This window comes from Pezoporus wallicus, unplaced genomic scaffold, assembly GCF_028554395.1.
Source record: "Pezoporus wallicus isolate ANWC-B61680 ecotype Strahan unplaced genomic scaffold, APGP_CSIRO_Pwel_v1 contig_7545, whole genome shotgun sequence".
NCBI lineage: Eukaryota > Metazoa > Chordata > Aves > Psittaciformes > Psittacidae > Pezoporus > Pezoporus wallicus.
In genome coordinates this window covers 5,198,934-5,271,022 of record NW_026642398.1, presented here as the reverse complement: position 1 = coordinate 5,271,022, position 72,089 = coordinate 5,198,934, and positions in this window count along the sequence as shown.

The window sequence follows — 72,089 nt, the reverse complement described above, 5'->3', positions numbered from 1 at the left end:
ATCATGGCAGTCAGGTGAAGTTCCCAATGACTGGAAAAAGGGAAATATAACCCCCATTTTCAAGAAGAGGAAAATGGATGACCCAGGGAATTACAGACCAGTCAGTCTCACCTCTGTGCCTGGCAAAATCTTGGGACAGATTCACCTGGAAGCCATGCTAAGGCACATGAAAATCAACAAGGTGCTCAGTGACAGCCAGCATGGCTTCACTAAGGGGAAATCCTGCCTGACCAATTTGGTGGCCTTCTATGCTGGGGCTACAGAACTGATGGACGGGGGTAGAGCAGTTGATGTCATCTACCTGGACTTGTGTAAAGCATTCGACACTGTCCCACACGACATCCTTGTCTCTAAATTGGAGAGACATCAGTTTGATGGAAGGAGCACTCGGTGGATAAAGAACTGGCTGAATGGCCGCACACAAAGAGTTGTCATCAATGGCTCAATGTCCGGCTGGAGATCAGTAACGAGTGGTGTCCTTCAGGGATCGGTCTTGTTTAACATCTTTGTTGCTGACATGGACAGTGGGATTGAGTGTGCCCTCAGAAAGTTTACCAATGACACCAAGCTGTGTGGCTCGGTTGATACGCTGGAGGGAAGGAATGCCATCCAGTGGGACCTTGACACACTTGTGAGGTGGGCTGATGCCAACCTCATGAAGTTTAACCATGCCAAGTGCAAGGTCCTACACCTGGTTTGGAGCAATCCTGGGCACAGCTACAGGTTGGGCAGAGAAGAGATTCAGAGCAGCCCTGTGGAGAAGGACTTGGGGGTGTTCGTTGATGAGAAAATGAACATGGGCTGGCAGTGTGCGCTTGCAGCCCAGAAAGCCAACCGTATCCTGGGCTGCATCAAGAGGATCGTGACCAGCAGGTCGAAGGAGGTGATCCTGACCCTCTACTCTGCTCTTGTGAGACCTCCCCTGGAGTATTGTGTGCAGTTCTGGCATCCTCAACATAAAAAGGACATGGAACTGTTGGAACAAGTCCAGAGAAGGGCCACGAGGATGATCAGGGGACTGGAGCACCTCCTGTATGAAGATAGGCTGAGGAAGTTGGGGCTGTTCAGCCTGGAGAAGAGAAGGCTGCGTGGAGACCTCATAGCAGCCTTCCAGTGTCTGAAGAGGGCCTATAGGGATGCTGGGGAGGGACTCTTCATTAGAGACTGTAGTGATAGGACAAGGGGTAACGGGTTAAAACTTAAACAGGGGACGTTTAGGTTGGATGTAAGAAGGAAATTCTTTCCTGTTAGGGTGGTGAGGCACTGGAATAGGTTTCCCAGGGAGGCTGTGAATGCTCCATCCCTGGCAGTGCTCAAGACCAGTTTGGACGAGGCCTTGGGTGATATGATTTAGCGTAAGGTGTCCCTGCCCACGGCAGGGGGGTTGGAACTAGATGATCTTAAGGTCCTTTCCAACCCTAACTATTCTATGATTTTATGATTCTATGTTAAAATTGAAATCATTAACTGTAGCTTCTTGTTTGGTAGAGCGGTTTAAGGAACTTCTGATTTAAATGGCCAAATTCATTTTTTTCCATTGAAAAGAGTCAGTTTTTCCAAGCCATTTTGATGTTTCACCAGGAAAAGGTGTTTTACAGTCTCACAGCTGTCACAGGACAGCAAAACTGACATGAACATTTCAGCTCAAGGAACTGCAAGCAGACTGGTATTAAAGAAGAGGTGGTCACTCTCCTTCCTTTGCTCTCCTTCCCTTCCAGCAGGGTGTGGGGAAGCAGTACTCTCACCTCTAGCCAGCCTGGAAGATTTGGTGGGTTTACTTTTCACCACTGAGGTTTGGGACCCAGAAAGCTGCCATTTGACCTCTCCTGGAATTTGCCCCATAAAACTTACTGAGGTTTTATTGCTGTTGCTGTTTTTTCCTCCTGTCCAGAGCAGGTTCTACTGCACAGAAATGTCATTTTCAGCCTTCATCTGCTACTTTATGCTATACGGAACACAGAGCAAGACGCCAGATGAGGATGCCTAGGGAGCGGAGCAGGAGTCCCTGCCTGTGTCACTGGCTTGAAATAATCCACAGGTATCAGGCATCACCAGTCATCCATCCCACCACACTGGGATCCCTGTGCCATCAGGCGGGTACCAAGCTTCCACCTCCAAAAGCTCTGCTCGCGATATACAGAAGAGGATCCAGCCTCCCTGTTAAACCCTACACAAGCTGCTAGCAAGCATTTAGATCCATCAGAAAACAGCCAATTTGAATTCTCAGTTAAAAGAGTTGTGTATATATATATATATCTTTGTGCTGTTGCTTGCAGCCCCTGGAAGATGTCAAAATCTTGTGGAGGAAGTATTTGCTGATCTCTATCAGCAGTGCAAATGAGATGGGTGACTCAGTGTTGCTCTGATTAATGCATGGAAAGACCTTTTCTGAAATACATTTAGTATGTTTCCCCCTGGAGACAGGAGATAATCTGCAGCAAGCACATCCTCCCACACCTCTCCTGGGCACTAGAACTTAATAACAAATCCCCTGTGGATGCTCTTTTACTAGGGCAGGTACTGCTGTAGCAACCATGGTGGGAAACGCAGGGTAAGTGGAGTCCAGGAATTTTGGCAATGGTTTTTAATTCCATCCTGTATCATCAAACCATGAATCCTAATGGCATATGCTAAAGGCCTGTCATCAAACCTAATCTGTAAATAAAATGGTTCTGTGTGAAGGTGGGTAGACCAGTCAAAAACGATAACATAAGTCTCTGGCATCACCTCTGAAGTGTATGGGTAATCTTTGGGGTATCCTTCCTTCAGTATATTTCCATCATGGAAGTTCCTTAGTATTTTCCCAGGGTTACTTGCACGAGCAAGTCCTTACCTGATTGGGAAAAAAACCTACTCAACCATGCTGCAAACAGTCAAAGACGTGGCTTGAATGGAATAAAACCCCAGCAATAGCCTGGCAAGGCATTTGGAAGCATTTACACACTAGAGGTTGGCGTTGTGCCATTTGTTTTCTCACTGGAAGGATTGACAGGGTTAATTTGCTTTCATAAAGTGGTAGAATTTCACAGCTCTGACATCTGTCAGTACCTTTGGCCAGCAGGTTCAGAGGTTATTAGTATGGATAACACAGACACAGAAAGCTTAATCAGACAACTGCATTGGTGAAAGTAGGCTTTAAATAAAGGGAGAGACAGGCAAAGAAGTGTTTATCTGGAAACTGTGACTGGAAGAGGAAGCTGCTGTTGCTCAGGGAGAGTGAGATAATTTCTGTTCTCTTCACATCACACCCAAAATTTGTGCAGTTGTTGTTGGGATCTTTTAGAAAGGGCCACAGAGCAGAGTTCTCACAGAATCATAGAATCGTTAGGGTTGGAAAGGACCTTAAGATCATCAAGTTCCAACCCCCCTGCTGTGGGCAGGGACACGTCACTATAAATCATATCACCCAAGGCCTCGTCCAACCTGGCCTTGAACACCACCAGCGATGGAGCATTCACAACCTCCCTGGGCAACCCATTCCAGTGCCTCACCACCCTAACAGGAAAGAATTTCCTTCTTATATCCAATCTAAACTTCCCCTGTTTAGTTTTAACCCGTTACCCCTTGTCCCGTCACTACCTCCTGTGAGCCAGGTGGAGGCCAGTGAGCTCACCCTGCAGGAAGAAGATTCTCATCCTGGAGAGGAGAAGACAACAACATGATGTCATCCAGGAGACGAGAAGCTGCGTGGAGACCTCATAGCAGCCTTCCTGTGTCTGAAGGGGGCCTACAAGGATGCTGGGGAGGGACTCTTCATCAGGGACTGTAGTGACAGGACAAGGGTTGATGGGTTTAAACTTAAACAGGCGAAGTTCAGGTTAGACATAAGGCAGAAGTTCTTTACTGTGAGGGTGGTGAGGCACTGGAACAGGCTGCCCAAATAAGTGGTAAATGCTCTGTCCCTGGCAGTGTTCAAGGCCAGGATGGACAGAGCCTTGGGTGACATAATTTAGTGTGAGGTTTCCCTTTCCATGTAGAGTTGGCACCATCTCCTGTGTCAGCCATTGTGGTGGGTTGACCTTGGCTGGCTCTCAGATGCCCCAGGTGCCTGCCCGACTGCTCTATCACTCCTCATTATCATCAACACAGGGGGAGAAAGTAAGATTAAAAACTAATGGGTCAAGATAAAGGCAAGAAAGCAAAGGTTATACATGAAAGAAGAAAAGAAAAACAAAAAAAAAAGAGATTTATTCTCTAATTCTCATCAGCAGCCGATGTCCAGACTCTTCCTTGGTTGTTTTGGAAGATAAATGCCTTAATAACATATGCTCCCCTCCCTTCCTTTCACCACTTTTATTGCTGAGCATGCCATTATATGGTATGAAATATCCTTTTGGTCAGCTTGGGTCAGCTGCCCCAGCTGTGTCCCTGCCCAGCCTTCTGCGCACAGCCAGCCAACTGGCCTTGGAGGGGGGATAGGAACAAAAGCCTTGATGCTGTGAGCACTGCTCAGCAACATCCAAAACACTGGTGTGTTACCAACACTGTGACAGCTACAAATACAAAGCACAGCACAAAGAGGGCTGCTACGGAGAAAGTTAACTCCACCGCAGCCAGATCCAGTACAGCCACGCAGAGAAAACAGGCAGAATGGGGGCTGCAATGTCATCGCACTGAACTGGCCTGTGGAAATCAACCTTTTCCTTAGGCTTAAAGTGGCTATTGTCTCTACGAGGCTGTGAGAAGCACCAGTTCCCCACTGTGGCATTCAAGACAGGGTTCAATGTGAACTCTGCCTTGGATTGTGCAAGAGAATATGCACAGGGCAGCCTCAGACAAGCTTTCCTGGCTACATAGAAAACAGTAACCTAGAGTCCCCAAGAACGCTCTTCAGGTTCAGTGTGTGACGTACCACAAATACTTATATTTGCATGATCTGGAAGATAACAGCCACTGCACCTGGAGTGGAAACCTGTTTGTCTCGTCTCTCTGGGAGCAGTAATGTGTGACTTTCCTGTGTGCTTCCCCATATCTGTGTGAAAACGTAAGCCATGCACACACCCAGGCTAGCATCTCTCTAGGGCAAGTGACTGTCAGGTCTCAGGTCTTTGTGGAGACACCAAAACTATTAGTTTCTTGCTCTCCACTTCATAATAATAAGGAACTAGGGGGATACTGTTCTTTGTGGGGTTTAGGTACTGCAGGATTAGATGAGTTTCATCCTGCATTCTCTTGTCTCTACTAACTACATACCCATAGAATCAAAGGTGCTGAGAATGACCTCCACAGATGTAGTTTTCTATATGGTATAGACCTGTAGGCTGCCTTAGGAGAGTTCTAGCAACATGTGGAGGTAGATTTATGTCTTCGGGGCCATACTGGACCACATTAAGTTCCATTACTCTCCACTGATAACTTCCAGAGTCTACCTGGATCTGTCTATGCTATTCAGGAGTTTCTACATAAAACCACAGGTGTTTATTGTACTTCTTAGTCAGATGTTTGTGCTCCTTGTTATCCCACACTTAGTATTCAGAAAGAAGATTAGAGCTAATACCTGAGAAAACCTTATGTAAGTCATCATACAACAAATCTAAGCTTCCTTGCTGAATTAGCAACATCTTCTGTTGTGTCAACAGAGGGCCAGCCAGGCCATTTCTGTGATATTTTTAGTCACTGACAAACACTTTGATCCAGCAAATTTATAGTGGTCTGAGAAAAGCCTTCAGCTGGTGTTTGTCACACTGATTTACACTAGCTGGTTACCTACCCTGGCTGTGCCTCCCCAAATCAATACAAGCTTTTTGTGTTCAGCTCCTTTCTTGCTTTAGGTGCAAAACAACCAAAAAACCCCACATCCCACCCTATCAAATAACAATGAGCACAGGACACACGAAATAAGCTCATGAAAAGAAGACATTGTCTCTTGGAAGAAAATTGAAACTCTTCAGAGAGAACATTCTGAGAACATTGTAGCCTATGGCACTGTCACGTAGCTGCACTCTCGTAATGGACACAATATAATGAGTGTTGTTCATGAAAGTTGGTTATTATATTCTAGCTGGAGGTCATACTTTGGCATATATAGAACTGGTAATTTGTACACAGTGGGAGTTCTGCTCTTCTGATTATCTTAGATTATGTCTATATCATAAAGTATCTGCATATCCAAGCTCACATTGCTCCCCAAACTATCCAGTCCTCCACAATGGAGAGATGAGTATTTGAAGCTCAGTTTTCAGCTCAAGCCCTTAAGCTTTACTGATGTCAATGCTCTTTCCTTGATCATTTTGTAGAGCATTTTCACTGTGGCTCTGAGAGGGTTGTTACTGAGCTTGAATGCAAGCCGTCCCTCCTTTAGTCTCCCACCAGTCTCAGCCCTTTTGGATTCTTTTGCTCCTGCTCTGTGTGATGTTAGACTTTGGGTTTTCCTTATGCGCATTTTTTCTATGAACTGTAGTTTAAGAAAAAGCTGTCATCGAGCTATTTAGTCCTTTCAGTGAGTGGCAGGGTTTGGTCTATCCCCACAAGGGTATTGACACAGAGTTTGTAGGATGTCCACAGGAAGGAAAAGATTTTGGCTCATACTCTCTTTTATGGTCCCATCCGGGTAATTATCAGTCCCCCTTCAGGGACAAGGTACAAACACGTCTAGTTCCACATCTCCTATGGTGCTTCTTGGAGGAGAGGGAGCTAGTCTCTGAGTAGCAGTCAAATTACACCTATATCAGGGGCTTAGGGCTTGCAATGTTTCTCTGGCCTGTGCCTTGATCCTGGGAGGTGCTGCTTTTGAGTTTGTCATGCAGCAAGAATTCTATCTGGTGGAGTGATCGCTGAAACAAAACAATTTCGGCTGGAAGGTCTGACTGTGCTCACCCCTTTGTTTGTCATTGTGAGCACAATGAAACCCCCAGGGTTTTTGTCTGAAAACTTTACATTGCTGTCCTTCCAACTATGAGAGAAGGGAGAACAGCAACTACACCAGAAGTGTTATTGAAGTATAAAAAATCCAACAAGCAATCTAAAATGGCTAATAAAATCGTGCCCTGTGCCCCAAACTACAAGCAAGATATGTTACATTGGAACTAGTACTTAATCTAGTGGATAAAGCAGATCATGTCCATACATAAAATTAATTAGGCACAAAATACTCTGTATAAGCATGCAGTTCCCATTATCCCTGAGGTTTTATTCTCTTAAGTAAACAGAAACAGAACCAACATATTAAAAGTGTGGTCTTTTTCAGTAAAGCACATTCTGTAGTATTTTGCTCTTCATCATATAGCAGGTACCTTAGGTTACTTATTAAAATAACTGACATGTTATGGATGAGAGGGCATCTTGAATCTGTGCTGTCCCTAGGGTCTCCTGATTTGAAGCTTGGAATAGGAACAGAGACTTTTTCTATTCATGTCGTTTAGTGTGCTGAGTCTGCTCCAGAAGAAACTGCTGACTGCTAAGACATCTAAGACATCGTCTTAGAAAACAAGAAGCTGCACATCTCCACAGAGCAGTAGGAATATTAGCACCCAAAGTTGTAGCATCTCTCTTCCTTCATGTTATCACCATATGGAAAAGCTAAGAGTAGGGTCTCAAGAGTAAATCAGTGAGTGGACCATTAAGGCTTCAAGTCATCAAAATTCTGCTACAATTTCCTTTCCTCTTACGTGCCTGCTTCTTCCTCAAACACGATCCCTATCTCTTCTCCACAGAAATAGTCGTCGTTTCTTCTGTGTCTCTTCTCTTCCCTTCTTCCTATGAGTGCTACTTCCTTCCCTCCCTAAGCAATACACGCTGCATCTCTCCATGGTTGGTTTGCTCATCATGTCACTTTACACGCCACAGATCACATAGACCTAAAAATGAGAGGAAACACATTTGCAGCTGCCTGCTCTTTGACTATGGTTTTATCCCTGGATTCCCCTGAGGCAGATAGGGCAGCCAGAAATAATTTGCAGTCAAGTTTTTACATGGAAATAACATTACAAGGCTACATAAAAATGTAATGGCATCTCTGCATGACAGGGTATTCCATATAGCTGTGTTTACAGATATCTCCACTAGCACTACAACAGGCTTAGCTACAAGTCTTGTTCTTAGCAATTTACTTTGCTATGAAGAAGGCCAACCAAAACTCATGGGAGCAGGATCCTTAGCAGTACTTTTGTGCACAATATTTTGCCTTCTGCTTCTGGGAGGAAATCTATGGGCAGTAAAGTGTTATCCAAAGCCTGGATACAGCTTGAACACTGGATTATGATACCCAAAATGTACATCAGTAGCAGTTATTTCTGACATATTCCTGATGCTGTCATATCTTAGGAAAATTTTTAGAGTCCGTAGGAAGAAACACAGTAAGTAGGAGATGGATCATTCATAGGAGTCAAGAAGTCATGGAATAATGATGGTTTTGATTTGCCTTCAACGCACAGGGTCTTATGTCATGGCAAGTTTATGCTGCTATCTTTTGGCTCCTATGGCACCAGAAGAGCAAGGAACAAGGCAAGGATACTTGGAAAAGCAAAAATGTGGACATGGAGGACAGCACGGCCAGCAAGCCACTTTCAAAAAGTGTAGCTCCTGAGATATGTTCTAGTGTCCCAGCTGTTCCCAGGTTGCCCTAAGAAAACTTGGGCTAGAGAGGAAACAAGAATCAATGAATGCAGCTTTGAAGTATCCTAGTAGTATGTGTCTAGCAAATCTCCAGTGCATAGAGAAATAATGTTCCCAGGCTTTTTTGCCCCTTTTTTTCTCTAAGGAGGTTATTATTTAGAGATAGTGCAAATGAGCAATACATTTCTCCTTGAGATTTTGATGCCAATCTCCTTCCTTCCCCCCTCTGCATACAATACAATTATCAAAGAAAACACTGAATTGCCTTATGCAAACAAACTCCATGTCCGGCTTCTCTTCAAGGCCAGGCACAGTGACAGATTAAGCACAAAGGACTTTATATTTCTATGTGGTATGAGTGCCTCCTCCCAAAATAGGGTGAAGTCTTTGTAAGAAGGGCTGTTCCCAACAGACAATGATGGGAGCAGCAGTTCTCAGCTGTGTTGTGTGCAGCCTGGGGCAGAGACAGATGGAACTCACAGCTTCTTTCTTATTTGCTTGTCTTTTTTTCTGGTTGTGTAGGTAAATAACTGGTTACTGTTCAAAAGAGAGTGCAAACAGCCCAAAGCAGTTTCGGGAAGCACTGCCCCAGGGCAGAATGAAGGAGGCAATAACATGGCACAACCTGATAAGGTGTCAGTGTGTACATTGTGCCAAGACACGTGTACCACACTGGCCATCCGCCTCCAGGAAGGCACAGTGTTAGTGCTACTCTTTGGCTGCACTCTTCTGCTGTAGTTGGATCATTTGACCATGATTACCGACTTCTTAATGAATGGATTGAAGCACAAGGAGGCTGCTCCATTGGTTGGGCAGAACGGTCCATTTAGATCCAAATCTGTTGTCTATGGGAAAAGACATTTTTTCATCCCTTATGTGCTGGATTGGATGAATTTGAAAAGCTTTTTCAAGGCAAAACAGATTTCCATTCCGAAGGACTAAGCAAGGTAACCTTTGGGGTTAAAAAAGAAGAATTCAGTAGATTTTGGATGTCTTGTTTCCAAAAAGTAGAAACAATTTGTTCAGATTTTGACATAATATTTCTTTTACTTTATATTATAATTTTAAAAGAAAATAACTATGAGACTCTATTTTTTTTTTCCAACTGCACCATCTAATAAAAGACATTACTTCCCCCTACAAATCCTGTTTCACTATAAAATGAAATAAGTTTCAAAACAGAAGCTAATTCAACCCTTGTATGCTTTGTTCTCCTGAGAGCAAACTGCTGAGTTGTGTGGTTTTTATTTGTAACAATTTTATTTTCTGCCTTTCTGTATAACAAAACTTTATCAAATCATTTCCTTTCATTTTCTAGCTTAGCAATGAGGCATTTTCCAGCACAAAAGCACTTTTGACTTGGCTCTTTTTGAAACTCCATCAATTATTATTATAATTACCAGTGCATCCTAAGGATGTTTCATCAGTGGCAAACTGGAGGGAGGCTGACCAACAGAATTTAGTAGTTATCCAGATTTCTGGAGTCATTTACTAAATGTTCTAAAGGGTCTGATTCTAGAAAGTGTAACAAAAACCCCAACGCACTAAAGCAAAGAAGCAAGCAAGCCTGTAATTATTCATAAGAGAAGTGTAATGGGTGTTTGCAGAACAGTTCGCATACCAAAGCACAACATGGGCAGTAGACCCAGGAACTCCAACGCTGGCATGTTCCCAAGTATCCCGAGTAGGAATGGAAGGATTTAGGAAGCTGTCCTCTGTCTCATTAGCAGTTTGGTTCAGGATTTCAGTTACGGCTTCTACAGCTTACCCAGGTCAGCACTTTCCAGTCGCTGAGGCAGTAGGTGGCAAACTGGCACTGATGCCATGCTGTGCTACTCTTTCTCTCATTGTCAGTGATGCTAAAGCAAAATGTTCTCTGTTTGCTACTGGTGAAAACTGATCCAAGACTAAAGCAACACAGGAAAAAATAAATTCTATGTATACCAAGAGCTCATTGCAACAATAAGATATTAATAATGTGTTTCCACTGGGGAAAAAAAAAACAAGCAACCAAACAGAAAGGAAATGTCAATTAAATTTACTTGTATGAACACTCAGAATTGCTGCACATTTAATTACTGCTTTGGATTTAGAAGTCTTTTTTCTCTCTTTCTAAGCAAACAATGTTTATTCAGCCAGGAACAGAGCTTGTCTCTCAACAGAAACAACACTAAAGTCTCAGACCCGTCCTCATGGGAAGCAATCTCAAATATTTGAGAAGAAATCATTCGGTGGTGATTTTTTAACTGGGTTTTGATCTGCTTCTTTCTTGGCTAGTTCAGCTTTCCCTTCCTCGACAGAAAACTCTGCTCCCATGTCATTTGCTTGAGCTTTACCACTTGCCACTGCTTCTTCCACACTCTGCAGCTGGTGAGGACAACCCTGCTTCCATGAGTGACCTCAGTGATGGCAAGGAGTCTTGGCCATGGGCAAAAAGCTTTCTTGAGCACTGGGTTGAAGTACGGTGACAAGAAAGAGCAGCTCAGGAACCTGTCATTTTAACTGGTGTGAAAGGAAAGTCAGACTGTAACACAGCCACCAACATACGGCCTGAGGTTAATAACAACATTGGCACAGTCTTCTCCATTGCAGCTCGTTGAGTAGCAGCTGCAATGTCACCCCCATGCATCTTTCTTGGGGACTCCTTTCTCGTTCAGGTTCTCCACAACGTCTCACTTTGACTTTGGATACATACCCCTGAAAAACACTTTTTTCCTCTAAAACAAGATACAGCTTGCAATACCTGCTGAGTTTATGTGAGCTGATGGACTAATAAGAGAGGGATCTGCAATGCAGCTCACACCCCAGAAAGCCCCCGGAAAACACCATATCTAGTTGAATATGCATATATATATATATGCATATTCATATATATGAATATCTATACATACATATATATGCATATACATACGTATGTATATATGTATATATATGCACATATATATACGTGTGTGTATATATGCATATGCATATATATACACACACACACACACCTTAGGCTTAAACATTGAAGGTGAAACTGTGGGAAAACCCAGGGGAACACTGCAGAGATAGATACATTTTTGTACCTTAATATGGGCATGTACAGGGTGAGGTAGCAATTTGCTAATTAAATGGTGTCAACACCAACTCTGAAATCTCACCAGAAGCATCTTATAGCATGGATGTAGAATGGCTGAGAATGATCCTGTTATTAGCAAAGATAATTAGGACAGCATAAGCTTGCCATTACTTCTCTTGAGTTTTGCTCCTTTTCTGTAGCACAAGATAGAGGCTACGTTTTCCAGCTCATAGTCTCCAGGAGATTTCCGTCTAGTTCTGCATGATTTCTTCAGGATTTTGAGTCATTAAGTCGTTCATTTTTTCTCTTAGTTTCATTAAACTATATGACACAAACTGTGCACAGAAAATGGCTTCATTTGCCAATCATTAATATTTTCAAGCAGTAAAAGATCACATTATCAGCTTCTATTTCAGCACACAGTTAGCTTGCTTTGTTAATGTTTCAACACAAAGTTTGGTTTAGTTGTTAAGAACAAAAATACATATGCGTATAGTTCTTTCTCCCACCAGTGCTATGATAGCCCAGAAGAAGGATATAGGCAATATCTATAAATCATGAAAAGCCTACAGAAAGTGAACAGGAAACAGTTTGCTCAGATGGTTGTTGGATTTTTTTAAGCAAAACTGGATTACATTAAGTAATACCACTGAGAGGCAGAGTAAAAGCATGCAAAGTAAGAGCTACTCCACAGAGCATATGTCTATGCTGAGGAGCTCCATTCTGTAGCTTTTATAACTGATACAGCCTGGACAACTAGATGTTTGCAGTCAAATGGATCTGTCCTGTTATTCACATTATATTTTCATTGAATGAAAACTTCATGTGCTTTGTACTTCTTCTGCCCAAATGAGACAAAGTAGAATTCCTCCCCCTCATCAGAAACTTCACATTGTCTCTTAATCCAAATTCTATCTGCTCTTCTTTATTTAGAAGCCTGGATGTGTGCTGCGGGATACACATTTTTTAAAATTCCCAGAAAATAAGTTACACATCTGGCAAACTTTTGCCCAGTTATCAGAAAGCAGAACTGAAGCTCTTTTCACCTGCGGGCTCAGAAGAATCTCAGGGTATTTTCATCCAGTATCTTTCCCTTCAAAAAATCCATATCCACTCAAAACATTTTTAGAGCTTTCATAGTATCATTTAGACAGGAAAATTGGAGGTTCTGAAGCACATGAGGAGGCTCATACTTCATCATTATTAACTGAATGGCTCTTTGCAAAAACTGGAGGTGCACTCTAATTTTGGGTTGGAACTGGGTGATCTTGAGGTCCTTTGTAACCCAAACCATTCTATGATTCTATGACTCCTGTGTGAATGACAGAAAAAAACAAAATCCATTGGAAATGTGGAGAAGTTTCAAGCAGTGTGGTGAGTTACATGTAAGCACATTTTATAGTAACGTAAGACAATCTCCAGACCCCCTGATCCTTTATGGCTTACCTAGTATGATTAGGAATGTCTAGTTCCTTCTTCATAGCAAACTACTAAGAAAAATACAGTAGTCTGTACTATGTGTCTTAAAAGAAAGCAGATGGATCCTGATGTGAAGGAACCTTACTTGGATTGTCCAGTCATTGTTGGTCATCCTATAGCAATATTAGTGCAGTCTGCAAGCACAGAGGGAAAAGGGACAGGCTCAGAGGCACACAGGAATACTCTGTTTTGAAAAAGAAGGTGCTCTGAGGAGAAGCATTTGGATTTAGTAAACTGGAACCAAACCTTTCTAGCAGTTCATACAGCCCATCAACAAACATGGTCCTGACTCCAGCTGAATGCTGTCTCTTAATATATTTGCAGACACAGTATGGCTGCCATACATCATGGGTTAGCAATTTTTAGGATACTTTGGGAATGTTTATAATGCTAATGTCATCCCATCTGCATGTGTATCTGTGTGGTTAGATGAACCTGAGGGGCTCATCCAAGAAGATCTTTACAAGTCCTTTTACTTCTATGATCCCTTTTGGCCTGAAGCTGACAGGGTTTTCTGAGGAAACAGTAGACACACATTGTGGCTGCCACAATTCCTAACACCTTGGCAGAAATACACATTCCCAGTGTAGTCCTAGCCTTATCTGAGTGTCCGTAAGTAAATCCTTGCTGTGGGAGACCTTGGTCTGCCAGGCTCTATGAATCCTCTATGCAACCTGTAGGTGGTTGAAAATGCTTTCTGACTCACTAAGTGGAGAAAATGGTGCTGGGACACTTTATGCAATGGAAGTGCCTGGTGCGAAGTGGCTCATGGTTAATAGAAAAAGTCATAAAATAACCAGCTCTATACAAGCTGGGTTAAAAATATCCATGTGCCAATATCAGCTTCCTTTTCTTTTTTTTATTAGAATAGCAGTAATGACCTTGGCACAAAACACTGCCTAGAGACAAATGACCAGCTGGAATTAACGGTCCTTGACTTAATTTCTGCCCATCAGCGCCTCCCAGCCAGTCATTAATCCTGCTGAAATGCTCTGTGCATTGATTATTATTGATTCATTCATTGATTGTGTCCTGGATCTGAAGTTAGAAGCTGAACTACTGAAGGCACCCTGGAGACTCTTCTAATAAAATGAGTTTGCTTAATTCATAGACTATTTGAGGTGCTTTAGAAAGAAGCATCATAAAAAAGGAGGTAGAAAAGGCAAAGAACACTATTAGGACAATGAGACCTAGACTCCTCTGGCTATTAGAGTTGATGGCATGTGTCAAATTACTTCAAATAGGCCCAGTATCTAAAGGAGGAATCTGACATGTATTATATGTGTTACTTCCTAAGGGAAAGTAAGATTCCAAGCAAGAAAGGCCATCAAATAACACATGCTTGGAGCAGAGAAGGTATTTGCCTGGTTAATGTCCTACCTTTCTTATTGGAGACATCACTTTGCCTTGAGAAACAGTGATCCTCTTTTTCTGCAGATTACCTGGACATGTTTACTTCTTTTTCCCCTTGTACTTCTTGCTGTCTGACCTCATCTGTTCTGCAAGGAGCTGCATCTGAATAATTAATCTATCACTCTTCAGGATATCAGATTGATTGCTTTTAATGCCTGCTTTATCACAGGATTTGCAAATTGCAAAAAAAGAGGAAAAACAGTTCAAAAGATGATGCAGTTTAATAACCTACTACCTCCATATTTTCTTTTCAAGTTGCCTTCCTGGGATTCAATGTGAAGGATAAATTAAAGTGAAGAGCAGCATATTTGGCTGAATTCTTTCATGTCTTTTGATGTTCCAGTATTCATGAAATAGCAGAGGTGTATACAAAAGAGAAAAGTTGGCATTAAAAGTGTTCCCAAATACACATTGCTGAGGTGCTTCCAAAGTGCTGAAAGCTGCCAAACACCTCAGAGAGGATTGGACAAATTTTCCCACTTGTGAAGAATGTGGGTAGGTTTTTCTTAACAAAAAAGAAACAGGGTAATGTTGGCTGAGGGATTGTTTCTGTGCTCTTGATTTGCAAAGCATTTAAAAGATCCCGGTTATTATAAATAAGCCCCCATTTTATTCAGTACTTGGCCAATAGGAGGAAGAAGTTTTGAGGTCATAAAGGGCATAGAGATCTTGTTCCTGCTTATCTCTGCCCACTCATTCATTGATGACTTTGTGACCCTGTTTAAATCCATAATTGTTTTCTGTTTCACATACCTTTACCATTAAAATACGATTGTTGTTTTCTTCTTCCATAGGACACATATATTTTAGTGGTGTAGAGAGCACTGAGGTCTTTGCATGGGAGAGATCTCCTACTGTGTTATAGTGAATAAGCAATAAAAGAACTTGGTAAGATTAACTGTCTTCAAGCTATAAAACTGTGGACTGTTTCTTCAGAAACAATCAAATTCACATAATCAGTTTCTGATAAAAATACCTTCTGTGTGGGAGAGCCAGAAATGGACTTTAGAAAGTTGATCTCTCTGAGTCTGAGGTTGGCTCTCTAGAACATTTTTCTTTTGAAACTATGGGTCTGTAATAAAAACTATGATGCCTTAGAGATATTGTGGGTACCCATATAAATGCATCCATCAAAGCTCATTAGGGTCATTCTCAGTCAATGGGGAGAAATAGGAATCTTCAGGATGTGATTTAGTGCATCTATCTTAAAATGAGTTGGCACCTTAGATCCACTTTTAACTCTAATGGGAGCTTGGGGCATGTAAGTTCCTAGTGCTATTTTAAATATCCGCACTTAGGTGGATGAATCTTAAACCAAATGTATGCCAAATGTTGCTAAGACATCCACAGTCTAATGATTAGGAGGTGAATCAACACAGCAGGGGTGCCAAGGAGAGACTGGGTCCGGATTGTGTTTTAGGGCAGAATGTTACCAGTTCAGTTTCTTATCCCTCAACTTTTCCGTAGATCAGTGAGTATCTAAGTAGCCTGCTGGCTTTGAACCTAGGATTTCAGTCTCATGGATGAGGTTTGTAACCGGTGATGTATTGGATAAAGGAAGATGAACTGTGTTTTCTCCCATATTTTAGGAAAAAGGTGCAGAGTGGCTGTGGAGGTTTCGTGGCAATGTTGGTCCCTGAGAATCCCCGCCTGAAGCCACAGGTTAAATACCTTGATTTGAAGAGCTGTGACACATATGATCATATCCTCCTGGATAACTTAAGCAGCCTTCCAGCTAGATTTTGTGGATCCCACTGTAAGATGTTTGACTTTTACTGACCTGCAGTGACAGCTGAGGTGTCTAATGGAGTCACATAAACTCCATGAGGTGGAAAACACCTAAAGCTTAAATGCCATCATCGCAAGCTATTGAAAATATACAGCTTCTGTGTTTTTAGCCTGGCTTATGTCTGGGTATAGCAACAAACCCTTGCTATCTCCACAGAGTGAACATTTCATCTCTGTGTGTTTGGTTAGCTTAATTTCCCCAGTGGCATGGGGTTGAATCCGTCTGGGGAAACACCAAAAATGCAGGAGTTGGCAGTGATGCTGTAGTCCTTCTTTTAACATATGGAGACATCCGTGCACAGACATTGATGAATGTAACCCATGCTTTGTGGACACCTGCTTTCTTCCCTTCAATTGAATCTGCTGAACTTTGTGTGGTTGTTTTTGTTGCTTCTGGGATACAGGCTCTGACTAATAATAATGTAACTGGGTCATGCTCTGAAATCTCCACAGGAGAACATTGACTTGTCTCAGATAGTCAGATAATTCTGCTTTCCTCCCATTTTCATTTTTAGAGCTCCTAGAAGGCTTTTATAGTCTGAACAGTCCTATACAAAGATATCAGTGATAAAGACAGGAGAGCCTTACTGCTAGGGCCATCCTGAGCAGTGAGCTGCCACATCTTACACTCATTTCCAGTGTCTGTAAATCCATAAAGCTGTGAGATTCACAAAGTAAACAAACATAATGCTTTTCGGAAGATGGAATATACTGGCAGGTAAATCTTAATGATAATTGCTTCTAATTAGCACTCCCACCAGATGACAAATGTTTTAGTCACAGCAGTGTCATTTGAAAATGTACATATTCTTGTTTTGCCTTTGAAAACATCAAAGAAAAATCATGTGCATTGGGTTTAATCTATTTGTCTATTTATCTAAGTTTTCATTTGAAGTGGGAGAAGAAATGAGCAGTGAAGGGCCAGAGTGGCTATGACAAAATGAAAAATGGCTTGGACAAAGTGAGGTCTACTTTGAGGTCTACTTTGAATGGAGGATTGTCTATTCTGCACCCAGTTTCCTACTTCAAACAGGTACTATCTCACCCTCTTACCCTCACATCCAAAGCTTCTTCATGAGTGTTATGGAGAGGTTTATTTGTGAATAGTTACTGGGAGACATTCTGTTCACTGAGCCAGGCTTTCCCTGTCTGAAGACTGAACATATCCAAGCAACATTCTGAATAAATGCAAAGTGGCATGTACTGTAAGGAGTATTCCCCAATATTCTGGGATACCACCACTAGAATACAAAAAAGACATGTTTTTCTCCTTTTCTTTTACTAGTATGGAAACTAGATCAGCCTTAAAATTGATTCTATGACACTGTGCACCTGAGGTAATCCTTCACTGGGGTCCATGGGGCTGAGCAAAGCTGCTGTTGCAGATAGTCATTTCGCAGACTGTTAATGTGTATTTCTGGGGTTTTCTTAGAAACTTTAAGTAGAACAATTGTGAAATTCAGAAGAATGGAAAACATCTTCTCAGAGAAGCCTGTACTGTGCATTGCTTCCCTACTGCCTCTCCTTCCACATACACACTAAGAAGTGTAGTAGTAACACATCTCTTCCCATAATGTGATGCAGCCTACTTCTTCCTTAAGTGAGAAATACAGCTGTCAGACACTGCCTTTTTAACAGCGTGTGATTAAATACTGCCATAGGTACATGATAGGTATTGATAGATAGTATGGAAGAAATAACCTTTGAATGTAGGATAAGGACTAATGAGATTCACAGTTATTTCTTATTTCCTATGGGAGCAATTTCCATTTAGGTTAAGGGCTGCTGTGCCCCAGAAGTACAGTTACTGATCTCATGTGGGAGCACTCATGCAGGACTGCTGCCTAACCAACTTGCATCTTGTGGAATGATTATGCCTATCTAAATATGGGATTTTGCTTTTGTCTTTACAGAATTATGCTCTGTTCTTTTACGGGTCATCCTATCCATTTTCTGAGATCTTTCTGAATCCTCATGCTAGTCTCAAAATGTTTGCAAACATTTTCCAATATTATATGACCTGTTAATTCAATGAGGACAATCTATATTTCTTCATCCAAACCATTAAAGAAAGCATTTAACAGGACCCAATGGATTTTTGCGTAACACCATCCAATACCTTCTTTCAGTTTGGCACTAACCCATTGATAACTAGTCTTCCAATGCACTTCCCCATCTTTCCTTTAGTTTATGCTATACCTTCAATTCTTGAACTGTAAAGCAGAGATGACAGCATTCTTGCAACTCACAGGAATACTCTGAAGATAGATCCAACTCTGGCTGTCAGATCTAACATGCTGTAGTGGGCTGAAACACAGATTTTGCCCATCTTCCTATAATCCTGGCTGTTCTCATTATGTGCAGTGAAAAGTAACATACGCATATTTATTCAGATCCATTATCTACATCTGGAAATGTTAATTGGAATTCCAACATTAAGCAGAATTTCCTGAAATATGTCCCGACAGAGTTGTGGTGTTTTTTTTTTTGTCAGGAGGAACAAGTTCCCTTTGGGGAACTTGATTCCCTTTAGGAACGGGATCTGGTTCACCATATTATCTTATGTCAAAACATAAGGAATGACAAAAGAAACAAGAAGAAAAAGAGAAAGAAATGACCAAGGGGAACACAAAATAAGTCAACTTTTTCTCCTACCTTCTGCTACAGATTTCCAAGTGCATACCTCTGGTTGGCGTACATGGGCACTAATTCAGACCTGAGAACATATCCAGATCTGCCTAAATCCTTTTATCCCTACCACAATCTAGCCTTTGTTTTGGCACTGTAGAATGAAACAGTTAACTACAGTGGATTATACATTCCAGTTCATACAATGGCTAAATTATGACATAGTAAAACCCTCAACAATAAAGGCTATTGTTTAATTGGAGAACATAAAAGTGTGAGGACCTCAGAGAAGAAAAAGCAGAGTCCTTGTTTCAAGACAAAAGAGGAATAGGTTCATCTCAATTAGAAGCTGCCCTTAAATCAATTTATAGTCCCCCAGGGCACTGCTCACAAATGCATCATTATTTATCTTGAGCACTTCTGCTGTTACATGTCTGGTAAAAAGTTATACACACAAAGGTTGATTGCAACACATTCTACATGTCAGGCTTCCCATTTGACATGATCCAACATTCAGGCACCACACAGACTTTGCAGGAATCATAGCGAAGGAGCTTTCTTCCTCTTGCTCAAAGCTCAGATTTATTCATCGTTGTTTTGGTCCTATTGTTGTTCCAAGCTGCCACTCTGGTGAATGGAAAGGGATGCATATCCTCAGAGGTCATCTGAGATCTTCAGACTGCTGAGTTGTCTTTAGGAAATGCCACCTTCTTTCTGTAGTCTATAGTAGGAACACGGGATACTTCCATGCCTAATTTAGGTTCCTTTGTTAAATACATTTTTTCAGTGGTGTGAATATGCAGCTATCCATAGGTGGTTTATGATTGTCAATGAACTTAAAAGCAGCCAGAAACCTGAGATGATGTGTGCTGAGTATCCTAAAGTGGTGCCAGGCCATTCCATACATCTAAATAATGTTTTGTATTGATTTCTATTCTTTCTGTCTCTAAATCAGCTGGTGGGAGAAGGAAAGCCCAGTAGAGCACCCTTAAGTTGAAACATTAAAATTCTGCTGTTCACTGGACATTTTTATTGTGTAGAGGATGCCAGTAAAATAATGACATGATTTAAAAATATTAGGTTTTAATAAATTTTAAGTGCATTTGTGAAATTATCTTTACTGCCACGTTGTCCATACAGCACCATTGAGAATATCTGGAAGGTAAAATGAGCCATGTGCTTCTGCTTCCTTTTCTATCTCAGTTTCATTTTCTGGTTCTCTTGATTTTTGCTAGCGCAAGGCTCTGTTTGCTATTTCTCCATATGTGAACAGTTGCTTTTCTGTGGAATACATTTCCCAATGTAAATATTTGAAATAAGAACCTTTCTCTCCATGTTTTTAGATGAGGTTTTCAATTTAAAAATCAACTGACAGATCTCTTTACATTCATAATTTCCTAGTGTTTTTCCTAACAAAAGCAAAACAATAGCTTAAAATACCTGTTCTTTTTGCCTAAGATAGGTCACGGGTTTTGCTTCTTGCTTTACTACATTTTAGCAATTGCTTTTCCAGTTCTTTCAATCATGGAAACAACTTCTGTCTCCTCCCTCTATCTTCCTCCTCTTCTTTTCCATTCTCTTTTGTTTTCTTTGCCTATTTTATTTCTTCAGTGTCTTTGCTCTTTACTTCTTTTCATCTACTATGGCTTTGTTCACATCCTTTTTTTCATTGTCTGTTTTTTGCTGTTATTGCTGGAGTTGAATCAAAGAATATTCTGTCATAATTTTGAAATCCTTCATTTTCTTCTAGAAAAGACAGGAGATAAAGTCAATGGAACTTACTAAAAAAGAAAACAATATAAAGTTTTATGGTTATGCGAAGCAAAGAGATCTCTGCAGTTGCATTCCACTCAAGGCAGTCTTGCCCGCTTCAGACAGCTTATTCCAAAGTTTAATTTGATTTTATGATTTCTTCCTGGCATTGTTAACATCATCTGAAAGTAAAAAGGCTGTTTTGTTTGTTTGTTTCTTGAAAAAATACAATCACCAGAAGTTGTCCATATTTCAAAATAATTTAGAGAGTGACAGGATTAGGAGAGCATTAATCCCCTTGGCTTGCCGTGAGTCTTTCTACTTATGTGCTATACACAAGTTTTTCTTTTCCCGGTGCTTTGCTCAAAATAGATAACTTCAGACTCCTGATAAATATTGCTAGCTCCTAAAACCTCTAGGCATTTTTTCATTCTCACTCGCATTTTGGATGGCTCTGTTTTAGATTACCTCTGAAATCCTGACACAACTGCATTGTCTGATCCAGCTGCAACGCAGCTGAGTCTTCCTGCAGGCTGACGAGAATCCGATTGCTGTTCACGAGCAGATGTGTCAGGCTGTTCAAAGAGCATCTCCAGCAATGCAAATTCCTCTTTAGACACTGACTGTAGTGCTCATTAGCATAGTACCTGAGCCTCCAAAATGTTAATAAAGTAGACACTGCTCCAAGACAGAGAAATATCACCACTTCATCTTTCATGACACAGGAAACAGAGCTATGGTAAGCCGGAATCAGTGGGAGCCTGAAAATAGTAGCCTGAGGTTTTTCCCAGATTAAAGACTGAGGGATGTCACCAGGGCAACTCTGTTAAATTACTGCTCTCAAATTTGTCCTGGAGGAAACTTCCGCTATTTACTGGTTAAGTAGAGCCTAAAGAGACAACGTAAATATACAGCATCATGTTGGTACTCTGAGCAGAGCAGGAGTCAGCAGAGAGAAACAGTTTTCTTGTTACAGAAGCCCAAGCCTATCTTCCATGGGAACTTGATGTCCAGGAGCGGTTCAGTCTCTCAGCTCACTCTCCACCACTACAGGAGAGCATCTTCACTGTGTTGCACTATCTGCTAGTTCTGTGAGTTCTTTCCTCCTTCTCCTATGTGCTCAGTCAGCCAAAGCCAGCAGATGACAAGATCAGCCCCTTGGGTCACTTCTGGCTCCCTCATTTTGGATTTTGGTGTTTAGAAGGGTTTGCCAGTGTCATCGGCTGGCACCCCAATGTTCTCCCTCATCCCACACCAACAGTGGCTGTATCTACTCCTCTGATTTAGCCAAAACAAAAGGTGTCACTTACACCAGTTGATTTTAACTAGGTCTGCAGCTTATCTGCTCTGGAAATGTTTGATACCAGTCTTTGAAATCTTCCTGCATAATGCTATAGACAAGATGCTGCTTCTGTAAATGGTAATGAAACTTAAATGTCATGAATACAAGATTTCATTTAGAAATTGCTAAATGTTCCGAAATGTCCAGATCCTGAAAGGCGCTTGAGTATGCAATTCCTTAAAACCAATAGCACCTATGCAGATAAATCCCTTCGGGACAGATATAATCTGTGTTGTTGCAGGATGTTGGAATGAATGGTGACAGGGCAACTTGCTGTCAGGCCTAAGAGGAAGCTTAAGCTGCTATTGACCCAAGCATCTTCCAGTTTTCCCAAGCATTATCTTTCAGTCAATTGATCATGATTGCAAGTCTGAGCAGTCCTAGTGAGTTTCCAGCCCTCACAAGATCCCAAAACTGAGTCTTGAAAACAATACCAGGCTACTTGAAATATGGGATACAGCTCCCCAGCAAAGGGCAAACCACTTTCCCATCTCCTTTGTATTTCTGTCTTTAGTGAAATAATACTCACTGACAGCCACTTGTTCTTGAAGTTCTTCCTTTTAGAGTCTTTGCCGTCTGGGATGTCTAACTGTTCCTTTTCTAGGAGAAGACATTAACATCTGCTGACATTGCCCTTGACCTTCTTTACATTGTAATATTCTTGCATCACTGCATTCTGCAAACACTTTGCACACTAAATCCAAGCAGTTGTACACTTTGGTTTCTTCCCTTGGAAAGTTGTATTTTATGACTAATCGTCCTTAGGTTTAAGAAAATAAAAATAAATTATGTTTATACCATCAAACTACAGTCCTGATGCTTTGTAGGCTGTTCTGTGACTCCCTCATGCATTGTATTTCAGCATTGAGTGTAATATGAAATGAAAAATAGCTATATGGGAGCTTTCTTACTCACTTACTTACTTAAAATGCATACTAGGGGTGACTATACTTGCTGTGCTTCTTCACAGCTTTTCCAGGATGCAGCATCAGGGTAAGCAGCAGCAGTAGGAAAAAAATCTGTTTATTTTTTAATTTGCTTTTTACTGCACCAGTCTGGAACACTTGGTACTCCATAAAGTTTAAGGCAACAACACCAAGCACATCATTGCCAAGTAAACATATAACCTGGTATTAACTGGTGTCACTCTTTTGAAACCATGAAAATATTATGCATCATGATGTAATTTAGCACTTTTTTTCCCCAAGTGAATATATTTGTGAGTAAGAGGAAAGGGCAGAGGATACCAGCTGAATAAAAAAACCCATTCCAAATACTGGCGCTGTTTGTAGTATCATCTCTATATTCCACAAACAGGATGACAGGATGTAACATTTGGATTAAAGACATATTTTGGCAACCTCTGAATTAAGTGTCAATATTTTAAAGATAATTTGACTATGTTAAGCATATGACTCATAATTTTTGCAGTCTGAAGAATATAATATTGTACAATGAAAGAATCTGAAATGTACTAATAAGGTTTAGTGTTATTTTGCAATTACCTCTTTGTGCAGAACTACCAAAGGCGAAACCATTTACTGATGAGCAGTGCAGTGTATTCACTGCATCACAGGAGGTGACTCCCCTTCTAATGTCATTTTAGCCAGTTTAAATTCCACTTCAGTGTTTATTTGTAAACATCAAGATGATATGGACCAGATCTTTTAGATGATACTGTTCCTGGAATAGTAGTTATCTGAGATTACAAGATTGAATTAACTTCAGCTTTGTCATCATCTAACTCTGCTGAAATATATGAATATATTTCCTTTAATAATAGCTCGCATTGGTCATTTCCAGGCACTGTATCTTTATTTCTGAGATAAGACACAAATAGTCCTCTAAATCCCTTTTTTCTCCCTTCTTTTTCACTTAAAGAATCAAGAGGATAAAGAAATGCTTCTCTAAACAGTTCTCTCCAACTGATATCTCTCAGTTCACAGGAACAGGGTGCAAACTCTGCTTCCTCTATGGGGTATATCTCCTGTTCTATACTGGCTGCTGACATGCAGTTTATATATCCATGAATACTGTCACAACATTTTATCAACAAGAGCAGGTAATAGCCATGCCACATATAGTCTTGGCAATAATCATGACCTTACAGTAAGGAAAGGTGATTTTTCTTAGCATATAAACTGAAAGAAAAAATGCTTTCACTGATTCCTGCTCTCAGTCTCACACTCATGAGCAGCTGCACATTTGTGGTGACCAGAAATCAACCCAACAGCGAGTCATCACAATGCTTGTGTCAATAGATCCAGGATCCATTGCAATGGTATGGAGGGCAAGGAACACCAATTGTCAAGTCTTTCTTGGGTTTCCCAGGATGTGTACATTTCCAATATACATTTTTGCACTCGTGTGGGTCTAACGGTGACCAGTGTCTCCATCCTGCCTCACCTCTGTGAGTCGTCAGGTCACCACCATTTCCATGCCTACACCCATGTCTCTGAGTGTCTTGTGAAGCTGGAGGTAGATGTGCTGGGTCCTGATGATATGATAATCTGTGTGCCCTTAACACAGTCCATTCTGGAGTCCTATCCCTGCTGTATGCTCAAGCTGGTGCCCAAGCATTCTGCATTCCCACCAATCTTAGTCTTCCTATTACAATGCTGTACACCCTGACTAGCAGATCTCTGTGATTAAATTGCAATGTCACGTTACGTTGACTGTTAAAGAGTCATGCTTTGCTTCTTGATAATCTCTCCTGGAGTACTGCATTTCAATCTAATAAAATATGCAACTCAGGACAAAATTAGATTTTTATGTATTTTTCTACTTGCTTAAAACCACTGAGAGCTCATTTTGATTTTCCAGGTAAGTTTGATTTTAATTGACTTCAACTATCAAGAATTAAATTTGTACCTAGTCTTTGCCAACTGGAAATGGTCACTACAATAAATCATGTATTCGATTAGCTGCCCCATCCTAAAATAGATGTTTGAGGTAGAAGAAATAATCTTCTGATGAAAAATATATTTTCTTGTCACTGACAATAAGAAAGATTAGACGTCGCTTTCTCCAGACTTTTGGTTGGTTCAAGCTGCATAAGAAGAATCACACTTCTAACAGAGACTCGACTGGAAAAGCTTCCAGATGCTCAGCAGCCCATAAAGACCCACAGCATGTTCTGACTATCCAGTATTTGTCAGACAGCCACTGCTGATCTGAGAAGGTACAGAAAACAAATGGAATTCGGGCATGTAAAGCTATAAATAAGCTGTTTAATAATTTAGAATAGGGTGAGACTTAGAATGCTTAAAATTACTGATCTACAAAAATAAGGTCCTTCTTGCCTTGTTCCTGCTGATCTAGCACCAAAGAAGAGAGAGAGCCCACTCCCCCCACCCCCAGCACCGTGGACCTCCATGTCATGGGAGACCTTAACCAGAACCTACACCTGCCTTTGGAGTGAAAACAGCCACTCTCCCAGTTCCTAAAACTTTAAGAAGATCAAGGTCTGGGTCTGAGTTTTGTGCATTGGGATGGGATTGAAAATGAAAGTTCACCTGATTGTTTCTCTTTCTGGAGGGAACACAGGAAATTGTTTAACCTATGATGGAAATCCTGCTTTTGTCTGTGGATGAGGGGGACAAACCACTGCTTTTTTCCTCCTCTTTTATATTTTCACAGACCCTTTCTGCTCTAGCTATGCACTGCAATGGCTAACAGTATGCTCAGCATTTTCCAAGCACAGACATGAACATCAGGAATGCCACTGCTGGAAAAAAAATCACTTTCTTACTTCTTTTAATGTAATGGTACTAGCAGCCCTTGGAAATCAAGAATGAATTGTGTGCTGGGTAAAGTGATGTTAATATTGCACAATATATGAACTGCTGCTGTCAACAGGTACTTAGGAATAGATGGTTAGGGACTGTACTGATAGGATAAAGGGTAATGAGTTCAGCCTTAAACAAGGAAGTTCAGGTTAGATATAGGAGAGAAGTTCTTTATTGTGAGGATGCTGAGGCACTGGAATGGGTTGCTCAAAAGAAGCGGTAAATGCTCCATCCCTGGCAGTGTTCAAGGCCAGGTTGGACAAAGCCTTGGGTGACATGGTTTAGTGTGAGGTGTTCTTGCCCATGGCAGAGGGTTTGGAACTGGATGATCTTAAGGTCCTTTCCAACCCAAACTGTTCTATGATTCTATGTTGTACATGAAAAATAGGCTATGGATTGAGATACTTACTTCCAGAAGTACTGGTGTTATTCTATGTTTTCCGATATGATGGAAAGGAATGTCTTGGAAAGCTGTTGTTGCATTGTCTGGATGAACATCAACAAGTAGTTTACAATATTCATGTAAAAAAACCTCACCCTCTCTTTTGTAACTGCAAGGCAACACACATGCCATGAAAAAGCAGCCTCCAAATCGGAAGCAAACAGCTTTATCAGTGGTCACCACTGCCTTGACAGCCTTACGGAAGCAGCTGCTTCTGAATATCCTCTTAAGTCCATTGATCCTTGATCCAGCTGTTAAAAATAACAATGTTCTTCATCCCCCATAATAATCGGATACAGCAGGGCACTGCTGGGGAGCAGTTGCATAAAAGAGCTTTGGTTGCATAACAGAAATGCACAGCTCACCATGTGCCTGCGGCATCTGCCCAAGCACTCGGACACCCTTGTGCCTCTCAAACAGGCATAGAGCTTTCTACCATGCCTGGGTGGGGCATCCTCTCTGCCCTTCTGCACAGGAGGGTCAGGGAAAGAGGATGTGTCTACACCTCATCAGCTGTGTGTCGCCTTAATCCTCTGGTGACATTGGTGAAAAGGCTTTGCAGCGGTCACTGCTCTGTTCTCTCTACTGCAACATCCAGTCAGGAGGCAGGATACAGAGCAGGGGCAGTTGCATCTCCTGACACCATGGATGCATTCACAGCAGCCACCTCTCAGAGCTCGCTGTTGATGTCTAGAACTCTGTCGCTGAGTGCTAGCAACCTCCCTGAGGCGACACATCACTTTCCTTTCTCCTGCATCCCCAGGAGCCAAATTGGCACCCACCTGGGATACATTCCTGAGGTTGTATTTTCAGATCAAGAGATCAGAAGCTCCCCAGCAGCAAAGCACTTAAGCTCAGGCACAAGCTGAAGCATTCAAGCATTCCCTCTGGAAGTCAGTAGGACATTCACACTGTTAAGTGCTTCTCTGGACTGGTCTCAGACAGCTTGAACTTTGCTGTGTTACTTACCATAAGATTAACTAAGGATGAACAAAAGAGAAAACAGTTTAAACTTTCCTTTTAAAAAAGCTGAAAATGAAGACAAATTTTTCCCTGAAGATTTCCCAGCAGTAAGTTTGGAGAAACTGGCGTGGAAAAGTATGAGACCTATTTTCAGAGTTTTCCCACCTATTTTTAGCAGCAAGCTTCAGCTATCTTCCTCCTTACGCTCACTACTGCACTACATGTTGCAGTTGGGGTTTGCAGCATGTAGAAATCAGGAGGAAACAGCAAAATAATAGCAGTTTTAATTAAGAGAAATTAATTCAGCTATTCTTAACTAAACGTGCATAGGCAAGATGGGGTTTGTTCTATTACTGCCTCATGCCAAGAAATCTCCAAAGAGAGAAGAGACTTATGACTTATCCAGGGAAACACCTGAAAATGCACTACACCTCAGGGCATTTTCTGTTCTATGCAGTCACATCAGCCCTGGTTGGCATGAAACTAGAGGCTGGCATTGGTAGGCACTCAGAAATATTCCCCTCCTCAGACCAGCTCTCCATTTCCAGTGCTGACTGTGACTGAAGCCAGCCTGCTGCTGTGAAGGAGGAAATTGCTTCTGTGAGGACCCTTTTGGCACACACAGCGTGTGGAGAACATCCAAGCATTTTGGGTACTTACCTGAACACCATTAAGAATGTTGGATAGTTCCCAGGTCACACAGTACACACCAGAACCACACCCCCTGAGCACCTTGAAGAGGATTTTAAAGCTCATTTTCAAAGAATTCATATTAAGACAAGCAGAAACCCTGAGGTTAATGCTGGACTATTTATTGCTTTACCCAAAGGTAGCCTGGCTCTGATCTTCGGTGCTACCCACCCATGGGCAGAGCCTGGAGGAAGATTTTCAGCACCTGTGCTGCTGAATGTGTAGTAGATAGAAAGGCTGTGCTTGAAGGAATGGTCATTCTGAAACAGGTGCCTTCAGGTAGGTGAGGGAGGCTGCTGCTTATTATTTGAAACCTTTGGAAGAGAGGACTATTGAAAGCTATTCAGCTCCAGGAAATAACAAAGTGCAAGTAAGAAGAACATCCTAGGACTTGCTGAACATGCTTGGTAACTCCCACCAGTACACAGACAGAGCTGGCAAGTCCACTAGACACTTTGCTTTTCAGCCCCAGGGTGCTGGACTCTGCCATTTCTATGGCTTCAGTGAGGCTTCTGAGAAAGCAAACCCACCTCAAACAAAACCTCATGGGTTTTGATTTGTCAAAATCATGAGAACTTAGATAGGCATATTTCACAGAGCCCTCATATTTCCCTTCCTCCTGCCTGCAGTTTTCTATCATCTAGGGTACCATTTGTTCAATCAATTACAATGTGCTCTTGATTTCAGTCCCTTACTTTGCGACCTCAGTACAGCTTCTTCCTGCAAAGGATCACAATATAAATCACTAGGTCAGGGAATAATGAGTTTAGTATCTTTAAAAAGCCTCTCACACACAGGCAGGATATCGACTGATGATTCAGCAGGTGATGGGCTGTAATGAGGGGATATTTTTTCTTTTAATTGCTGCTGAAAAGGGAAAAAGAAGCAAGAGAAGTACTTGTATTTCTGAGACAAGAATCTAGGCTTCACTGGGCTTTTAATAGGCTTGAGCATAAAGAGCTGGACAAAGCTAAAAGGATAAATAAACTGATGAAAGACTCCAGTATGACTTTCTCCCTCCAATCTGCAAGTCAGATTAAATATAGTTCTACCGTCATGTAAATTGTAAGAAAAGACTGACTTAATGTAATGGTCCATGAAGTGAAAGGGATGCAGGATCTCCTGGTTTCTCTGCCAGACCTGTTTGACTATGACTACAGGGGTAAATGTTCAAAGAATCACAAATACAAAGGCCAGAAGGGACCATTAGAGCCTGAACTGCTGAAAAACTGATCATCAGGTATTTTTTGCCCAGTAATTTCTTCACTGAGCTAGTTAGTTCGTTGAGAGAGGTGAGTATCACCAAGGACACTTGTAGCAAGCCTGGTTGGCAAAATCAATGGGTGCATCATGTTTTCTTTCTCAAATTAGAGGTTAAAGATGCTAGCATAAAAGCTCTGTGAAAGGCAGAAGAAGCTTTCTCAGAAGCAATATGAAGATGACATTAGTGGTGTCTGTGTGAGAGGGGAACTCCCAGTTCTTGCCTAGCCCTCGTGGGAATGGAATTGCCATCTCTTAACAAGCTCATTCCTAACCATGGCAGCTGCCAAGTTCAACCCTGACCCAACCCAAGTGCGTCATCCTGGAGCTGCGAAATGCCATCTCTGGCTGTTGACCCTACAGCAACCCAACAAGGTGTCAAGATTCTGCAAAGAATCTATGGCTCTTGCCAGTAGATTTTCTTTCTTTCACTGCACAAGGGAGGAAAATAAAAACCTCAACCTGATGATTTATGATCTCTTGTCATGAAACTTTTCTTTCCCAGTCTTCCCATTCCTTTGAATAAAAGTTAATAGCTATCATGCTGCCAAGAGGACAGGAAAATTAATTGGGCAGCAGGTGGGATGATCTCAGAATCGAGCGTTACAGAAATGAAAACGTTTTGACAGACAAAATGTAATGTTTCAACATCTATGAGCACATGTTGAAGCATCTGAAGTAGCTGAGTGGCCATTTCTCTAGTGAAATTATGCTGAATTGTTTTAATCTGCAGCAGCTTTGTGTAACATGCTGTTTATTGTATGTAAATCCAAGAAATTCCCCTTTTCTTCAAATGAGTACCAGTTATACACAAAAACCCCTCTTCACCTACCACTTTACAGGGTTGCTTTATTCCTTAAAACAAACAAAACCACAACAAAACTCCTCCAAACTTAAACTGCACACAACCTCCTTCATAGGAAAGTTCCACCAGCCCTTAGAAATTAAAGCTCGACTACAAAGAATGCATTTGCACTGCTTGTTTCTAGCCTGGCTTGTGTTTTCCCCTCATATTTTACACTCCCTCCTACCTGAAACTTTCTTATCTGAAGCTCATTCTCTCTCTCTTCTGTTTGCCCTGAGGTCAAATGTGTCATTAATTTCCATGATATCCTTCAGCACTTGCATTTCCCTGTGAAGTGCTCAGCCAGCTTGCTCTTTACTAAAGATTAAAGAAGCTTGTTTTCCTTGCTGTTTTGAGTAATCACAGTGTGAAAGTCTGCAAATGCCTCTAGTACATGCCAGCCTCATGCCAGTCTCACTGTCTGTGCCCCCTCCCCTTCACTTCCAAGAGGAGAAACAGGAGTTTCTACTGTCGGCCTTTTGTACACCAAGAGAGATGAGCATTACTGCAGAATTTACAGGCTGTGATGACGTCCTAGTGACCTCGTGAAAGTTACTGATATACAGAGACAACAGAGCAAGATGATAGATAACATAGTTGAAATGCCTGAATCCTAGTCCGGCAGCCCCTGATCTGCAGAGACACTCAATTCAGAAGTAAAATCACAGCTGACCAGGTTACAGCTTTCCTCCCAAGCTGAGCAGAAGGGGAAATCTGATATGAATCTTGTGTCAGCTTCCATCTGCAGGTCAGCATTTTCTACATCTACAAGATATAGGGAATGACACAACTAGTGGGTTCTAGCTGTTGTAAAAAGCATAGGTGGCTTTGGGGATGAAAGGAAGATGTTCCTAGGATAGTGCCTTATACACTAATGCCAATTAGCAAAAAAGTAAAAGCAAATATCAAAACCAGCTAGCTACAGTGGTGGTGTTGGGAGCTCAAATGGGTGTGCATGAGGAAAACACTGTGGAGAGGATTTCTGAGGTGTGCAGGGGGATGGAGTTGAAAGAGATAATAATATTGCTTGGACTGTGGAGGAGAATTAAGGTTAGACAGGGAGATAGTAGGAGTGGGGAGTTCCACAGGTTAAGTCTGGAGAAGCAAACTCTGGTTTGCTTTGATCTGGACCTGACAGCAGGTTTATTGAAAGTACCTAGCTGTCAACTGGCAGGGACTGGGAATAACTCTTCTCTCATCCCAGCTCACTGGGACTCATGCTTTTATAGATTTCTCATAGTTCCTACTTAACAGTTTCCTGTGTACTTGCAGCTTGATGATTTTATAGATTTCTCATAGTTTCTACTTAACTGTTTCTTATGTACTTTCAGCTTGATGAGCACTAATCTCCTTAGCTGCTTTCCATTGCCTCAAATCACATTTTCCTTCCCCTTGAATATTTTCCCCTCTCTGAATAAAGTTTTGCAGTCTCTATTCAAATGTGCACGGTGGATCTGTGTTTTACCATAACAAAGTTCTTTTCTCTTTTTCCTATTTCTTCTCTAATAATATAGCATTTTTTTCTTTTCTTTTTAAACTTTCTTGTGCTTTCTTTTGGGTATTTTTTGAGGGGAAGACAAGGGAAAAAGGGGGCAGTGAACTTAGTGTTGGACTGCTTTTTTTTTCAATGAATTATCTATGACCTGGAGTGTGATCAAGGGCCAGTGGGGAGAAAGAAGCGCAGGAATGAGGTTGTCTATGGTGAGACACGTGCTGATTGCCAAGGAGCTAGAGAAGGCACCAGAGGACAGCAGTATGTCACATGTTGAACCTGGATGGGGAGGAGGTTCCACTGAAACAGAAAAAGCAGGGGACAAAATATGGCACCAAAGTGAGCCAGCCTGGGTGATGGGAACAACCTGCTCTGCCCTCTCTCTTTTCCATCTTTCTTGGTCTTTTTTCCTAACAGCTCCTTTTCTCCTCCCCTCTATCCCAAGCCAGCTAAAGCATGACAGCCCATCGGTGATGGAGGGCTTATGGGAAAGGCTAATCGCTTTCCTTGCTTTGTTCAGATGTACAAACAGACCATTACTTACAATCATTACCCAGTCATCATACATCATACAGACCAGTTCAATTTTCCAGGCACTAAATATGTCACAGGCACCGTATTTGTCACTAATTGTACAATAGGCTACGCAGGCCTGCTTTAGGAGCTAGTAATTTGTTAATATAAGATATAGGACTTTGGCTTTATCTTGAATTTCCAAATGTTATTGAGGTAGTTAAATTTCTTATTTGTTTAAGAGGCAACACGAGCCACGCTTTCTGTCACTTTTATGGAATGCATATGAATCACATCAATGCCCATATTATGACATGGCATTTGGTTATAATAGTGATAAAATTCCTAAGTGCAGTTCTGAAAAAGATGGCCATTTCTTCCAGGCATGTTCAAATCTTTTCACTCTGCTTTTCCTTGTCTTTATGGCTCCCAGCCCATTTAAGCTGTATTTCAGAGCTGCTCATTTTGTCTTTCGTCATTACACGAGGGCTTGTGGCAGCAGAAGCTTAAACAAAAAAGTGAAAAACTGAGGAAAAAAGGGTTTGGAGGTCCTGCTCTTACCCTCAGTTACATTTAGGCAATGACAACAAATGCAATAGTGCTGGAGGGACATCCTAGGGACAGGAACTGGCCTCAGATAAATCTCTGCAGTGAGACTATCATGTGCTGTTTAATTCCTTTACTCTCAGCCTATAACACATGCATAGAGCCAAAATGTGTGCTTCAGTCCCTGCTCTGGGTACTGTGCAGGCTGGGGAGGATGTTCCAAGTAGAAAAATGCCTTAAAAAACATGATTCAACCTGGTTATCTTTATACTACCATATGGAAAGTATTAGCTACACAGCCAGCTACACTGGCTAGACACTGGCTAGTGTGAAAATGAGACAAATTCTTGACAATGTCTCTTTGTTTTAGGGGTATTTTACAGGCTGTCCTGTAGGTTTTGGAAAGCATAGGTATATTGTAACACGCTACTTGGATCTGATAGTTTTGTGCAACTAGTTGAAACAGGAATTTGAATACACATGTGCCAGCTACAGACCTAAATTCACAAGAGAAAACTGTCATCATCAGAGAAGTGTAGTGATCCTTGATCTCCTCCAGCCTGGTCTTTGTGTGAGCAGCCACTGTGGAAAGCTCTTTCTGGACCAATATGTTCCCCCCTGACTTTGTAGTTTCCTGCAAGTTATTTTGTGGTTGGACTCGATGACCTTTTCCAACCTAAATGATTTTATGATGGTATTGGGCCCCCTGGAGTTTGTGCCCTACTTTTTGGGTGAAGCTGCGCAAAAGATTCCAATGGGAAGCGTTCTGAGACAGCACCAAGAGGGCTGGAACATCCACTCAATGCCATGCAGAGATTCTAGCTGTGATGTGTAAAGTGGTGTAACCACCAAGAGTTCTTAAGCTTATAATCAACTGCCTCTCAACAAGCCTAATTTGTTCAGACAGAGTTGTTGCTGAAGTGATTATCAAGGGTCCTGCTCCAATAACTGCTTGGATGTGGTGAGCTTGGGTACCTCTGCAAGTAGCTTGGAAACATAAACATGGCCCCTAAACATGGATAACATATCCAGGCACCTGATGAGAGGATGCAAAGATGCACCAGACAAGTTGCTCATGACTGATACATCCTCCAGTACTCTCATTGCTAACTCTGTGAGCTGCCAGTGAGTAGAATTTAAGCACTGATCTGCAACCAAAGCAGACAGACAGGTTGATAGAACCAAACCTACAACCAGCTCAGACCGTGTAATATAAATTGTCTGCCATCCCCAGAGGTCTTGTCACTAAACACAGTAATCTATCTGCTGTTTCCTGTGACGCATCTGGAGAGGGGCTTACCCACCATTCCAGGGTATTTCTATAGAGGTTAAAGAATGACTTTCCAGCCTGTACACCCGCCCTGTCAGCCTGATGGTGACTTTAAGTCAGGTGAAATTAGAGCTGTCTTCCAGGGTGTAGCAGCAATATGGGTTTGATAGCACAGAGCTCAGAGCCTGACCTAATTTGCTGGTCTTTTCAAATGGGATTTTCTGCCAGTACCAAATCCAGACTGTTAATACCTAAGCTAATGTATTTAAAACTACATTATGCTGTGGTCAATGATGGAGGTACTCAGTCATGTCATGGTAAACAGGATTAAAAAGTAAAAAAGGTAAGAGTGCCAAAAAAGAGACTTTCCTTTTATCCTGTGATATTTTTGGAAGACTTTTTTTTTGGGGGGTGTGCATAATACTGATTTTAATCCTTCATAGTTGTAAATACTTAGAGTGCTGCTTAGGTATGGATGGACAGGAGAAAACCATTCAACTTGGGCCCAAGATAATGTCTGCCAAATGGCTCAGATCCTGTCCTATATTCCTATATGCACGCACTGGCAGGGCTATGACATCCCTAGTCCTGGTAAAATCCACCTTGAATCTATCAAGGTATGATATATAAGGCAAGATTTGCATGCTGAGCACAGACTGCTTTCTGAGGTGGTTGTTGCAGCACAAATGATAGTTTTGAGCACCCAAGTTCTAAGGAGAGGATAATTCACATCCCTCCCTGGCTCTTGCTTTCTACATTATGCTGATATATTTTTCATCGTGTTTGCTTGTGTCTGTGTATCTATAAGTCATGTATATGCTGCCAGTTACCTTTCAGAGCTACATGTAATGTGACAGAGATTTAGTGGCTTGAATGAATGCTGTCACAGTGGGCAAAATCAAACCTTCATCTCCTGGCCTTCAGGAGTGTGATGAATGGGAAACATCTCCTTCCTTTGCTTTGCAGGTTGAGCTCTTCCATTTAACAGTGTTTGGATAATGTTCACTTTGTGCTCCAGGGGGACAGTTTTCTACCATGTCCTTCAAAGTAGAAGTGATAAATATATACACCCCCAAGCAAACCCCACAAAAATAATCTTAACAATTCCAGTCTTCAATAGTGCCAAGAATGTAGGAGAAGTTGAAGAGAGACCTCAAGATGACTTGTACCACTGCATTTACTCCTGAAACCTCAGACTCTTTCCTGCCTTCACTGTCACCACCAATACAGAAATTCAAGTTTTTCAACTCCAGAGTTGCTACTGCTCGACAGACCTGCTCTGGGCCACAAGCTCCCTTGAATGTGCTCATTTGCTTCCTGATCTGAAGTGTACACCCTCCACATAGAAAGCTGTTTTATTCCAAATGCCAGTACAGTTCTTTCTCCTCCTTCCTAAGACAATCACCTGGCAGTTGTGAAGTCGCATTGACTGAATATATAACACAGTTTTGAGCTCAGACCTCTGTTCTTGCCTTATACCACCATGCTTGGCAACTTTGAGGGAACATCTCATAGGAAAGACCCATATTGAGCCAGCAAGGTGTGATGTTGCAAGGCCAGCACAAGGTTGATAGGACCTGAAATCTCCCCTTGCTTGATTCAGATGTCTAAATACAGGCATCTAACACGGTTTTGCTCCCTCACACAACCCATCTGCCTTCCAGCTGCTCCTCCAGGAGGGCACAGCTTATCTTATGTTCTACCAGTCTTGTGTGAATACCTAAGATAGATAGCTGAGTAAGTCTAAAATAGACAGCTGAAAATTAAGTGAAACATTCTGAGGTGTATAAAAAGGCAATAACCCCCCTTGTCAAGGCAGCTGGATGTCACTGGTGGTACCTTGTGAGTGGTGACGTGGATGCACAGGCCACTCACCTGCCTCTCCCTATACAGGGCTGCTCTGAAAGTCCAGGTGGTGCCTGATCACCAAACAGCACCATGGGGACAGTCCTTTTGTGTGCTATTTCATGGCACTTACTCGTTAATTTCTGTGTTGCCTTTCCAGCACCCAACATGGCAAGCAGAATAGCTCTGTTCTTTATTTTCCCAGCACGTGACCATTTCCCTTTCCCTGGCCTTTTTTTCCCCTTTGAACAAAAAACACACTTGCAGTGATTTGTGCTTTAAGGCAAGTTGGGATGATTATTTTCTAATTGACATTTGGATTGTCCTTGTTAGTCATCATTTGTAATGTACTATTGTCTTTAAATGATCATAATTATTAAAAAATAATTGGTTATGAACTTCCAGGGGTTTGCCAACTCATTACAACTAATTAAGAACATTGTTTATTGTAAGCTCGACAGCTGGCATGCACCTAAAGGAGCATTCATTTCCCAGTCTATTGCTGGTGTTGCTATTGCAAGTTCTGCACAGGAGACACCCACTCTTTTTACTCCTCTTTTAAAGGAAGTTTTTTTTTCCGGGCTGAAAACTCTCTTGTCACTGGTTCAACAAGTCAGGCAAAGGGAAGAGCAAACAGGAGGTAGAAAAGCAAGGTGATGTTGCTGTTAGTGCAGGACCCGTATAACCTTTACTTTTCCTCCTTTTCCAGCTACGATTTTTTTTTCCAGACTTTAACAGCTGCTTTTTAAGAAATTCAGGTTCTTTTGCCCTAGACGTGTCTAAACTCAAGTAAGTTAAAACTTTCATTTCCTAAGCTACTTTTTCTGTTTGAATGGGGAGGAACCCTTCCAGAACAGATGTAGCAAACTTTTCCAAAGGAAAGTGCTCAAAGGAAAGTGTCCTAGGGAGCGACAGTGTGGTTTGCACTCCCCACTAGTGCAGTCATTTGAAACTCTTGCTGAAGATTACTGCCTTCTGCAGATCATTTGTGTGAGGAAGATTTAATTAACTGAAGTTCATAAAGCACAAGGAGCTCATCAGATAAAGGATGCCATTTAATTGCAAAACCATAATATATTATGATTTCTTGTTATTGTTTTAATACTGTAATTATTCTTAGAGTGGTTTGTGGTTCAATCCCCCTGTTCTGGTTCTTGGTGTGTTAAAGGAAATTCCATTTGCTGATGGTTTTCCGTGATTTTTTCCTGTTGCTCATAATCCCCCTGCTAGTAACTGCATTTAGAAATGCCAGCAGACCTATAGAGGGGAAGTCTGGTTGAACAAAATAGTTCAATATCCAAAAAAGACAAAATCAAAAAGTCAGAAAATTCAAATATTGTCCTCATGGGTTAAAAGCAAAATCTTTGCACAACTTGTTTTGCCTGTACCATTCCAGTTCAAGGGCTTGGATCAATAGGGAATCGTTCACTGTCTCCAGCAGGCTTTTGGTCAGGTCCTATGTGTAATTCAATTGCCTAATGAGCTCTCAGGAAGGGCAGCAAGCCATGCAGGCAGGATGCAGGGGCAGGTTCTCATTGTAGCTCTCTCAGATAAATACAATGAACAAAACCATTGCAGGTTTGAATAGCCACTGGGTTCATATGAGGACGTTTCACATGTCAAATATATGGGCACCACACAATCTAAAGGACCTCTATTTTTAACATGGGCTCAAGAATTAAAGGAAAACAGGTCTCACAGTTACACAACTAACAGCCCTTGAGCTGGGCATGGCTCAAACCCTGATAGGAGAGTGCACCTTGTTCAGGTGCTTGCTTCTCTTGCCTTCCAGTAGGCTCAGGAAGAGCTGAGGTGCAAGATCTGTGCTCATGGCAGGATTTGTAGACCTCTTCACACTGCAAGTGAAAAGAAGTGAGGAAAAGCATCCTTTTGGAAGTTCCCCACCCATCCTGTCTCTGCAACACATTGCATGGAGACTTACAGGAGAGAGGACTGAATGCAATTACTTTACCACCCGAAGAAGAGAAAAAGCATGTCAGAACAATGTCACGTTTTATTGCCATCCTGTCTCTAAGTCCTATTGGGGCTCATGGCATATAGTCATGCGTAATAAGAGCTGGGGCAGGCCTGCAATCTCAAGTGAGGTTGTAAGCAAGCTTCTGAGTTGAGACTCATTTAGTTTTTATTATACTGTCAGCCTGATATGAAAGCTTAACTTAGGATTCACTTTTAATTTACAAGTCAGAATCTGTCTCCCCGTTAACCTCCCATTTCACTCCCATATTCACAGAATGGTTAGGGCTTTGCTAACCAGGACAGTAAGAATTTAGGACCACAGCATGCTGGTGACAAACGATCAGCGGGGGGTTGACCTTGCTTTGGGGCAAAATATAGCATCATATCTGCATCTTTGGAGCCAGAATAACCTGGTGAAACTGAATCATTTTCCTTTGCCTCAGCCTCACTCTGTTTCTGATGCCCAGTTCTTGTACGTAAGTGCACTGGGTTTGGCTGGGATAAAGTTGATTTTCTTCATAGTAGCTTGAATCGGGCTATGTTTTAGATGTGTGATAAAAACAATGCTGATAACACAGGGATGTTTTCATTACTGCTGAGCAGCGCTTACACAGAGCCAAGGCCTTTTTTGCTCCTCACCACACTCCACCAGTGAGTAGGCTGCTAATGCACAAGGAGTTTGGAGGGGACACAGCCAGGACAGCTGTGTGACCCAAGGGATATTTCAGACCATATGGCATCATGATCAGCATGGAAAACTGGGGAAGTAGAAGGAAGGGGGTGATGTCCAGAGTGATGGCATTTGCCTTTCCAAGTCACCATTATGCATGATGGAGTCCTACTTTCCTTAAGATGGCTGAACACCTGCATGCTGATCGGAAGTGGTGAATGGATTCCTTCTTTTGCTTTGTTTATGTGTGCAGCTTTTGCTTTCCCTGTTAAACTGTCCTTATCTCAATCCTCCATTTTTCTCACTTTCCAATTCTCTTCCCCATCCCACTGGGGTGGAGTGATGAGTGGCTGTGAGGGGCTAAGGTGCCTATTGGGGTTATCACCACACTTTAGGCAACTATCTGCTGCCCATTTCTTATACATGCTTGTGTCACTTCAGGGCACTGAGCTCAGGAAAGGGCCAGTGCTAGAGATGAGCTCAGAGCCCTTTAGACAGTATGGCTGCCAGTTACTGGATGATGAAGTTGCACAGATCATCGCAAGCATTTGAGTACTCAAGAGTGGGCATCACAGTCAGATATAATTGAGCACAGATGTTCAGATAGCTGGATTATGAAATAGACACATTAGGCTTTGCAAACAAAGCTAGACAGCAGGTGATTGCTTCCAGAGCAAGCCAGTCTTTGAGATAGTTCAAGGTTGAAGCTCTGTGCTCTGCCATCTAACAAGTTCAAGCAGTGCTTCACTGGGCTGTTGAGATCTGTGCAGGCTTGAATCAAACCTCTTGACAGCATCTGAGTGATGGCATGTAAGATGAACTCAGAAGAGTAAGACAGGCAGTTGATATGCAGTCCAGAGCTGGGAATAATAACAATGCTCTCTCTGTGTGTCCTGGTGGTAAATAGAGGCTTATGGTGGCCTGAAAGTGGCAATACCTGTGAGCTGTAAGAACAACTGTGGTCAGGGATGCATATGGTTCAAAGGAAACTGGAAATTATATCCAGAAACTACATTCTGGGAAAGCATTATGGGTTACAAAATAAATAATACATTTTCATTACAAAGGTAGTTTTAATAAGGTATCACTATGGTGTCCTTATGTTCTAACGGTGCACATTTCGTATACTTACATGAGAGATTATCTTCCCCGACTCTACTGCTTCAGAATGCAAATGCTGCCACAATGTGACTGACTGAATGATGTTGTGCTCTTTAATACCCTCAGAGCTCAAACTGGCACTAGAAAACCCTTTACACAGCATCCAACTGATGTGCCTCAGAGCTGATTTGGAAGGGTCTCCTGTTAGATGGGAAAGAAGCCTAAATCCGAAGTGCTTTGAAATCAAAGATCTTTGACTGGCTTTAATGGATCTTGAATCAAGCCTCTGCCCAAACTAAGACTGGCAGAGGGAGACTGTCACCATTTCTAAGCTGTGCTGAGGGGTGTTGTGAAGGTGGCTACACATCCCTAGAAAAGCAACTGTGATGGTGGTCTCATATCGTTTCTTTTCTAGCCTTAGTAAGGCTTGATGAGAGTGCAGAAAGATGGGGTCCTGGGAGAAAGAGGGAGAAATAGGGATAACACTCTTCCCAAACTCACAGGGGGAAAAACAGGTTCAAGAAGGTGAGGTGTTCAGGTAACACGGCACTGGGCACCTCATGCACTCCCAAGGGGCTGCTGCAATAGGGTCAGCTAAAGTCAAGGTCAAGTATTGAATGAGTCAAATCAAGGCGCATATGTTCGAACAAGCCCAGCACCTACATATAGGATTGTATTCAGATATCAGTTAGCTTTAGAGGAATGTCTACTTGAAAATACAATTGTGGGGTAAGCAAATGATTAGATAAATTTCAACTATGACTTAATAAGAACCTGTAAGCCTAATGCATTAATGGTAATCCCTTGCAATAAGTGACGACTAGGTATTCAAAATGGGAAAGATGTTCACTAAGGACTAGCTTCAGTGCTGAATATTTCCTCCTCCTCACCTTCTCATTACCCATTTCCCATTACCCAGTGTAGATCGTTATGCATACAGTTTGTAACTGAGATGTGAACTGCTCCCAGGTCTTTTTGCTGCTCTTTGCCTATATGGTGACTTTCCCTGCATTGATATATTGTCCTCTCGGAGGGTATACAGGCAGGATCAAATGTCCAGATAATGTGACTATGCCGGCTTTGTACATGAAGATGTCTTAATACACTTCCCTTAATTATTAAAAATCTATACTCTCCTTAAAAAATTTCATTATTTTCAGAATTTTCAGTATTTTTCCTTTTGGAACCTGAGTACTTTCACTTTTTCTTTAGCCTGATGAAAAAGCTTATTTTTTCCCCATTTCTTCTTCCTCCTTTCCCTTTCTTCCTCCTGCAGTGAAGGTGAAGAAGGCCCAAAACCTTGTAATGCGCAGCCCTAAGCAGCATGGCTGACCCCGGCAGGGAACTGCTCCAAGCACCAGGCACATTCCATCAAGTTTCTTGTCTGAATGAAAAGCTGAAGTGGCTTTTCTGTGCAGGGAGGATTGAAAACAGATCCTGTTATTAAATTTGCTAAACAGGAACGTAATGATTTATGAGGGAGGTAGTGAACCCTCAGAAAGAATTTAGTAATAATAATGCTGGGTGAACAGCAGCACGGAGCAGGCTTCAGAAGCAAATGATCTGTTAAAAAACCCACCAAAAACAAAGCAAAAAGCCCCAGCTAAACAAAGCTGCTAAATATGAACCAGATAAAAACTTTAATTATGTCTAACGAGATCAGCAAAGAAAACAAAGGGCTGAAGTGGGATTCATCTGATATAACCAATAAGAAGCACAGACAATATCCTTTTACAGTCACGCTTGAGAAATTGAAAGCCTGCAATGCTCTTAACCACACACCAGCCCTGCTGGCAGATATGTAACTAAATCCCAGGCATTGCTTTGGGGAAGAAGTAATATTCAAACATCTCCATAACTTTTCATTTTTGTGGAACACGTGTGGCAAAATTCAAAGGGTACTGGAAGTTTTAGGTGAGCCCTATATTGAACACAGCAGGAGCTTTAGTGCTGTTTAAAAAGGTTGGCTTATTGATGCAAATTTTAGCCAGTTTGGAAAACCAGTGCTCTGAATATAAGAGAAAGGGTGAGGTTGTCTGTTCATGGGTTTGTGTCTGTTTAAAGCTTATTTCTGTTCATGGGTTTGTGTCTGTTTAAAGCTTATTCAAGAAGGATATCTCTTCACTTAATTAAAACAATGATAATAACGAAAATAGGGGGAGGACATTGTGGCTTTCCACGTTGCTCTGCAGTGTGTCTGTGCCACAGCTGGATCACAGCAGTGAATGCTATGGACCAACACTGAATGAAGTGAAAGATCCAGATTGCAAGCGAGTTGCTTGTGTGAACCGTTTCAAAGCCAACCCATCCCCTGATTTCCCTGGGACAGCAGGTAGCTCATGGGGTCACTGTGACCAGGTCCTCATCCAGGAAAAGAAAGCCAGGTGCTGAGGAAAAGGGCAATAAAAGAAGGCAACAGCTCTGAGCCAGTAAGCACGTATTGCCCTCAGCTGCAGTAACACATAGCAACATGTGTAAAGATCCGGCTCCTCTGGGCTCTGTCCAACCCAGGGAGAATTGCTGTGATTCCACTGCTCCTGAAGAACAGTGGTGGCCCACTGCAGATGGAAGGAAACATTTCTATGGGGTTTGTTGCTTTCCTAAGGCCTGCAGGTTACCTCCCCCTTGCATTCCTTTGCTTCTGGGGCTTTTTCATCACTAGGCTTTTAATATTGCAGCTATTAATATTGCAGCTACATCACTTTCCCCCCACCACATTTTTTTTATCCTGTTGTTTCTATTTCTCCAGCCTCTCCACACTGTGTAGCAATGTGTGTAAAAGGGAATATTTGCTTTTGAATGCTACCTGCCCCGAGAGCAGTAAGGCATTCCATGTAACAGCTGTGTCCACTAATTCACTGCAACTGCAGTCTGCCTTCTCAGCATCAGCTACATTTCTTTTCCATATGTTCACTCTCTTTTAGCTTAGTTTTCCCACTACCCTGCAGTAAAATTGAGTAACTGTTTTGGGCTGCATTCAAATGCAAATTAATATCCCCTTCTGCCCATTAGCTCTTCTGTTTCTTGTCTAGCCAAAGACAAGAAACTAACTGGAAACAAGTGAGGAGCTTGGTTCAGTGGTCGGACAGAGGGGCCCTGTCTGGGCTGAGATCGCTGTTCATCCCCGAGAGCAGACATGAAACAGCAGGCTGCAGAAAGGAGAGGTCCTTCATCAAGATGTTTCCTGTCAAATAACCCCTGAACTCCAACCATTCAGCATCTGCCGTAGCTCTCTTGAACTTCAGTGTTTGACGTATATAATTCACACAATGCCTATGCTGTGCTCTGGACTGGAAACATCCGGTGGGGTGACATCAAGAGACCTTTAAACAAGGCACGGGTGAGCCACAGGGAAGAGAGATGTCACTGAGCAAACTGCATGAGTCAAAACTTAAATATCATTAACGAGCCAATCTGTTAAACTGGAGCAACCTTTAAGCAGGCACAAAGTTCCTCAAAAGAGGGGATATAGCACGAATGGTGCTGATAGCACAAAGGGAGGGGAGGGGATAGATTGAAGAAAATGTATTCATTCTAGGCAAACGTTGTGGTCTCTTTCTTTCTCAGCTCTCTTTTTCAGGATCACTTGGGACAAGAAGTGCTAGCACCACATTGGGAGGAAAAAGGTGGTGCAATTAATTCCTCTGTACCCCCACCCAGAAAATTAAGTTCCACCCATGTGAGTCACCAACCCCAAAGAGGCTTATGCATTTCTTCATGCCTCTGCAACTATGAGCTTCATCTGAATTTGTCTGCCACTCTAATCCTCAGTCAGCTACTGGTGTCACCTTTCCCTTTCCAGCACAGCATAGGCAGTGTGTGCAAATAGCATTAGTCCATGCTAGGCTGCTATTTGAGAGAACTTTCAGTTTAAGTTGATTGGTTCCCTTTGAAAATCCCAAAAGTGAAAGGGATACAAGGATAGGAATAGCATCCATTGCTTTAAAGGACTTCAGTGCATGATAAGAAACAAAGTCAAGAGGCAAATCTATGATGCTTGAACCCATGTTGAGACTAGTTCAAGCTCAGTTGCTGGAAGGCATGCTGACGTGCAGAGAGTGCATTTGTTAAGAACGGATAGGCACCACTTTTCCTACCAGAGTTCCAGCTGGGTGAATGAGTAACAACAGTCATTCAGTCAGGAGGCATCAAAGAAAACATTCTCCGTATCAGAAGAATCCCTGAAACTCTGATCAGAAATCGCTTGCAAAAAGTTATGTTCAAAATGGCTTGTAAACCAAATGGGTAAAGGTATTTACCTAGCAAGTGAATAATCACAGAATCATAGAATAGTTAGGATTGGAAAGGACCTTAAGATCATCCAGTTCCAGCCCCCTTGCATGGGCAGGGACACCTCATGCTAGACCATGTCAAACAATGAATAAATAAGAGATAATTGTAATTGATTCACAAAGAGGAAGGGAACAAAACAGTCCTGGGATAAATTACTTCCCATGATAAAATCACTGCTCCTTGGAAAACCCACACCCTTGAGTTCACGATAAGTAAAAAGATGGTTGTTCAAATTTTCCATTTCTGAGCTGTTCAGAACATTGCTTATGTTCATGCATAAGGTAGTTTCATGCGTAAGAGTTCCGTTCTTCCAGTGCAGAATAATGAATGTGTCAGCCCAGATAACAGCTAAAATGCAGCCATTCGCAAGATATTGTCGTGGAAAGAGACTATTGCACAGGAGATTTTGGCTGTAGGAAATGGTCTGGAGGTTGTACTTTCTGTACAGGACCTTAGGTTTTTGGTTCCGTTTGGACAGAGTAAATCCCATGGCACATCAGTGTTGTTGTTTAACTTTAGGCGCTCATAAAACAAAGGCAACGCTCCTTCAGTACAAATGTGGGATAGAGGGGAAGGAAGTTTTGTTACAAGGTGTTGAAAAAACATTTTCTGGACAAAGGTGCGAGAAACTAATCCAGAAGTGACTGAAAGAAATCAGACAAATGCTGCATGAAACAGATCAATTTTCATCTCTTACCTACCCATAAAGGACAAATACAAACTAAAACCAGGAAAAACAGCCCTTGTCCTGCTGGCCTTTCTTATCTTTTTAGAGAGGCAGCAACTGAGTTTCCAGCTTTGAAGTCCATCGAATAATGACCCTGCTAAAGCTTATTAGCACATGCCTGCATGCTGCGATGTTGATGAAAAGGGAGCTGAGAATGCAGCTCTCTGAAACGGAAATGTCTGGAAAACTGAGGCTGGGAATCACACAAAGACATGTACATCCCCTCTGTCATCTGCAACAGTGAGGGTGAGCAAAGTGAAGGAATGGTATTTCAGGCCAGGTTATGTAGGACCTTGAGCAACTTGGTCTAGTGGAAGGTGTCCTTGCCCATGGCAGGGGGTTGGAACTGAATGATCTTAAGTTCCTTTCCAACCCAAACCATTCTATGATTCTGTGCTGCTGAATGTGCATACTGTATTGCTCTTGCTTTTGCATCTGCAGTATTCTTTATTCTGCAGCTCTGAGCACTTACAGCATCCTGAATTCCTGACGTCCCTCCCATGCTGTCAGAGCTTGACATCAAATATATCAGATGAAGTGCAAAAATCCCTCATAATGAATGATAATGGAATAACTGGCCAGAGGGAAAGTTTCTCCCTAATAGCCAATGGTTGGTTCAATGAAAGCAGAGCAGAAACCAACAAAAACAGAGGGAAAACTGTCAGCAGGATTAGCCCTGCTATTACTGCAGACATCCAGCTACCAAGAGCCAGAGAGTGGCAGCAGTACCAGGGTGCTAGCCTCCCTCTGCAGGATACAAATAACTCCCACTGAAATCAATGACATTTATTCATGTCCTGTGGCAACAAAATGGAGCCTCCTCTGTACTTTTCTCAGTGGTGCTGTTGTGGTGAGATCAGTGAGAGTGAAGCATATGACCGCGTGTAATTTGTGCTCCCTGCTCAAGAGCACTTAACTGTCATGACACACTGCAAAAACATCGCCAGCATGTAAGGCAGCTTGCAGGTCCCTGCCAGAGGTAGAGGCAGAGACACAAGGCATTGTGCAGGCATTGGGACTGTTTGCTTGAATCCATTCCCATTTTATCTGTTGCTGGCAGATAGTATGTCCAATGAAGCACTCTCAAGTGCTCTTCCTTGGTCTCCCTTGCATTTTGGAATAGAAAATGCCTATTTGTTCCAGTTTCCCTTCTTGCCCTACAAACCCAGCTATCAGCACTGCATTAGGATGTGAGGAATGTCAGGCATGCAGCCAGAGTGGAGGCTCTGGAGTGTGGCCTCTGAAAAGGCTGAGAACTTCACTTAGGACTAAGGGACAGGTCTTGATGGGTTTGCTCACACAAGTGGATTTTCTTGGGCTTACAGTGAGGAAATGAGACTTGGGGACACATGCTGGAGGGCAGGCTCTGAAGTCAAAACCCTCTTGGCAATGGGGGAACTGGTGTGAGAAAAAAGGGCTTGAATCCAGAGTGGCATGCCCAGAATGTATCAGGGATATTCTATTGTATAAATACAGCAAGGTAAATGCTCAGGTAGTTCTTGGCAAAGGCTGCGGTCAGGTTTTGAACAGTTGGCAGCAGATAGCAGCTAAAAATCAGATCAAGATTTGACTAAAACCACCAGAAAACCATTGCCGGTGATTGTTTTATTCTGGTCAGTGAAGCATGTATACCTCCAGTAACTGCTGGAGGCATTGGTTACACCAGTTATTGGTTACTTTGTCAATACCAGAAAGGCTGAACAAGATCAAGGCTTTCATACCAGAAGAGCTGTACCCAGACATGGGGATGGTTACTCTGATTGAAGTAAATATTTAAAGGAAGAGAGCTGCTATCATAACCAGACTAAGCAGATACCCTGTGAGATGTAGAAAGTGGAATTTCTCTTCTCTTACTGGATCAGGAAGGCACTTTTTTTCCCCTTTCCTTTTTACTTCTCCTCTGAAAATCCCATTAATTCACCAGATAGGAGCCCTGTGAGAACTGTTACATTCCAGGGGGATTAGATGACAGGGAGGAAGGAAGGGAAGGAGAGGTTGAAGGAGTTGCTGAAGAGCCTTTCCCCCACACCGATTCCCCAGTCTCTCATCTGCCTTTCTCTTCCCTGGCACTGAATAGCATCAGAAGTGATAAAAGCCTTGAATTCAGACCCAGTTGCAGACACTTGCTGCAAATCCCCGTATGGCCACATCTGTTGTGGAATCCATAGCAGTGTCTTGAATAGTCAGCATCAGCTGGAGACCTTTGGGGTTTTTCAGGTAGAGTGAAAACTCCCTGTGTAGACACCCTTAAAGTGCTAGAGCAATATTTTATGTAATTTAGCTTCACTGCATTGAAAAACGCATAAATAAAATGAAAACCCCAACACCTGAACAATAAAATGAGGACTCAGCACTCTGAAGCTGTAATAGTTCAGCTGGAAGTGTGAATGTAAACCAATAGAAACCTTCTATAAATATTGTTATTTCAACTTAGATGAAGTCATCTAGAACACTGACTGATGGAGGATGTTTCATTGGAAAAACCCTGCCTCTCGGTTCAGACTGAATTAATATTTTTATAATCTAGAAAATATTAAAATGCATGAAAATTATCTCTGTTCAGTCAAGAGAGCTTCAGCTGTGGGGGCTGCCTGTTAATAATTTCTGTCAGAGTTTTATCCTTTATCTTGGGGCAATTCTGTTATTATAAACCCGGATTAACAGCTAGTTTATGGTAATTCATTTTAAAAGGAAAGAACAGTGTCCCCATGGCAGTCTGCTTTGTTTTAACTGGTGCCTCTGTGTGTCTGAGTATCACATGGGGCTTTTATCCACATTAAACTGGAAGATCTGACTGCAGTGATGTGAGTGCAGCAGATGGGAGTGGATACCTCTATGATCTAAATGGAGGTCAGCATAACTATTACTTTGTCAGAAGTGCCTGCACAACCAGCTGTCAACATCCTCCTCATCCACCAAATCTGTACCCAGCCAAAGCTGAGTATGGAAAACCTCAGTGTTTTTGGTACCTGGATGCACTTTGGATATCAGGGTGACTATTGCAACCTGAACACTAGATGTGTTCCAGTCTGGCTAGGCAACCTTCTCCAATCACATCTTCTTGTGGGTAGAGATAATTCTTGCATTGGACTAGGGACTGGCTTTACTTATATTCCATGGCTAACACCTGGTTAAATCCACTGCAGTTGGACCAATTTTGAAAGACATTTCGGAAGTACAAATGAGGATCAGACCAGGCTTCTACCAAAAAGAAATCTCAGTAGGTCTATTGCAAAAGTCACTAAATGAATCATGACTCTAAGGACAAATCTACTTCATGATCTGGGGAGCAACTGAGTCTGAAATCTGACAGATACGCAATCCTTACTTTCACAAACTATACCAGTATATACTGTTTTATATATGAGGTGCTTTCTCCAAGCATCAAGTCATCCCACACACAAGAAGAATTCATCCTTTTTTTGTCTTGCAGAACATTGCAAAGTTACTGGAGGATTTTTGATAGTTGGGGTAGGATTTGTTGCTTTTTTCTTCAAAACACCCATATAGTTATTTTCAGAAGAGAGAAGTGTTTGATGAGCACAAAGTGTAGCCAGAGTAAAAGATATACCAGTATGATATATCTTATGAGTGTCTCCATAGATTCATGTTCAAGCAATTCATCACCACACAGAAAGGGAAGACGTGGTCAGCTGGTGGCTGTAAATCCATTCATTTCTATAACTCACTCTAGTCAGAGGCATTTGCAGAAAGCCCAGGAGCAAACTCAGTCCTGTTTTAAATAGTAGCTGAGTGTTGTTCATGTGTGTCTTATCAATCATAGAGCCTTAATGCAAAGACATCCATGCTATAGATGGAAATAAAGACCAAGCACTGCTGGGATTATTGTTCATGCAGACAAGCAGGTTTTATTGGGCATTTTTATTCTAAAGAGCACAAAGTACCAAAAGAGTCAAACTCATTTTATTTCTGTCTTTAAAGGTCAGTGCCTGATTCTTGTCTAAGTGCTCCCATGCAATTTTGTTCTCTCAAGGTAGATGTTTAGAATCTTGACAAGTCCTGGGGCTTTACCTCACTTATCTTTAGACACCTCTAAATCAGGCACCTTATGTAAATAGATCGCCTCATTTTCTTCTGCAACTAGCAAGAGAAGCAATACAGCAAAATTGCTCTGGCAGTTCCTTTTCTCTGTGTTGATGGTGGAGGGAACCCGTGTTATGAATCTAAACAACTTGCTTAATTTTTAGATGCTCAGTGTTGTCCCATACCTGCTTTTTTGGGTTTCAGCTACACCAAACACACTTTTCTGACCCCTGTGGAGACTTTGCATCACCAGCACTGGCTTCAATGCAGCTGCAGCAGCTGGAAAGAGGGGGCATAATTAGGGCACTGTCACTCTTAACTGAACGTACACTGAGCAGGCACAGGATGGAGTGCATCAGTGCACTTTTGTCCTACTTAACTCCTAATAGCTAAATCTACCCTCTCTCAGTTGCAGGGCATCACCTCTTGTCCTATCCCTGAATACTCTTGGAAAAAGCCCTTCTCCAGATTTCTTGTAGGCTCCCTTCAGGCACAGGAAGCTGCTCTAAGGTCTCCCTGGAGCCTTCTTTTCTCCAGGCTGAACAAACCCAGCTCTCTCAGCTTGTCTTCACAGCAAAGGTGCTCCAGCCCTCTCATCATCTTTGTGGCCTCCTCTGACTCACCCCAACTGGTCTGTGTCCTTCTTACGCTGGGGACCCCAGAGCTCAACTCCATATGGGGTTTCACAAAGAGCAGAATAGAGGGAGGAAAATCACTTTCCTCAATCTTGTAGAAGGCCATCACATTGGTCAGGCATGATTTGCCTTTAGTGAAGCCAGGCTGGCTGTCACCAATGGCCTCCTTGTTTTCCATGTGCCTTATCAGTTTCCAAGAGGATCTGTTCCATGATTTTGCTAGCCACAGAGGTAAGACTGACTGGCCTGTAGTTTCCCGGGTCTTCCTTCTCTCCCTTTGCAAAAGTGGGGGTCAAGTTTCCCCATTTCCAGTCAGTGGGAACTTCACCAGACTTCCACGACTTTTTAAATGTGATGGATAGTGGCTTGACCACTTCACCTGCCTGTTCCCTCAGGACCCAATGATGCATCTCATCAGGTCCCGTGGACTAGTGCACCTTCAGATTCATTAGATGCTCTTGAACCTGTCCTGTCCTGAATCTTTCATAATCCTTATTCACACACTCCTACCCACTTAATGCTTCTGCCTGGGCCACATCCATGTCCTGACCAGTCAATTCCCACCATGCCCTGTACTCCTCAAAGAGGTATGAAGCCTGAGTTAAAAGTGAATTCTTTATCCATGTGTGTTTCACACATGAAACACACAATTTGGTTCTCAAATTGCTGACAACCAGTGGCTGCTTTTACTACATTTTGCATCTCAGAGTTTAACAAATAGCAGGGATGAAAATCCGGCATGTCCAGTTCACGTAAGTGGGGAATTCAGATGCAGTTTCCCTGTGTCTTTATGAACTCCATGAAGTGACAGATGACCAGTCACTCTAATTGCTACATGGGTTTAGGTGAATTTGATTTCTGAGAAGCGATTATGCCTGAAATAGATTGTGCCCAAAGAAAAATGATCTGCATGGAAATGCACTTAATTATAAACTGCCACGACAGAAACAGAACCTGACAGCCCAGCTGCCCCGTAGGACTTCTGCATACATCACTGAGCAGAAGAAATGGTGCTAAGTACCAAGCTCGTAAAATTCACCAACAGGCACCAAAACCCCATCTGATTTTCAAAACCAGTTGGCTCCCAGGAAGCATTCATGGATTCAAGGGAATTACTGGGGATGCAGGGCATTTCAGAGGAGAATTTGCAACCATTTATAACCATCCAGAATCAGAGGGCTGATGTAACTGGAGGTACATATGTGTGTTGCAAGTTCCTCTTGTAGAGATTAGGACTCTACTAAACAGTGCCATACCTATCTTACCATGTGTTAGGGGTAAACACCTTTTTGTTGTTAATTCCTTTATGCTGGGATTGAAGCAGCTGCAGCTATGTATTGAGTTCCTTGTGCTTTCCCTAAGGAATAAGATTCCAGATATCATGAACTGGTGCCACAACATGCACAACCAGTGGCAGTATAAGGGAAGTATTTTCTTCTACCAAAAGCTGTGAAAAGCAGTTGCTCATTGCAAGGCAACTACACTTAATAAGGTGGCAACTACACTTAATAAGGTAGCACAGCACAACCTAAAATTACTCAAAAATCACCAGGATTCATCAATTTCCAGACTACAACTACTCACAAGTGTGGTAATAATGGTGGAGAGTCTACAAGCATGATCATTCAGAATAAAGGAAAGAAAATAGAGCTGAAGCTTTATTACCTCTACCAAAGAAAAGAATGGCAAGAAATAAGTAAGACAGGAATAATGTCCAATCTACTGGTGTGATAAATACTGTGGATACAGACGGAGCAAAGCTGTTCGGAGGTACTGTTTTATTTGGAAAGAAACCAATTAGCAAAAGGAATAGATGCTTGTGTAAAAGAGCAAAGCAGTAGATGTGGGTCTGTTAGTGGATATTGCAATTCTAGCAGATCAGAGCAGATCTAAATCCTAGTAAAATGCCCACAGGCAGTAAGCACAATACGCATCTGTGAGGAAGACATCAACACAAGGACAGCCATTGTGCAGAATAAGAATACAAGTACCAAACTAAAGCAATGGGACAAACATGACAAGTAAATTGACTGGGGATGGTCCAGTGAGTTCATTAACAATGCACCATGGAAGGCAGAAGTGAGACTCCAGGCACCCATTCAGGGCCATGGAAGCTGTGGGAACACTAGGTGCAGTACAGCTCTCAGCAGGACTACCTATCCTCAGTAGGGTACTGCACTAACATAGTTTAACAGCTTTTGACATCCAGTCTAATCTGTTCAGAGCAGAAAGAAGCAACATCACCCACAACAATGCAGATCAAGTAAATATCTTTTATATCCCTGCACTCAAGTACTCTGGGAAGGAAAATCAGAAGATCCTATAGACTGGTTGTAAACCTAGGGGTATTTCTAGAGAACAGGAGAAGACCAGTGGTGTGACTGTAGCATGTTCTAATGATTTAAGCACACAGATGCTGCTGAAGAAAGACAGCCTTTTTCTCAGTACATGAGTATCCAAACGGGCCTGATCCCACCTAGGTTATGAATCAGTCATAATAAGGAGCAAAATTCTCTTGGAGGCACACAGCCAAGGTCTGAGGCTCAGAGCTAAAATCCAAAGGGAAAATGTAGACTGTCAAAAAAAAAAAAAAAAAGAAAAAAAGCCAGGAAACCAAACATGTTGTAGCTTGTCATTTGTGCTACTTGATGTGCAGAATTATTACCTACTGTGGGATATCAGGGAGGTTAACACCAGGAATATTCTCAGTGTCAGAATGGTCTCTATCTATAAGCAATGGGCATCTATGGGACAAATGTGAGATAGAATTAGTGCAATCTGAGCCTGGTGAAATGGTTTTATCTGTTTGATCTGCTGGTGTCAATGGAAAAGGAGCTGTCAGGACCGCAAAGATAGCACAGCAGCACAAGAAACCAGAGGGTAAACAAATCTGAATTGGCTTAAAGCTGCTGTAGACAGCAGTGTTAATACAGTCAGCAAACTTTACCAGGACTTAAGAACACACCCAGAATTGTCTGCATGACCAGCTGGGTATCAGTGTTTCTTTCGCAGATATATGTGATGATGAGGGTAAGGCCCTGTGTTGCTGCTATGTGATCAGACAAAGAGCTGTGTCTCCTGCATCTCCCAAAAGCAAAGATTATAACTGATGACGTTTGCATTATTGGGGGAAGCAAAGTCCAGACGAGAACATTGGCCTATAAAACTGCCATGCAGGAGATCTTGAAAAGATTCTCAGAAAGATAAACACTTTAAGGTGGTGTAGAGGTAAGATCTCTTAAAACAGCAAGGTCTTACTGGGCTTTTCAGACTCTGTTAATGAATTCAGCAGTATCAGGGAATGTTCTTGAATGCTGAGACATACTCGTTTATGTTGTTAAATTGCCAGACTAGTGTCTGGCATGGTTTTGACCCAAGCAGCCTGGCACTCACTGAATAACTTCCAGGCATGGTTTGGAAGTTAGCACTGGCCAGAACTATCCCCAGTAGGCAGTTTGGATGTAGCCACCCTATTTCAAGGCATGGACCTTGTGTTCTGTGTCTGCTGGTCTTCATGTCAGGAACTTTTTCTGGACATGTTACACTGCCATAGATATAACTTAGAAACTCTCTGGGGGATCCAGTGAAGACAGTTACAGAGTAAACCCACTCCATAGCTGTTCTCCTCTCCAGAAACAAGAAAACAAATGTGTGAATGGGTCATGTTGGACAGCTGAGCAGGTGTGAGCCTGACAGCAAAGACCTTGCAACCTGGTGGGAAAACACAAGTTAGGCTGGCTAAATGTGTGAGCTACAGACTCAAGGCAGTGGACGAAGCAAAACTTCCGAACAGTGGTAGTGAACAGAAAGCACATTGTACAATGCAATGTAAAGTCTAGATGCTATGAGACCTAGAAAAAGTATGAATGTCCATGAGTGAGCCTGAGAGAGGAAACAGAGGGCAGAGGAAACAGAGCCAACAGGTTGCCATGCAACAGAATGAAGATAGCAACAAGGTTCAATCAAGTTTGCAATCAAGATACTGAAAACAAATAGGGGAACGGGTTTGCAGATCAACTCATTTGAATGTATATGACTTGAAAACACTGAGAAAGGCCAATGGTTAAAGCCACATCTGTAGGTTCAGGAACCTATTAATATCCGCTTGCCTTAGTGGCAATTAATCCTGTAAAGCACTTCAGCTAAAATCATTCCAAATAGAGGTTTAAGCAATCTTAGGAGGAGGAGCATGTCTTTCAGGAAGGAGTTCTTTGGAGGTTTACCGAAGAGTCACTCTCTGTACATGGCTACATAGAATCATAGAATCATAGAATAGTTAGGGTTGGAAAGGGCCTTAAGATCTCTGCAGGAATAATAAATGTCCGTGTTGCAAACATCTCATGATATTATCAAGCACTGAGAACGTGAAATGTTTCTTAGTCTTTGACTTGCACACTTAATTGTTTTGCACAGCCCCACACTTCTTCTGTAAGCAGTCTTGACACAGGCAAATGAGGAAAGATAACAACAGAAACTGCTTAGGAGATCAGTTATAAAACAGTGACCATGTTGTGAACTTGCTTCAGATGATGATTGATTTCAGAAAAGAAACAAGATCTGTAAGTAGGCATGTAGAAAAGGAGGGAGAAAAAGTAAAGGGGATGGATCATGTCACAGATCTCTCATGTCTTCTCTTCCTCATAAAGTCAGTTTATGATGGAGAGAAGGGGGAGATTTCATTGTGTAGAAGAAAGCTGGGAATCCTCTAATAAAATGTCTGACAGCAGAGAAACATCACCATGAAGGAAACACAAATGAAAGGCAAACCAATATTTGCTTTCTGTCCTAGGATATTTGAATTGCATAAGGCTTCATCTAAGATCCTGGATATGCTTTGGAAAGCAAAGCCATGTCCTAACCTCTCAATCTTTCAAGGTGTATGGGTCAGTCCATACCCAAACTCTTTCCTGCTCTGTGGCACCACCTCCTGGCACAGAATGACAATACAAATCCTAAAAGCACGAAAACAAACTCTCTGAAGTTGTTTTGTTTGATCTCAGTTATTGTTAGAACCGTTTTTATGAGGGAAGCAAAGAATGAGGCCATATTTTGATGCAAAAGTCTAAATACATGTAATTGCAAGTCATTAGCACTACAGAATTAAATCACAAGTAAACATAATGGTCTATTTATATGCTGTTGTATCAGTAATCAAGTGAGTTTTTAGTAGCATGTACATTCCATCCTCACCCACCCAAGCTTTCCTGTGTCTTTCAAACTTGCTATATATAAACATAGAGAAAGCAAGGAAATGCTCAGTTGGAGAAATCACCAAATCCTCTTTTGTGTCATGTAGCAACAAGAGGCTTTGAAATAAGATCTCATACACACAGGCTGTTCTGCCACTTCTGAAGCCAGAAGGAAGCCCTGCTCTGACACTGGAGGAAAGATTTCAGTCTTACTATGCCTGAATCACCACTGGATTTTAAAGGTGAACTGCACTAAGAAATATGGCTCACTACAAGCCATTAGACAGGAGAAGACTATTTAGAATGAAAGCCTAGAGGCATCCTTCAGAGCCAGTCCTTGGGCTCTGCCCAGCATCTTCCCTTCTTTCTAGAGGGGAGCTCTGCCTTCCTTCCATGTTTAGATAAGGCAGAGTGTGTGAAGGTACAATCAGGGAGGCGGGCACACGGCTACAAGTAAAAAAGTGGTTGCTATTTTTGCCTCTTGTAGCTTTTTAATGTCTTCACTTTTAGTCTGTGCTATTGTTCAACCCCAGTCAGCAATTAAATGCACACAGTCACTCTCTTGCTCTCCACTCACAACACCCCAGGCCTGGTGGGATGGGGAGAATAGGAAATAAGGTAAAAACCCATGGGTTCAGATAAGAACAGTTTAATATTTGAAAGAAAGTAAAATGTAAAAACAACAACAATAATAAAAGGAAATCAAGAGAGAGAGGAATAAAACACAAAATACCAAGTGATGTACAATACAATTGCTCACCATTCTTACTGGTGCCCAACCCATGACCTAGCAGAGATCAGTGGCTCCCAGGCAGCTTTTCACAGTTCATGTAGTGAGCATGATGTGCTGCGGTAGGGAATACCCCTTTGGCTGATTTGGGTCAGGTGTCCTGGCTCTGCTCCCTCCCGGCTTCCCATGCCCCTCCTCACTGGTAGAGCATGAGGGATTCAGAAGTCCTTGGTAGGGCTAAGTGCTACTGAGCAGCAACTAAAACATCAGTATGTTACCAGCAGTGTTCTCAGACTAAAGTCAAAACACTGTACAGCTACTAGGAAGAAAATTAACTCTATTACAGCCAAAACCAGGACATTCTGTGAATTGACTAAACATCAGCATTCATGCATCCAGCAGGCTGCAATGTCTGTTTGCTAGGCATAGACTGATCAGCTCCATTCTTACCCTCATTTCCATATTGAAAAATGCTTCAAAATAAGCAAGCTAATAGTTTGGGTTGAACAGCCACCAGAATATATTGGAAACACCTCTATTAAAGATTTAGAAGTGAGCTGGCAAAAATCTCTTCTCAAAAAAAGGCAGAAAGAATTCATTTAGGAAGAGCTGAGAAAAGTAAAGTCAGTAAATAGGTGGAAGGCAAAATCATATTCTATTTGAATAAGACATTCCTGCGTTTAGGAGGACTACTCATACAGGTAAGTGTAAATAAAATTTACAACTAGTTGTTCATGATAGTAGATTTTAAAAATTGCTTAAATGACCACAAAAGAGGAGAGGAAAAAGGTTTCTGATCCTGCTATTTTCCATTGAATAGATACTCACAAAGCTATAACTTGACATCTTTATTCCACGTAGTTGAGAAAAGGAAACATATTCACCAGTACAGTGGAAGAGGAGGTGCTGTGGGGAAAAAGTTCTTACTTAGCTAGATCTTCATTTTCAGCTTGCTACAAAACAGAAAATCTAAGATTGACTTTCTAGCTATTGTGTTTACCTTGGCCACAGGAAAGTTGAGCTCAGTTTCTCCTCTTGTCTCTCCCATGACCATGGTTTTGTGTAAAACATCAAAACCCTTTGTATCTGATCATAACAGGAAAATAATAGTTTCTCCTACTAGCGTGGCTGCAAAAAGCATTGGGAGTTGCTGCCAATACCTTCTGTACATAACTGTTGGGGCTGTTAGATATTAAATGACATGTAGATGTGGCACTTAGGAACATGGTTTAGTGGTAGACTTGGTAATGTTAGGTTAATGGTTGGACTTGATGATCTTAAAGGTCTTTTTGACCCTAAATAATTCAATGATTCTATGACCTGCATCTGAATGTCAAGACTGGATGAACTTTTCTTGTTACAGTTTCAGTAATCTTGTAGTCTAACAACAACACTGTTTTACAATAAAGTGTTTCTTGTTTAATAAGGAACAATAAAACCACACTCAAGAATATTGTAGAGGCAGTATATGGAATGCAACTCTTGTTGCAGTTATCAGAATCTTGTTACCCAGGGGAAGGGACATGAACTTGAACTAACATTCTGATTTCAGAACATCTCATAGATTTGCTTTTCAGAACACTAAGGAACCTGAAATCCAGACAGTAACTTGGATCAATGCTATATTGATAACAGTATTGCTAATAGGACCAATTCTGTGATGACCTGCTTCTTGCAGGACCTCAGAAAAACTTGGCAATGAACAAAGCAGATTTTGGAGCACTGAGATGTCAGGCAGCTTATTCAGCAGGTATTTATATAATCTGTCCTTGTAACAGGAAATGTGCCATTGTCTTTCAGAGGATAAAATTAGATGTTAATTCTATACATTCACTGGAAGGCCTGCAATAACACATGCCAATATTCTGAAGTAAAGCAATACAGCAGAAAAAGAGAGGATATGATCGAGACATGGTTTTGACAAAAATGTTTAGTAAGAGACGTCACCAGTGCCAGGAATGTGAAGCTTCAAGAGTCTGGGTCTTTTTCCAGCCATGGAAAGAAGGAACTGGACCATTGCATGATGTCTTAGCAAAAGCAACCATGTCAGGCTGCACCATTGGGTCTCAAAACCATTTAACAATCCACTAACCCCTTTTTCTTTCCCTTCTGTAGTCCAAACCCAGCTTTTTTTCTCAAAGGTGTCTCAGTTTTTAAACATACTTTCTTATCTTTCAGGATACAGGAAAATTTCTCATGTGTTGATTAGTATTTCCCTACTACTACCTTCTTCTCCCCTATGTACGTCCTCTACTTCCTTTATTCCCAATAAAAAAATAATGTTACACAGGAGTAAGAGGATTCCTGGACTTAATTCAAGCAGTGTTTTCACTTCATATTCATTGACATAATGCTTTCATGTTTAAGCACTTTGCTCAGGACATTTGCGTAGATACTAAAAAAAAGCTTAATTCTTCCTCACTTTGGTTTAAAAGCAAGGTGGTCAGTAACATAACACACTTAACAAGAAGGTCACCTCAGATAAACAGACAACTCCTTAAAAGAGTAGTAATAGTAATGACCTACTTATAACAGCTTTCTGAGACTGATCTCAAGCAGATGGAAACATCTGTTCTCCAGGGTTCTTCCTCTTCTGAGCAGCAGCACAGAGAGGAAAATCAAATTGCATGTGTTAGAAGTTGTCTTCTCTCCAGGTTCCCAATGCACCCTAAGATGTAATTTTTGCTAGTAAATAGTGCAAAGACTTTGAAGCAGGAGACATGGCAAATTTCCTGTTGGAACATCTGGAGTCTCTTAGTATCCTAAAGAGGGTGACTGCATTCAACCTGCTTTTTGAGAACAGTCCTGGCTCCTGCTGACCCTCAAGCTGTGTCCAGGCCTTGCCTGGGAGAGTGATGGAAGCTGTGCCAGGGATCAACCTAGCAGTTTCCCAGTCCAAACCAGATCTTCAGCTGTGTGTCCCATTTACTTAAACAAGTAAGTATAGCTGAAGTTTCCAGAAGTACCTAAACCAGGCCAATGTGCTGCCTTCAAACACATAAAAACTAGAATTATATTATGTATTTTATAGAATTTTATCACCTGGAAAATAAGGGTTTTATTCCACATGTCACCTGGAGACACTTCCTTCCATCAGAAGCACAAGGTGGGGACTGTGGGCATTTGCTGTGTGAACACAAAGGATACTGTAGTATATGGTGGCTAGTTCAGGTTGTGACCCGGCACAGCAGCCTGGCTATAGGACCTCTCAGAGTTTCTAATTACACACTGGATTCATTGGGAAGTTAAAGATCTTGTGAGATTTATTCAATCTCTGCCTAGCTCTCCCATTGCTCATGTGCAGAACACCTTAAATGTTAGAGATCTGCAGATACCCACATCCCAGAGTTATTTCCACCCATGTGGTGACCATATTCCCAGTTATCATAGTGGCATTAGGACAAGAGACATCCTCGCCTCCAGATAGAAAAACTCTGGCCCAAACAACAGAAGCCATCACATAGAGGCTTATTACTTCTTGTAGAGGTTTGATCCCACTTTTTAAATAGAAGTATGGATGGGCAGATAGATCAGGAGAAAAAGTAAGGAAAGGAACTTTGGGAAGGGAGAAGAGATGAGTATTGGGATGAGAAACGAAAGTCACACCTAGGGCTAGCCAGAAACATGAGTTCTTCCACTCATCTTTAAAATGGGGTAATACCCCTGGAACATAACAAGCATTCTTTGAGTCATTTGAATAAAAATGTGGCAATCACTGAAGATCTGCCTATAAATCACTGTTGTGATGCTCAGAGTACTCACACAAGGTGATAAGTTCCTACTGGGTAGTTTCAAACGCCAACTGTCTGGTGTTTCCAAATGGATTATGAGACACCCTTTGCAAATGCTTACTATTTAGCAATTGTTTAAACCTTAGCCTTTTGAAACCCAAATCAACCACTTTCAATAGCTTATCTAAGAATGTGAGTGGTTCAGCATTGTCCACCTCTATGCTAATGTTTTTCTAGTAGACCTTCCTATGGATCTCTTTCTTTTTGGATGCCTTTATTCAGTTGTCTTGCTCCTTTGTAATCAACAGATGCCTTGACACCCTATTCTGCTGTTAATAAGTGAAGTCAGCAACTCTGAACACTTTGACAAGGGCACTACCTTCTGTCTGTATATAAAGTCTTCCTGCAGTTGAACTGCAAAGCTATGCCCTAAAGGCATTTTCATATAGTTCTCATGCGCTCTTTGGAAGGGCAGATTGTCGCTGTTCTTCATTAAGCCATGCAGTACCAGCTATGACTTCAAAATTAACAATGTTGGGTTCAGCTTTGGGCTACGGTAGTTTCATTCATCCTTGTAAGGACATTAACAGCTATTCATTTTCATTAATTAGAGGGAGAAGTTCTGTGAGAAACTTGATCACTGTCTCACACATGCATTAAACACAGATAAAGAGGTGGTGGGTAACTTGGGCAGTGCCTTTTCAGGGTGTTTCCTGTACCAGAATAAACAAATTCTCAATGACTGCTGTCCCATTTTCCAGTTCCAATGTCAAAGCCTTTTCATAGCAGTGATGTTGCTTGGTTTCTTAAAATAATACAGAGGGGAGAGACAATGGAATGGGATGGGTATAGCTTACCCTGCTATGTTACCACAGAAACTTAGCAGTGAATTCTCTTCATGCAATTCTGTTAGCCTTCAACTCTCCTGTGTGCATCCATAAACTTCATCATGATTGAAAACACACCAAATAAACACCCAGGCACATTAACTGACTTCACTTCCTTTGAAGAAACCCAAACAGGCATAGGAATAAGCTGAAGCATTAGCAGGAGATTCTGTAGAAAGACAGATGCAGGTACAATTGAAAATTCCTTATGTGTCCAAAACTACCTTTGTCTTAGTCTGGCTGTAGAAGAAAATAGGTGCCACCTGGAAAAGATGTGCAGTTCCATATGTAGTATTTGTTAGGAAGATTCTCTGGCCTTAAATACAGTACACTGCCCACATGCTGGGCAACTGATATCATAGGTACTCTAGGATGAATTAGCTGAAATCATTCTTCTGCACCAAGACAGATGTTCAGTTAGACAAGGCGTGAAGCAGGCCTTGGGAACAGCAGACCTTTTTGGCTGATTTAAGAGATAACACATAGTTGGTACACGTAGGAAAATATCTGGAGTGGAAAGAATGAGGCAGTGAAACGCCTCCTGAAACACCATAAAGCTTTCTGAAAATATAGAGTACAGCTGGAGAAAATGTGATCAGATAGATAGTCATTCTGTCTGTGTGAGCAGTGTGGTCGTGTCAAATGGGACATGCTCTGAATCTGACCCAGCTGTCAGGTGCTCTTCATCACAAAACTGCTGGGTTACTTCAGCATGTCTCCAGGAGCCAAAGGTAGAAACAGCAAAACAACAACTTGAAACAACAATGACTTTGCTTTAGGGGATGGAACAAAATAAGCTTGGAAAGGGCAGCATGTGTAAGGTCTTTGCAGGATGTCTCAGCAAGGGTCTGACACCAGCCCTTCCCTCAGACTGTCAGTGGCTCAGAATAAAGTGCATATTTAAATAGAAGTGCAATATTTAGCTATATATTTAAACAGATGTTATTTTTTCCTGTTATTCTTCACTCACACTTGTTTATCCAAGGTCATAGAGTTCAACTTCTCTAGGAGGCCCATCTGCTGGTATAGAGAATATGTTAATCCCCGGATTCCCTGGATACCCTCTGGCTAACCCAGATAAATGGACACTGCTCTGATGTTGGGTAGCAATATACCTTCACAGGAGTCATTCAACGAAACTACTGTTTTCTGCACCTCTAACCTAAGCTGTTTCAGCTCTGCTTGAAACCCTAAACTTGCATGTCCATTTTCTCACTTCTGCATGCTATTTCAGACGAATCTGTGTGTTTCAGTTTTGCTTGCCAGTTCAAATCTGACTCCATTGCTTGATACCTTAAAACCATCTTTACACATCTCAACTTTTCTCACCACTTAGATGTTACCTTTGCTTCCTCTTAGCTTGACTTGCCACCTGCTTGTCCCTTCAAAGCTTCCTCTTTGCATTGTTGTTTGAAGGAGGATTTATGGAGCATAGGATATCAACAAAGAAAAAAAAAATCTGTAAAGCACCACAGTCATGATAGCCTCTTTTGTTTCCTTTGTCATACCCAGTATTCTTACCCTGTTAGTACTACTCTTGCTGAGGTCAAGTTCACCCTTCCCTAGGTACTTCTGATATGGTACCAATACCCATTGAGTATACATTAAAGCTGATACATAACTGACATGAAAATAATCTGTTCAGTTAGTTCTTGCTTCAATAGAGATACAGAGAAAGTGGCCAGAAATCTGCTGAGATTGTCCTTCTTTTTTCTCGTATCACAGAATCATAGAATGGTTAGAGCTGGAAGGGATCTTAAGATCACCTAGTTCCAAACACCTGCCACAGGCAGGGATGTCTTCCACCAGACCAGGTTTTTCCAAACCCTATCTAACCTGGCCTTGAACACTGCCAGGGATGGGGTAGCGACAGTTTCTTTGGGCAACCTGTACCAATGACTCCCCATCCTCATAGTAAAAAAATTTTTCCTAATATCTTATCCCCTTAAGGGAGGTTGTATAGAAATCAATAGGAAAGAGCCTTAAGGGAGGTTGTATAGAAATCAATAGGAAAGAGATGTATGAAACCCTTCTTTTCATTCTTTAGAAGTGCAAGAGACAAATGGCACTGAACAAGCATCCTTGGGATAAGAACCTACATGGATCAGTTGATACACTGGAGGGAAGGGATGACATCCAGAAGGACCTTGACATTCTTGTGAGGCAGGCAGATGCCAGTCTTATGAAGTTTAACCATGCCAAGTGCAAGGTCCTACACCTGGGTTGGAGCAATCCCAGGCACAGCTACAGGTTGGGCAGAGAAGAGATTCAGAGCAGCCCTGCGGAGAAGGACTTGGGTGTGTTGGTTGATGAGAAAATGAACATGGACCAGCAGCGTGCGCTTGCAGCCCAGAAGGCCAACTGTATCCTGGGCTGCATCAAAAGTAGCTTAACCTAGCAGGTTGAAGGAGGTGATCCTGCCCCTCTACTCTGCTCTTGGGAGACCTCACGTGGAGTATTGTGTGCAGTTCTGGTGTCCTCAACATAAAAAGGACATGGAACTGTTGGAACAAGTCCAGAGGAGGCCACAAAGATGATCAGGGGACTGGAGCACCTCCCGTATGAAGACAGGCTGAGAAAGTTGGGGCTGTTCAGCCTGGAGAAGAGAAGGATGCATGGAGACCTCATAGCAGCCTTCCAGTATCTGAAGGGGGCCTATAGGGATGCTGGGGAGGGACTCTTCATTAGGGACTGTAGTGATAGGACAAGGGGTAATGGGTTAAAACTTAACCAGGGGAAGTTTAGATTGGATCTAAGGAGGAAGTTCTTTACTGTAAGGGTGGTGAGGCACTGGAATGGGTTGCCCAGGGAGGCTGTGAATGCTCCATCCCTGGTGGTGTTCAAGGCCAGGTTGGACAGAGCCTTGGGTGATATGGTTTAGTGTGAGGTGTCCCTGCCCATGGCAGGGGGGTTGGAACTGGATGATCTTAAGGTCCTTTCCAACCCTAACTATTCTATGATTCTATGTTTCTAAGAAAGCTGTTGAGAGAGAAGAGAGCTGAACTGAAACCCACAGCCCTACCACCTACTGAACTCATTATCACTGTCCTTGTCCTAAGGCAGAGGCTGGCAGAGGAGCTTACTTGGTTTATTGCTGTAGGGCTCACACTAGTTGAAACAAAATAAATCAGCTTTGCCTCTCCAAACAAGTGCCAAACGTCCCACGAGTACAGCCCTTGAAGAACTATATGCATTTATAACAAGGAGTCATTTTCTCCTCCATACCCTGAGAGAAATTCCAGGAGAAAAGGCTGAAGTCAAATATTTTTCTACATTTGATTCATCAGCAGAATTCTAGCAGGTTCCCTAGGAAAAACACAGCATACATTTGTGAACACTCTGTGGGCCTTTTAAGAGACATTATGTGTTAGACTGTGCTAAGCAACTAAGGTGTTTCACAGGGAAATGTAATGTTCTTGATAGCAAAATAAGTTCTAAGATTTTCTGTGTGAAATTCTGAGCTGTGGAAAAATAATAGGATTTGCAAAGCCCCTGAGGAGAGCAGGAGAGCCCTAGAGCAATGGTGGGTACTGCTGTTCCTCCTGTCAGATGTGATTTAGCAGGGATTGTAATTAGCACAGTGACGTCACAGGTAAATCACAGCAAAGACGAACTCCTGCTAACACACCTGCTCCCCTGAGGAAGGATGGGCACAGAGATTAAAAGGAAGTTTTAAAGAGTTAAATATCATAGGGAAGTTAGTAGATGAACTACTAGTATGAAAGTGCAGCTCTGTGAAGGTGTCAAAAAGACACCTGAGTAGAAATCCTGCTGGAGCATGGGACCATGATAGAGTTAATCAGAGGTTCTCATTTAGAGATCTCCTGACAAAACCAAAGCTCCTGCAGGGACACCTCTTGGGAGGTACTGGCAGGGTGTCCTTACAATATCTCAGTCATATGTGCTGGGACTGCCAAGAAAAACAATGTCTATACAGCTGGAATAAAGGAGGATATAAAAAGTTTCATTTATTTCCAAGACGGCAATGTTGGGTAACTTGGAAACCAATTTTGTTGCCATTGCCAAAACGGGTCTGGCAAATACCTCCTTGCCAATATAGACATAGTTTTGGGGGTGTTTTTTTTCCCCACAGCTAGAGATCTGTCTTTTGTAAACTGAAAACCTGGGAGAGATTTGGATTTGGGGATTACAGACACTCTTTAATGCTGGAATCCATAGCCTTTTCATTCCAGTGATGGCTCCATGGCAAGTCGCTCCCTCTGTGTGTGGTCTGCGCTTTCTCTGTCTGTTGCTTTTGGGATAACCTTTTACTGTCCATCAAACAGACAACTGCACAATAGGTCTTGAGTTTTGTGGTGACCGTCTTTAGTTCACTGCTGTAGCTGTAGGGTCAGAAGTGTTAGCTCACATTACCAGCTATGAAAAGTCACCATATTACATCCAAATAAAGGTCCATCTATCACAATAGTCACTGGTAGCAAAGAATGATAGCAAGTGCAGAGTAAAGAATAAGGCAAATATAAGAGGTATTCTATAGTCTTCTAGTGACTTACAGAGGTACGCCTTTGTAGCCAACAGCTTTTGCCTAATTTCCTTCTGAACCTATGTCATCTTTAGCAACCACAGGATCTACAGCATACTCATGAACCTGTCCAATTGGTAAGTTACTGATTTTGAGTTGACATTTCATGTTATGTTAAATTCTTTTATTTGGTGGGTGAGGGTGATGCAGACCATGGGCAGCCCCCTGAGATCTGAATGAGTTTGAACAAGACATCCATTAACAAGGTAAAAACAATTTCTATAAAATCATTAATTGCAATCAAACTTCCAAGATGCTCTTGGGTAGACGAATAATATCATTGGAGCATTTGGAGCTGGGCCAGAGACTTGCAACAGCTATATTGTAAGTGCTAAGAGGAATAGTATGTTAATTATGTTCTGATGCACAATGTGTGCACCTTAAAACTATATAAAAAAAAGAAGACGAAGACAAGAAATAATAATGCTACGAATTAAGTATAACCGCTGTTCTTTTTTCAAGGATTTTAAGATTTCATAAGGTTTCTTTATGGAGTTGGTTAGCAGCAATGACAGCAGTTTTACTTCAAGCAGAGGCATAAAACACTGGCCCAAGCAAAGACACTTGTAAAACATGCATGAACAATGAGGATTAATTCTCTATTCTTCAGTAAGGCTTTTAGGTCTCTGAGAAGCCAAAAGATGATACAAGCAGAGAAGACAGCCTGAAGAAAAATATCAGATTTGGGAGGAATAAGCTGTGGGACTCAGAGACAACTTGGAGGAGTGCTGGGGAGAATTTGGGGAAAGAAGTTATGATAATCACATAAACTGTGCCATGTTTCTCTAAATAAATGGGTTTCCATTAAAGAGGTATTTGTCTCTGCCACCAGTTTTTCCTAACTGAAAAAATCAGAGACCACACCATTGTAACTAACAGCTTGTGTCAAAAAGGGTGGCAGGAAGTGATCTGGCATTACAGGATGCCTGTGCTGATGATCTTTACCATAAACCATGCACAGGTAAAGATAACAGAAACAAATTAGAAGGAGAGACCTGCCTATAGAAAACCAGCACCTCCATGTTCACTTTCCAGCAGTTATACTCCCAATTAGTCTTTTTTTCCAGCCTTGCATTTGCCACTTCTTTAGAAATCAGTGATCTGGCCCATCACCCAATTATCTCCAGACTGAAAACACTCTTCAGTAAATCTATTCATGAGTTTCCTAAACCATGCAGGATGGAGGGTCCTTTTGTGGTGCCCTTATCTTCTACAGGCTTTCAAAAAGATCAGTAAACCCCACTGAGTTGTGTTCAGTTAGCCTTAGTGAATGGCCAAACTCACATTCAGCTGTTTACTAACACTGCCTCAGTAGGACAGCAGAAGAAAATAGAATGAGAAACCTCATGGGTCAAGATAAAGTCAGGGAGATCACTCACCAATCACCGTCACAGACAAACCAGTCTTGACGTGGGGAAAATGAGTTTAATTTATTGCCAAATAAAATAGATTCAGGTAGTAAGAAACAAAGACAAACATTAGATCACCTTCCCCTCCACCCCCTTTCTCATGCCCACTTTCACTCTTCTCATCGAGGTGCAGGGGTGTGGATGAGGTCACGCTCAACCCAGCACAGCCCATCTCAGCCCCTGCTTCCTCCTCACCCATCTCTGCTCACACGGGGTTTATCCAGGGCTGAGCGGATCCCTGCTCTGAGCCTGCAGCACCTCCTGCCCTCCTCCTTCTCCTTCACAAAACCAGCCATTAAGTACTGATGCTTAGACCTTCTTATGGGTCTGGATTGTATCTTCCTTATGCTGACAGTGTAAGGATGTCTCTGGACAAGCTCACAACATCAATGTGAGATGGAAGCCACCATTCCTCCTGCAATAAAGCTGAATTATGATGGAAACTGCAGCCAGCCCCACCAGTGGAAGGTATGTGAGGTGCTGTCACAAATGTCAGAAAGCCTGGGACTGACTTCCAGCTGCTTTCCACCCTGTTTCATTTCCTTCATGAAATCCTGTGCCTTCAGAAGCTGTCAGGTTTAGAGATGCACCTCTCTAACCTGTCAAGTCACTCACGGGAACTGACAGCTGCCTAATAGCCATGCTGGCTGTCATCTCCTAAGTGTTGCTCAGAAGGCAGAATGGACTCTCCCCTCTTCATTTCCCCCTCTCAATGACCAGAGGACATTTCAAAGCAAGCGATAGAGGCTTCTTCACATTTGTCTTCCTACTGGTCTCCTGCTTTCCAGTTTTCTTGTGCTTGGTCTGGGCAGTGAGGGAGGTAAGGAGGACATGCTGCTGGGGTTGCATTCATCACATACATGTCTGGTGGAAACTCAAGCCAGCAGAAAGCCTCGACGAAGTAAATGAGCAGGGGAATGTTTAACAAAGCAAAAGAATAGCAAAACCAATCAACCCATGAAGGTTTTATTCAGTGCGAGGTTCCCAGGTTGGTAACTCGGCAAGGAGTGAAAGGGAATTAGACTTTTAGATACTGAGGATATTCAGAGGCAGAGCAGTTCATGATGATAATGTTTTTCAGTGGGATATCACAGTACATGGGGCAGGGATGGCGTCACTAACAAACTGAGATTAAAATGAAAACTGACAGGTAGTGGAAGAGAGCAGATAACCCCACATCTAACTTCTAGTTTCATCCCAGGAGCATGACTCTCCGTATGCTGAGCTGAGGGTACCTCCAGTCTGGTCCAGCTCCAGGTGCTCCCTGTGTTTGATAGCATTCCATCTTGTTTGTGAGATACTGCATTTTTATGGAAAAGTTTTGCTTGTTTGCTTTGATTTGATGCTCATTAGTGTGTGGGAGTCAGTTTAACCACATCCCAGATTGCTTGGGGGTCACTTTCAATGGAAGAAACTGTCTCATTCAGATTTCTCTTACTGGATAAAGCAGGCTGCTTGTAAACAGAACAGTAAAAGAGAGGGGAAGATAAATTTTCCTTGCCCTCTACGTATATTACTCAATGCAGCACATGATCCTAGTCACAAGAGAGCCCAATTCCCCTCCTCCTTCTCCTGTGCTAAAGTAAGATGTGAAAAATCATCACAGTGAAGAAAACAGCTCAGAATATAGACTGAGGGAGCGTGGCATCAGGACACTGCCACATTACAGAGCTAATAAATACTCTCTGCTTATGATGGCAACCGGGAACCTGATGAAGATGCCTCTTGTTGATAAGGCAAGTTCATATAAATTTCCAGTTGAAGAATTAAGGGCCATTATATGAGATTAGGAGCTGTAAGTAGGGTTTGTTGACAAACACTGGTAGACCTGTACCACTCAAAGTATTGTGCAGCTGCAAAGAGTTTAAATGGGTTTAAGGGAGACGGGACAAGAATGAGATCCTTTGGAGGCTATAAGTAGGCAAAACACATCAGGCTTAGACTCCTTGAAACAGTCAAAGGCTGGGTGAGTGCTTGAACTTATACATGGTTGTCCTGTTTTCTTTTTTCCCTGGGCATCTGGTTTTGTACTGTTTGCCACAGTTATCAGTAGAGATGGGATTCGGCTGACTATGTGTATGCTCTTATGAGAATAGCTGCTACTCCAAAGAGCTGTAAGCATGACTGCAAAGTAATCACACTTGAAATATTTAGATAAGACCAACTTTTTGACAAATTATTGTTCTGGAGACAAACCCAAGGTCCTCCAGTCTGGTTTCCTGCTCAGACTTTCACCCAGATATTCCTGCTGGAATAGGCGGAAGGACTTGAAGGCGTAAGAACCTTCTTGGTTTGAGGTCATTCTAATCCATTACCATGCCAAATGTGTGGTTTTATTGGAAGCTCTAATGTCCGTTAGTTCAAAAGAATTGATTGGCTTTCCTTGAGTGAAGTTGCTCCTTGCAGCCTTTCAAAGGTTCTTCCTGCTCACATTTCACCAGTGCAAAGCTCTGAACCAGCTCTGGCTCCATTGGTCATCCTACATATAGGCTGACTAGGGCTCCAGCTGAGAATTCCAAATTCCTCATCCCCAAATATAAGAGTGCGAGAGCCAGAAAAAGAGGATTATCAGTCACAGAAAGATCTCTGTATTCACCATACCTTTCAACAGTGATGCTTACACACCTCCTCAAACCTCATGTTTAAATTCCATTTTAAAACCTAGTGCAGGAGAAAACTTAAAATATTTTTACTGATAGCTATAGACCTTGACTTTGGAGTGTGTTGGAAAGCTCAGGCGAGGCACAGGGGGATGTTAGCTGCTTCAATCATCTCCACAAGCTAATATCTATTAGTACAACCGCTTCAGCAGAGGCGGGAGGTTGAAAGGTGATATCCCCGAAGAGTCAATGTGTTGTGCTTCTTCTCCAGCAGCCTGGCAAGTTAACAGTCTAATAACAGCTCCTGGTCAGCTTTTTTTCTCCAGTCATCTTCATGCCTACATTCCTGTGGTTTGACTTGAAAGGAATACAGGGCGTAAATCTATACAAGAGCCAAACATGCTCCCAACTGCTGAGCTGAGCATTTCTGATTCAGAATAGCACAGAATAACTGCAGAGAACAGGTTTGGAATAGTCTCAAAAAAAGAGTGGAAAAAAAGACCAAACTTTACAACATTCCCATTGAAAAGCCTGTAGATGCGAGGGTGACAGTGACAAGACCTGACTTGTCTTTGACACTATCATCAAATTATATTTGTTAGATATCAAAGAGCTGCCAGCTCAGGCCTGATTCTAGGAGAGCCCAAGCACTTTCAGCAATGGATTGTAAGGCTTATGAGTGTCTTGTAGACATGCATCCACTCCCCCAGCTTTTCCTTGAAAAGTGAATGCGTTTGCAAAGCTCATCTGTTGGAAACAAGCCATTCATCCTTTTAATTATGATTGCAATACTGAGGCTTCATTGTTCCAGTTACCATACAAATAGTACTTTAATTCTGCATGTTACAGCAGCATTTGAGATAGTGGCCTATTTCTTGACAGTCTAAAATGTTTTAATTCATTTTGTAACATCTTTTGCTTTCTGGATGTCTCCTGAGTAGTCCCAGGACATTGCTCATGACACATACACACAGCTTAATGTAGGCCAACACTAAGATGCAGATCTAAGTGACTTGCCAGCATCTGAGAAAGTGAAATGTTATATTAGCAATGTATTTTTTATACAGCTCTTCTTACATGATTTCCTGTGACTCACATTTTCTATTATATCTGGGGTGGGGTGAAGAGATGGACAAATGACTTGTAGTCTAGATATAAAACTGCATTTGGTGCCGTTGGTGTAATACTCAAGAACTTTCACGTGTAAAAGTACATACTAAATGAACATTAAGACTGAAAATTCAAGCACTAAGAGTTTAGAGACTGTTCAGGTTTAATTTTCATGTTCACTTTTCATTCATCCTCCTCATTTATACACATATGAGCTCCAGTCTTCAATGACAATTTTACATGCTATTTTTAATTTGAAGCAAATCTCTTCAATGACTATAAAGCATTGAATAAATAAAAAAACCCTTCTTTCCCCCACACTTTTGGTTAGTGATCATATGTCTTATATACTTTTTGCTTTTCTATGGTATTTATCATCACACTTGTGCACACACACATACTCACACATAGGCAAAAATGTAATCTGCTTTCTCAACACCTCTATTCGGAAGTATAGAACTGAGATTAAAATCTGGCATATACACTCATTCTGGCTATGGGTGTCAGCCTTTTCTGAGGGTTTTTTTTAATTTCTGTGTCCTCCTTTTCTATATTCTCAATGTTAGCACCCAACTGTATTTCTGAGAATTCAGCTCATTTCTCTTTTCATTTTTGGACAAATTTATTTTGGACATTTCATCCCCTATGAAGTACTAGTCCCTTGCTTTTCTGAACACTACCAGTCTTACAATTCCTGTTCCTGAAGCACAGCTTGCTATTGACTTAAAATACAACTAGACATACTGGGCAATTCTGCAAAGTAGGACCTCAGAGCCTTAGGTAGGCATGCAGAGAATGAGGAAAACACAATAGTAAGCATTGCATTGAAATCTAATTTTGAAACCTAATATTTCCAGCAAGCTGGAAACCTTCAATTTTTGCCAGCTCTTACAGAAACAGTTTCCTTTGCATTGATGAGGCACACAGGTAGTGGAAACACTGATGAGAAGAAAAGCACGTGAATTAAAACAAACAAAAAAGATGATGTGTCCTCAAGTTCCTTCAGTGATTAGATAAAAATACTTCTCTTTTTTGATTAATGGAAGTTCTTTCATTGACTGTAATGACAGGTAGACGAAATCTCATGAGACAGAATCCCTCAATTCTGTGCGAAGTTCTCAGTGATTTAATTTAATAGAGACTTATATTAGAAAGCAAAATCTCTTGCACAGTTTTTCCAGGAACCTCCCCACCCCCTTCCATCTCTGTCATTTATTTAATGAAGCTTTTTAAATCTCCCTTTTCAGAGTTTCTCAGACTGAGCTGCCACTTTGCTTCCCGGTGATGAATCACTTTTTCCTACAGTGGTTGAACGTAAAGACATCCAAAGCTCAAGGGTTACAAATTCATGGATATAATCAGCCACTTGCTGTGGTGCTACTTTCTCCAGACCTGTAGCTTATTAGATGTCTTGTCCAAAAGCTTAGGGCTTTGTAAGTGTTGTCTCCAATGCATGGAGAATTAGGTTTTTCAAACCACATCTTTTAAGCGAACCACCCTCTTTTTGAAGGGTTTCAAGTCTCCTTTTGAAGCCAAGATGTGCTCACTGCTAAAGGCCTTCGGACACTGTAACTCCTGCAGTATTAACTTGGGCAGAACCTCGAAGTGGGCTGCAGTCTGACATGGGTATCAGCCTTTACTGAGGGGTTTTTTAAAGACTGTGTCCTCCTTTTCTGTATTCTCAGTGTTAGCACCCAATTGTACTTCTGAGAATTCAGCTCTTTTCATTTTTGGACAAATTTAATGTACGTAGCCCTAAAATTAATGATGCTTTTAAACAGTATTTTACAAAAGAACCCTGTAGGAAAGAGAAAAGGGACAGCCTGGCCTTTCTCTTCTTGATTCATTGTCTTACAACAAAAGAGGAAAAAGTGACAGTTGAAACTGCATTCAACAACTTTACTGTCCTTACCTTGCCCCTGGACTCAGTAACTACACTGTGAGCTCATCCACCACTCACCAGGATCTAAACAAGAGACAAGTTTTCTGCTGCCCTAGTTTCACTTCTTTGTTTACATCAACATTAGCCTGAAGAATGAAGCATCAAATCAGCAAGCAGGGGAATAATCCTGTACACATATGAGCACACACACATATGCATGTGGGGTTTCGGAGCTGTGCATAAGGGTATGCACTGGACCAAAGTTTGCCACAAAAGTTAGCCATAGAGAGAGCAGGAAAAGGACCACAGGCATCTTCTGTGGCTGGAGAGACACAAGTTAGCATCATTATCTTTGATTCTTTATAGAGACCTATTCATTGCATGGCCTTGGATGAACCCCTGAGGTCAGTCTTTTATCCAGTGTTTCTCCAGTGGGCAACATGGAAAAAGAGCAGAAATTCTTAAGGTCAAAGCCATGAGGGAGCGACTTGAAAAGAAAGAATGACCAGTGCTCCTGTGGAAAGCAGCAGAGTATTGTGGCATCGTTTGCTTTGTACCTGGGAAAATAACCAGCATCTTCTCTCTCCTGCTATTGCTGTATGAAACAAATGCGTACTTCTGAAACACCTTTATCCCAGTCATATTTAAGTCAAGATTAAGTTTCAACAAAAGTAATTTACTATGATCTGGGTGACTGTGACACTTATGATATGCACAAACCTATTCCACCTCCAAAGTTTTATTAATTTTAATATGTTGACATATTAAAACCAGGGCTGTGTATGAAATCTGTCACAAATACCAGAAGACTAAAGCCTGAATGAGTAAAATGTAAGTATTATTTATCTTGCAGTTGCAGCAAGCCCCATGATTGGGCTCAAGGCATCACTGT